Source organism: Suncus etruscus, chromosome 7 (assembly GCF_024139225.1).
Source record: "Suncus etruscus isolate mSunEtr1 chromosome 7, mSunEtr1.pri.cur, whole genome shotgun sequence".
NCBI lineage: Eukaryota > Metazoa > Chordata > Mammalia > Eulipotyphla > Soricidae > Suncus > Suncus etruscus.
Genome location: NC_064854.1, coordinates 88,663,878 through 88,724,825, shown reverse-complemented (window position 1 = coordinate 88,724,825; position 60,948 = coordinate 88,663,878). Strand labels below are relative to the sequence as shown.

At 37.5% G+C, this 60,948-nt stretch overlaps 1 protein-coding gene across 1 annotated transcript; it reads left to right on the top strand.

The window, feature by feature from the left end:
* The first annotated feature begins 461 nt into the window (after positions 1 to 461).
* On the top strand, positions 462 to 28,761 carry LOC126013807 (myosin-3). The gene is made up of 39 exons (XM_049777008.1): positions 462 to 665; positions 6,724 to 6,867; positions 7,322 to 7,478; positions 8,143 to 8,170; positions 8,723 to 8,831; positions 9,636 to 9,728; positions 10,454 to 10,517; positions 10,604 to 10,702; positions 11,567 to 11,670; positions 11,753 to 11,891; positions 12,311 to 12,429; positions 12,515 to 12,664; positions 13,709 to 13,879; positions 13,975 to 14,281; positions 14,497 to 14,567; positions 16,448 to 16,535; positions 16,751 to 16,868; positions 17,794 to 17,917; positions 18,007 to 18,143; positions 18,227 to 18,482; positions 18,646 to 18,888; positions 18,973 to 19,149; positions 19,259 to 19,404; positions 19,483 to 19,573; positions 20,432 to 20,821; positions 20,923 to 21,049; positions 22,476 to 22,594; positions 22,782 to 22,978; positions 23,599 to 23,782; positions 24,426 to 24,591; positions 24,855 to 24,979; positions 25,469 to 25,777; positions 25,877 to 26,080; positions 26,160 to 26,285; positions 27,101 to 27,271; positions 27,353 to 27,457; positions 27,606 to 27,701; positions 27,801 to 27,938; positions 28,722 to 28,761. Exons 1-39 carry the CDS (start codon positions 462 to 464, stop codon positions 28,746 to 28,748), a joined length of 5,823 nt encoding a protein of 1,940 aa, XP_049632965.1. The 3' UTR covers positions 28,749 to 28,761.
* The last annotated feature ends 32,187 nt before the right edge of the window (positions 28,762 to 60,948 follow it).

The following is a 60,948-nucleotide window of genomic DNA, read 5'->3' as shown; positions in this document are numbered from 1 at the left end:
AGTCCTGATGCCAATGTCAGATGTTGCTTTTATTTGCAACTAGCATAGGAACTAAAAAGCTGGTTATCTTAAGTGAGAGGGAAGGCACTTCAAATTGAAATGCTTTAAAAACTCCTTAGCAATTATTTGTCATTTAGCCCATTCTATTTGAAGAGAATTATCTGTTTTTAGATGCCCAAGGATTTTACACACGAGGAAATTGGGATCTCTGAAGCTGCCTTTTCCTTTTATGCTACTTTACCAAAATCTGACCCTCGAATAACCAAGGTTGGATTACATAAAAACTGTGCCTTTTGCATAGTACAGCCACTCAAATGTGAGCCCATTAGATTTTTTTCAGCACTAAGTCTTATGCAAGGGTGATGGAACAAAATATAAGCTAGTACTTAATGGGACCTGTCTTCAAAGGTAGTTGGGCTCACCAGAATATTTGAGAAATGATTTACTTTCCAGCTGATACAATGAGCAGTGACAGTGAAATGGAAGTTTACGGCATAGCAGCTCCCTTCCTCCGGAAGTCGGAAAAGGAAAGAATCGAGGCTCAGAATCAGCCATTTGATGCTAAAACCTACTGCTTTGTGGTTGATGCAAAAGAAGAATATGTCAAAGGGAAAATAAAGAATACCCAAGATGGGAAGGTGACTGTGGAAACTGAGGACAATCGGGTAAGCTTCTCCATTCCAAATTAATGAATTGCTCAGACTGTCTTAGTGTGACCTAAGACAATAACTTCACTGTCAGAATTCTCTTGGAGATAATATTGGCATCAGGCTGATGGGTCTCTGTAGGGTGCGTGGAGGGGAAGAGGAAAGAAGAACTCGGTTGTGGATGATGAAAGTACTTCAATTTCAGTTGTTTTTATCAATGTTTACATTTCTCTAAGTCAGAGGTTACCAGGTCTGAGCATCCCAAGGCTGTGAAATTAGGAGTCCAACAATTGGAGGACTTCATTATCTTTATCACTTCCTTTAGGTAGTGAACTAGATTGTTCCTAGTTCTTCTATTCACACCCATAAAAATGAAAAATTTTAAGATGTCTGTAAGGAATCCTCATGCAGCACAGATTTCATGAGAAATAGTAGGCTCCTCATTAAAGATGATGAGCAGGTCACACTACATTGTGACCCAGTTTATTTATTGTGAGACTGCAAAAATCAAAGAGGTAAAATAAGATGTAAGGAATTGGACAAAATTGAATAACAAAGGCATGAAAAGCAGAAAAGATTACTTTTCCCTACCAAGTGTTGAAATTTCTGGGGGTAGATCTCTGCACATTTCAGACTTAGGAGCTAAAAAAAGCAGCTAACTAAACAGCTAGGAAAGTGGAAAGTTAATTAGATAATAATCTAGGAGATCTTTCACAAGGAGGGATAAATGCATCCAGTGACTTCAGTGAATATGTCAGGATGATTTCATTTATCTGCAACTTACAGAATAACTGGTTGAGAAAATGTAATGTAACAAAGGGGAATGCCTAAATCACCCTTTATCTCGGAATATAGGGAGGTAAAAAGAGTTTAAAACATATTGAGATGGGGAAGAAGAAAATGAGAAAGAGAAGTAAAGAGGAAACAGAGATCAGGGGCTTTAGGTATATCAGTGATGTGGAGAGCAGTATGCTGTGTATCTAAAGCACAGACTCAGAAACACTGAAAAACATGAGATCTAAATGACAACAAAATTTTGAAATGTGCCTTTCAAAGTAGCAGCTGGGGTGGTTGTGGAAGGGAACATGAGAACATTGGAGGGAAGTTGATACTATCAATAAGAATTAACTATTGTAAATCACAGTCCTTTAATTAAACAAAAAAATTGTTCGTTTTAAAATGTTGGTTTAAATGTCAAAACAATACATTGAAATAAGTTTTTAATGCATTAAAGATCTACTTTTTTTTGTTTTTTGGGTCACACCCAGTGATGCTCAGGGGTTACTCCTGGCTAAGCGCTCAGAAATCACTAATGGTTTGGGGGGCCATATGGCACACCAGGGAATCGAACCACAGTCTGTCCCGGGTTAGCATGAGCAAGGCAAATGCCCTACCGCTGTGCCACCATTCCGGCCCCTGAAGATCTACTTTTAAATATACATTAAAAAAAATAGTAGGAAAGCCCCCCAAAAATGCAGGTTTTAGATCCGTTATTTTTCTTTCTATAATTGAGAATGTAAAATGGATCATCTTGAAAAGGCTCTCAGAGAGAAAGAAATTGAGAGTATAGGACAGGGGAAAGGAAGCTGATTTCATGAACACTTTGTCTGAGGCTCTTCAGCCCTCTCAGACGATGTTGTTACACACATCTAGTTCAGTGCTAGATTCTGCTGTTATGCTCCAATTTCATGGTCTTATACTCTGCCCCCAGGAAGGTAGGATGTGGTTGAGGTGGGGTGAAGAAGCAAGATCTGATGGAGGGCTAAACAGCTGCTTTTAGAGCACTCATGCCTGAGAAATACCAATAGATATATTCTTTGGATAGGAAGAAAAGGTTCCATCAGGTGCAGGAATTTGGTTTACTGAGTTAACATTATCTAACTGGCAGCTGTGTTTGCATCCCATCCCATCCATAGAAATTCCCTCTCATTCTAATGTCTTTCCCTTTTCTAGGAAGGGTGGGGAAGCGGGGAGAGAAAGAGAGAGACAAGGCCTGAACAATTATATTTGAATTGTCACCACCACCATCACTGCCACCATGTTTTGCCCTATACACCTACACACACACACACACACACACACACACACACACACACACACACACCTAGTACTTTTCTTTAGCATTTTTTCTTTTTTTCCCTTTATTTTATTGAAACCATTGTGATTTACAATGTCTTTCATAGCTGAGTTTCAGACATACAATGAATCAAGACCAATCTCACCACCAGTGTCGACCTTCCTCCACCATTTTCCAGAGTATATTTCAACCACCACCCTTTGTCCCACAACCTGCCAATATAATAGACCCATTAAATAGAGTTTAAATAGAGTTTGTGACTCTTGATTTGATAGGTGTTGACTTTGGCTTGGATAAATCTTCTGCTACCTATAAGAAACACATTTCTTCCTTTTCCCCTTTTTTCTCTCAAATTGATATTTATAGCCTCACCTCCGCTCATTTTTTGCTTGTTTGATTTTTGCCCCATTTTATTTTTTTCTTTCCTTCAAACAGAACCACATAACTTGAACCATCTTGTTCCGCCTCACAAATTGACGGGGGAAATAATGGAGGGTACCAAGACCAAACAGTTGTATGATCATTAAGTAGAAATAAAAAATGATCAGACTTAAACACCAAATCGAAAGCCAACAACAACAGAATCAATACCCAATCTACATCAAGCTAGACACAGAGAGGACCACTAATACTAGCAGCCCCTGGGATAGAAGAGGATATGGAATGCATACTGGGAACAGGGGTGGAGGGAGGACAACATTGGTGGTGGGAATGTGCCTGATTCAATGTCACTATGTACCTAAAATATTACTGTAATAAAAAGAAAGAAAAAGAAACACATTTCAAAAAAGTCTTCAATGATAGGATGTCAATGACAAGTGTTATGGCCTCAAATCTGAATGAATGGGACTACATCAAACTAAAAGTTTATATATGACAAAAGCAACACTGGCTAGCCCTGCCTGTATTCAAGACAGACATTCTATTTCTCTCACTCATTAACATTATCATAATAGTTATTTCCCCAACTGCACTCTCCATTCTTTGTGGTGAGCTTCATATTGTGAACCAGTCCTTCTAGCCCTCATTTCTATTGTCTTGGGGAAGGAGTAGGGGGCATTGATGGTGGGAATGATGCACTGGTGAAGGGGTGTTCTGTTTATGACTGAAACCCAACTACAATCATGCTTGTAATTATGGTGCATAAATAAAGATTTTATTTAAAAAAATAATTTTAAATTTCTTTAATTCTAAATTCTAATTTTCTAAATTCTATTCTAAGTATTTAATTCTAAATTTCTAAAATTCTAATTCTATTCTAAAATTCTAAATTCTAAAATTCTAAATTCTAAAATTCTAAATTCTCTTCTAAAATTATAAATTCTATTTTAAAATTATAAATTCTAAATTCTAAAATTATAAATTCTAAAATTATAAATTCTAAAATTCTAAACTCTAAATTTCTAAAATTATAAATTCTATTCTTAAATTTTAAATTCTAAAATTCTAAATTCTAAATTTCTAAAATTCTAAATTCTATTCTAAAATTCTAAATTCTAAACTTTTAAATTCTAAATTACTAAAATTCTACATTCTATTTTAAAATTCTAAATTACTAAAATTCTAAATTTCATTCTAAAATTCTAAATTCTATTCTAAAATTCTAAATTTTTAAATTTTAAATTACTAAAATTCTAAATTCTATCTTAAAATTCTAAATTATTAAAATTCTAAATTCTTTTCAAAAATTCTAAATTCTTTTCAAAAATTCTAAATTCTACTCTAAAATTCTAAATTCTATTCTAAAATTCTAAATTCTATTCTAAAATTCTAAATTCTAATTACTAAACTCTAATTTTTTTCTAAAATTCTAAATTCTATTCTAAAATTCTAAATTTTATTCTAAAATTATAAATTCTAAATTACTAAAATTCGAAATTTCTAAAATTCTAAATTCTACTCTAAAATTCTAAATTACTAACATTCTAAATTCTATTCTAAAATTCTAAATTCTAAATTTTAAAGTTCTAAAATTCTAAAGTCTAAAATTTTAAATTCTGAATTCTTTTCTAAAATTCTAAATTCTAAATTGCTAAAATTCTAAATTCTAAAATTCTACATTATAAATTACTAAAATTCTAAATTCTATTCTAAAATTCTAAATTACTATATTCTAAATTTTTAAATTCTATATTTCTAAAATTCTAAATTCTACTCTAAAATTCTAAATTCTAAATTACTAAAATTCTAAATTCTATTCTAAAATTCTAAATTCTAAAATTCTAAATTCTATTCTAAAATTCTAAATTCTAAAATTCTAAATTTTATTCTAAAATTTTATATTTTATTTTAAAATTCTAATATTTAAATTCTGAATTTCTAAAATTCTAAATTCTAAATTTCTAAAATTCTAAATTCTAGTGCAACCTTCCCAACACCAATTCCCCCTTCATCTCCCTCCAACTAAAAACATGTTTGTAGTCATGGTGCTTAAATATTGATGTTAAATAAAAGAATTCTAAAAAAAAAAAAAAGAGGAAGGAAGGAAGAAAAGAAAGAAAGAAAAAGAAAGAAAGGAAGAAAGAAAGAAAGAAAAAGAAAGAAAGGAAGGAAAGAAGAAAGAAAGAAAGAAAGAAAGAAAGAAAGAAAGAAAGAAAGAAAGAAAGAAAGAAAGAAAGAAAGAAAGAAAGAAAGAAAGAAAGAAAGAAAGAAAGAAAGAAGGAAGGAAGGAAGGAAGGAAGGAAGGAAGGAAGGAAGGAAAGAAAGAAAGAAAGAAAGAAAGAAAGAAAGAAAGAAAGAAAGAAAGAAAGAAAGAAAGAAAGAAAGAAAGAAAGAAAGAAAGAAAGAAAGAAAGAAAGAAAGAAAGAACTGAAATGGAGAAAAATTTTGCACTCAACACATCAGATTTGATATTTACGATATACAGAGTACTCACAAAGATTAACTTCTAAAAACTGCATCAAAAATGAGAAGAAATGGGTCCCGGAGAGATAGCACAGTGGCATTTGCCTTGCAAGCAGCCTATGCAGGACCAAAGGTGGTTGGTTCGAATCCCGGTGTCCCACATGGTCCCCCGTGCCTGCCAGGAGCTATTTCTGAGCAGACAGCCAGGAGTAACCCCTGAGCACTGCCGGGTGTGGCCCAAAAACCAAAAAAAAAAAAAAAAAAAAAAAGAGAAGAAATGAACAGATTATTCTCTGAGCAAGATCAATAGATGGCCAACATGCACATGAAAAATACTCATCATCACTTATCATTAGGGAAATGCAAATCAAGACAATGAGATATTCTCTTACAGTGAGGATGGCACATATCAAAAATAATGGAAACAATCTGTTGGTGAGGATGTGGTAAGAAAGGAACTCTCATCCACTGCTGGTGGGAATGTTGCCTGGTCTCTATGGAAAGCAGTATGGAGAGTTCTCAGTAAACTCAAAATTGAATGCAATATGATCCCACTTTTGGGTATCTATCCCCAGAACAGAAAAACATTAATCCAAAAGATGTATGTACACCACTATTCATTGCAGTAGTCAGTACTATACCTAAGAGTGGGAATCAATCTAAATGTCTAGCAACAAACGAGCAGATCATGATAATGATAATGTGGTACATATATACAATGGAGTACTACATAGCTGTAAAAAGTGATAAAATCATGCAATTTCAGCAACATGAATGGAACTGGAAGATATTATTATATTATTATTATTATTATTAAAAGAATCAAGCCATAAGAAGGAAAATACAGAGTGATATAACTTATATGTTGTATTTAGAATAACTGCATGAATAAATACAATGGTATAAATGGGATTTGTTTCCAACACCCTTGACCCCAGAGTATAGTAAGGAGATGAAAAGAAACTGAATGTAGAAGGAGAAACAAATATAAAATGATAAGGCCAGGGGCCAAGCAGTCTTAGGTGCATTGGTGGAGAAAAAAAGTGACAACTAAATTTTTTTAGTATTGTTCACAGAAAACTCTTCAGAATAAAATAAGGGAACTCTGTAGGTAGAATATAGACTTTAGATGAATATGACTATTCGTCCCTCCAGACTCTGGTGGTGAAGCCAGAGGATGTGTATGCAATGAACCCACCCAAGTTTGATCGGATTGAGGACATGGCCATGCTGACACACCTGAATGAACCAGCTGTGCTGTACAATCTCAAGGAACGGTACACCTCATGGATGATCTATGTGAGTGGTCAAATTTGCAAAACATTTTGGAACATTTGATGGGTATGGAGTGTAGATGATACTTTAGGGGTTAGGATCTTTAGAGATTTTCATTTGATGAAGCTTCTGAACATGAATGAAAACATAAAAGAAAAGAAAGGTGAGAAGAAATAGAAGATGAAAAAAGAGGAAGGAAAAAAGAGATGAATGTAGTGGGGATTAGAAAGTGGAATTAAGGTTTGGATTCAAGCATCAATACTAGCTGTGGAAGTCTAGTTACTTCTACTCTGTGACTCAGCAATTTCGTCTATCTGGACAAATCTGATTTTCCTTCCTTTATAGATTTATGTAAGGTGAAACAACAGCACAGGCAAAAATTTTGTTCTTGAAAGTACACATATACTTATGTGTGTGTGTGTGTGTGTTTGTGTGTGTACACACCTACTAAAATATACTTTTTCCCCCTCTATCACAGACCTACTCAGGTCTCTTCTGTGTCACTGTCAATCCCTACAAGTGGCTGCCAGTGTATAATCCTGAGGTGGTGGATGGCTACAGAGGCAAAAAGCGACAGGAGGCTCCACCCCACATCTTCTCTATCTCAGATAATGCCTATCAGTTCATGCTAACAGGTATGTTTCAAGGAAGAAGCCTGTAGCACTGAGAATATACTAGATAGGAATTTAGAGGACTCTGGGTAGCCCTGTCCCTTTGCCTGGCCTGTGATATCCAGCACTGAGGAGAAAAGGTTCAAAGTGCTCAAAAAGACAGTTAAATTTGAGGTCTTGCTGGACACTGCGTTTGATTTTTATAAAATAATTGAGGTTGTGGGGCTGGTAAGATATCATGGAGGTAAGGCAATTTTTCTTGCATGCAAAAGGATGGTGGTTCAAATCCCCACATCTCATATGGTCCCCTGAGCCTGCCAGGAGCGATTTCTGAGCATAGAGCCAGGAGTAACGTCTGAGCGCTGCCGGTGTCACCCAAAAAAAAAAAAAAAAAAAAAGAGATTATATGAAACTGAGTATTTTTGAGTAATGAAGATTAGCAATTTAGTTTGAAATAGTCTAATACAACAAAATAGTCTAATACCACTGGGTGATTTCATGTAGAGGTTTTGCTTCTCTGATATTTATTCTCAAGAAGACAGCTAGCTATTCTAGCGCTTATCTAGAACTAAAAAAACGTATAAGGGAACAGGAAATTTTCAGTTGAACTTTGAGAATATTGCTGAATTGAAAGTTCTTTATATGTTGCCATCAACTATTTATTTATCTATTTATTTACTTTTGCCAGATAGAGAAAACCAATCCATTCTAATCACGTAAGTATAGCCATGGCTGTTTGTTCCTTCTGCAGAAGGTAAAAGTGCTCTTGGTCTTCTCTGTTCCCTGTTTAGAGAAAAGTCTATGCTGCAAAAATAAATTTAGGAATGAGCAGGAAAGCCAAGTGTAAGGCTACAGAAAACAGAAAATAGATGTTTTCCATTAATTTTTAAGAATGTAGAAAAGTTCATTGGAAAGTAGAGGAGAAAGAGGAAGAAACTCCTCATGTGGGGTGGAACTTAGCATAGGATTAAGTTCAAATTTCCTATTCTTAAATTGACTTAGCTATTCTGAGTCTTCCTTTGGCCCTTACTTCTCCATTGACTTCTCACATTTATTTGATTAGGGTATATGTATATGCATGTGTCTATATGCATGCACATGTGCTTGTACATGTGGTTCATAATATGTCTAGGTCCTTTTATGGCTTAGAATATGTTCAGACATCTTGAGGAGAATCTATACTAAAAGAATCTCTCTATTTCTCTCTCACACATTCTCTCTCTCTCTCTCTCTCTCTCTCTCTCACTTACACTTTCTCCTTTTCATAGTGGAGAATCTGGTGCAGGAAAAACTGTGAACACTAAAAGGGTTATTCAGTACTTTGCAACAATTGCAGCTACTGGAGACCTCGCCAAGAAAAAGGACACCAAAATGAAGGTATTTTGGAGAAGACATTTCTAACCTTGTCCTAACTTTAGAACAAGGTGATCTTTTCAAGAGAAGGAGAATAGGATAGGGTTTTAAATTCTGAAGAATAACCAATTATTTTATAAAACCCAGTGTAATGGATGTTATGATATTAAATGTGTGATTTTCTAGAAAACAGGATTTTAAAGTTTGGGCCAGAGAGATAATATAGAGACTACAGGGCATGTTTTACATGTTGATCCAGGTTTGACTGATCTCTGACACCACATATGGATCCCTGAGCCCTGATAGAAATGATCCCTGAGTGGAATAAACCCTGAGTACCACCTAGTATAGCTCCCCAAACAAGCAGACCACACACACACACACACACACACACACACACACACACACACACACACACACACACACACTGTTTCTAAAAGCATAACTAGAAAGGTCATCTTAGAAGAAGCTCTGAAAGTTTGTTTAATCATTACAGAATCACATATACTTGAGAAAATGGAGGTATACAATTGTCTTTTAAATGGACATAATACAATAAGATAAAATGTTTACAGACAAATTAGTGAAAATAATTATATCTACAAAATGATTGAATATTAAATTTAAGGCAAGACTTCCATTTCTAACCAAAGTAGCAAAAGTGTCTAGAGAGATGCTCATGATTTGGTTGATCATCAAATTTAAAAGTCAGGGAAGGAGGAATCAGCTTTATCAGAGACATCTAGGCAACAGTAAACCAGTAAAAAAGCTGGGGAACATTTCTCATTGTCACTTTGCAGCTTGTTCTCCTCTTGATTCTTATACTAGGGAACTCTGGAAGACCAAATCATCAGTGCCAACCCATTACTGGAGGCCTTTGGGAATGCCAAGACTGTGAGAAATGACAATTCTTCACGCTTTGTAAGTCTGACTTCAGTCAAATTGACATATTCTTTGTGGTATGCAAGATAGACAAAGTTCTTTCCTTTATGAAAGTTATAGTCCAAGATACTTAGATAACAAAGGAAGAAAATACATCAACAAGACAGTTTTGGATGATGGTATCTTCTTGTGGAGTTCAATGGATGAGCTAATGTCAAAATAACTGGTGGCAGAGTGCTCCTTTAGATAGGCTTTGCAGGGAAGGCCTCTTGGGGACTGGTGTGTGAAACTAGGAGGAAGGGAAACAAGAAGAGAAAGAAAGCCATGCTTTATGAGGTGGGAAAAAACCTAGTAAAATCAATGAAACTAAGAATGAGCCAATGCTGCTATGAGGAAGACAAATAAATAGGTGAGGCTCACAGGCAAAAATAGAGACAAAAAGAGATCTTATCATGTTGACATCATGGTCTAATGTGAAAAGAAAATATTTGTATTTAATTTAGGAATATTTTTACTAAAAATTTTTTTAGGAAACTGTATTTGTAAAAATAATTTACTAGTTATTTTGCAAGCAAGAAAATAATATAGTTTGATTTAAATCTTGAATAATGTATTATATTACTTTGTCACCTGGATTGGTATATCTCATTTGAGATAGGGTAGCAAATAGGTAAAAAAGAAGATATATAAATAAAACTGATAAGGAGAAAAATAGAAGATATAGTTAGAGCTGTGGGAAGTGCTATTTCTCTTCCATCCCACAGGGAAAATTCATCCGAATTCATTTTGGGACCACCGGAAAGCTGGCCTCAGCAGATATTGAAACATGTAAGTAGAAAGTACTAGATTTGGGGGTTAAATATTTTCGAGTCACGGAGAACAACATGGAAGAGGACATTTTTTTGTAATCATAGATCTGCTGGAAAAATCAAGGGTTACTTTCCAGTTGAAGGCTGAGAGAAGCTACCACATCTTTTATCAGATTCTTTCAAACAAGAAACCTGAGCTTATAGGTAAGAAAAAATCTTAGAAGATCTTTTAGGGAATTGATGACAGTATAAAACAGTTATGCTATACACAGATTACTCAAAATTCAACACAGGAAACTTGATTAGGAGTGGGATGTGGCAATATGAAGAGACTAAATCCAGTAGGTAGCAACAAACTTAAAGCAAGATTAAATTCACAGCAGGTTTTACTGAACTTTTCCCATTGAGTACTTAATTGTCCATGTTACTCTAGCACAGAAGACAAGCTACCACAAAATGCTGAGTTCCCTGAAAAATCAGTTTTAAAAAAAAATGACTCCTCTGGATATTTTCCTGATCATTTTTTCTCTTTGCCTTTGTTTTCTAATATATTGGGTCCCAATCTTGGATATAGGCTGCATATTTTCTACAGATTTTGGACAAGACGCTGATCATATCAGGCAAAGCTTGTTACTCTCTAGATAGACTCATTTTCTGATCAACATCCAGATGCTTTTATATTAACTTTTCTCAGTTACATTAAAATGCAGCATTCCTATGTAAAGCACAGAATTTAAATCTCTCTGGTATTCTTAATCCACATTATATGAGAGAACTCTATAAGTGTTCCCTGGGTCTTATGGGCCTGAGTGTGTCCTGAGTTTGATAAAATATGTAAAAGATATTTCTAACTTTAAATTAAATTTGGATGCTTAGGAGGTAAGATAGTAATGAAATGTATGTCTTGCTTGTGTAAGGTCCTGGGTCTGATCCTCAAAACCACAGGAAATAAAAAGTAAATATTTATTGTATTGGGTCCCAGCAATACAAATCTGAACCTAACAGCCCAGGAACTCAAACCGTGTTTTCTGTTTGTGAAGGTCTGAACTTTTCCATTTGTTGTTTCAGAGCTGCTGCTCATTACAACTAATCCTTATGACTACCCATTCATTAGCCAGGGTGAAATCCTGGTGGCCAGTATTGATGATGCTGAGGAGCTTTTGGCTACAGATGTAAGTAAAAATGAGAGAAAGATGTATAGGCTGTTTCTTCTCAATCATTAGAGTCAGGAAGGCATTTTGTTGTTATATCCAGAGTGCCATTGATATCCTGGGATTTACCCTAGAAGAGAAATCTGGACTCTACAAGTTGACAGGGGCTGTGATGCACTATGGGAACATGAAGTTCAAGCAAAAGCAGAGAGAGGAACAGGCAGAGCCAGATGGCACTGAAGGTACAAAATCTCTGAAATAGTCCATATGTCATAGATAGATTTTCAATTGAGACCATTATATAGTATTTGATATTTGCTCCTTCCAAGCATCTTGGATACTCAGACTGAGTTACTGGAATGGTTTAGTTTTAGATATAATAAGAAACCCAACTACAGTCATGTTTTTAATCACGGTGTTTAAATATATATATAAAGGACAAAGCTTTCAGAAACCAATTTCTAGCCTTTCATAAGATTTATCTGATTGTCTTAGTAACAGCTTTCTTTAACCACATAAAAGCAGATTACTGACATGGTCTGTAAAAAAAAAAAAAACAAGCTTAGCAAAATTTAGAAGCATCTATTATTTTCAAAGCAGTTCTTTAACTTTTCCATTAGTTAGGGATTCACCTTTGTTATTATCTTTTTTTTCTTGCCAGTGGCTGACAAGACAGCCTATTTGATGGGCTTGAACTCTTCAGATCTTCTGAAAGCTTTGTGCTTCCCTAGAGTGAAAGTTGGGAATGAGTATGTGACCAAAGGTCAAACTGTTGATCAGGTAAACAAATGCTTCCAGGCCAGTTAAAAGCACAGGTATCCAACTATCTGGGTCTTAATTCATCAGTTGATCTTCCCCTTAACAGGTTCATCATGCTGTCAATGCACTGTCCAAGTCTGTTTATGAAAAGCTGTTCTTGTGGATGGTCACTCGCATCAATCAGCAACTGGATACAAAGCTACCAAGACAGCATTTTATTGGCGTTTTGGACATTGCAGGCTTTGAGATATTTGAGGTTTCATTACTTTTACTCATTTTATATAGCTACAGATAAGGAATTAGATAAGAAATTAGATTGTATGATCATATAGGGAAGGTGTCAAGGTGTTAGACATATATTTTAGGAAAATTAGGGTGGGTCAGGTAGGAGGGAAATACCACTTAGGAGGAATTTTATTATTTTAAAAAAGAGAAAACTGTTTTAAGTTTAAATTTAAAGTACACTCCTACATGAAAAATAATTTAACAGTCATTGCTGAACTGAGAAGATAGATCAAAGGAGTATGCAGAAGGCACAGGTTTGACCCCCAGCAGGGTATCATCCCTAAGCATAGTCAGGTAAACACTCCTAGAACCATGCCAGAAGGATGTCTAAGTACTGTAGTGTGAATCAAACAAAACAAATACAAAATTATAACTTAATATATAGATATAAACATATAAATATATACAAAAGTATATATAGGGGGACAAATGAGGAAGATATGGGATGCGTGCTGGGAACAGGGGTGGAGAGAGTGATGGTGGGAATGATCCTAATTCATTGTCACTATGTACCTTAAATATTACTGTGAAAGATTTATAATTCACTTTGGTCACAATAAAAATTATTTTTTAAAAATTGTATATATATTTTAAAAATAAATTGTATATATACAATTTTTAAAAAATAATTTTATTGTGACCAAAGTGAATTATAAATATATATATACCAGAACAATACATGCAGGTGAATGAAATAAGAGCTTGTGATTTACCGAGGAAAATGAGAACAATATAAGATACAGTGATAATATAAACAATGTTGAAGAGTAACAAAAAATAGGGTAGATTATAGTCAGCAGACAGTAGAGGACAAAGTATTGGAATTCAGGAAGAGAAACAATTTCTAGTTCCAAGTTTAAAAAAGATTTTAAGGAGAAGATATGATCTAAGCTACACTATGTATATTTGAAAGCGCATGTGTTAGCAAGAATCTAAGTCAGTGGAGCAAAAGGTTGATGGGTTCTGATTTTGAAAGAAGTCTAACTTTCCATGTAAACACTATGTTTTGTTTTAGTATAACAGCCTGGAGCAGCTGTGTATCAACTTCACCAATGAGAAACTGCAACAGTTTTTCAACCACCACATGTTTGTGCTGGAGCAGGAGGAATACAAGAAGGAAGGCATTGAATGGACATTCATTGACTTTGGGATGGACCTGGCTGCCTGCATAGAGCTCATTGAGAAGGTATTCTATTCTAACCATTCAGTGGCCTCTCTTCATATACTCATCTCTCAGCTTATAAATGTACATTATGCATGTTTTATCTTGCCTTTTTCTAGCCTATGGGCATATTCTCCATCCTGGAAGAGGAGTGCATGTTCCCCAAGGCATCAGACACCTCCTTCAAGAACAAGCTGTATGACCAGCACCTGGGAAAATCCAACAACTTCCAGAAGCCTAAGGTGGTCAAGGGGAAGGCTGAGGCCCACTTCTCACTGGTGCATTATGCTGGAACAGTGGACTACAGTGTGTCAGGCTGGTTGGAGAAAAATAAAGACCCACTGAATGAGACTGTCGTCGGACTATATCAGAAGTCCTCCAACAGGCTCCTAGCACATCTCTATGCCACCTTTGCAACAACAGATGGTAAAATACTTTCTTAGAACACCTGGAATTTGTGTTTTCTCCCTTTATTCAATACTTAAGACTAAAATATCTTTACCTGTCTATTAATAGCTAACATTTTTAACTAAGTGTTTTCACTTCCATTTAAAAAATATTTTCACATTTGTTTTCTGTGTTTTGTTGTTACTGTTGTTGCTGATGCAGTTATCAGGATTTATAAACTGTATTTCTTTCAGCTGACAGTGGAAAGAAGAAAGTTGCCAAGAAGAAGGGTTCTTCTTTCCAAACTGTTTCTGCCCTTTTCAGGGTAAGAAAAATTAGTGTGTCTTCTTATCATCTCAAAAAGAGCGATGTAGAGATTCTAAACTTAGTTTATTAAAATAGAAATGAAATCATAATCTTACTACTATTTCTTAATGAAGTTGTATGATAACTTCACAACAATGATAATGTAGTAATGAGGTCTAAAATTATAGGGTCAAAATTTTATCAGCATTTTCTTTTTTTGTTTGTTTGGTTTTTTTTGTTTTTGTGCCACATCTGGTGACACTCAGAGGTTACTCCTGGCTGGGTGCTCAGAAAACATTCCTGGCTTGGGGGACCACAAGGGGATGCCAGGGGATCGAACTACGGTCTGTCCTAGGTCAACTAGGTGCAAGACAAATGCCCTACCCCTGTGCCACTGCTCTGGCCCCTTTATCATCATTTTCTATTAAGACTAATGTTTTATTAGTTTTTTACTTTATTTAAAGAAAATGTATCACATAGTTGACCATGATACATCTGTTTCCAAATAACTGAGAACAAAGTTATTTAAAAAGTAATAGAAAAAATAAAAAGGAAGAGAAGTAAGAAATTTTTTAAAAAATAAAGAAAAAATGAGTATAGTAGCAAGCATATTTGTGAAAATTATTGTTCTTTAATGAAGTCACTGAAGAAGATTTTGTAAGCTCTTGTTAGCAGTACATTTTGTTAAACTGGTATTTTCATATAGTGATGAGAACACCAAACAAATGAAACTGTCCAGAAAATAAAAGCACTATTCCTGACACTGTGAATTTTAGGGGTGTGTACTCAGCTTCCAGGTCTCCTGGAAGAAGGAAAATATGGGGGAGGATGGCTGCATTTGCTCCAAAGAATCCTGGTGACGTCAGCTCAAATACTGACATACCTGAAGTTTGATCAAATTGGTGTTTATGAAGAAAATTGTAGAGGGGTGCTGATGTAGGACCATAGGAAAAGTGGTAGTTCTGAGTGATGGATGCAGCAGGTGTGACTTTGACAGGGCAGGGGCGTGGTCTGTCCTCTCTTCCCTAGATTTCCAGATTTTTGCTGCATGATCAATGTACCCATGACTTTTTATGGCTTTGTTTGCATCTCTTTAAAAAAAAAAAAGGGAGTCTGTGGTGCTGGCCCTGTGTGAACATGGTAACTGCATTTTGGGGGCATGCGTATAGCTGCCAGGCTTCCTGGAAGAAGGAAAATGTGGGGGGAGGATGCCCACACTCACTCCAAAATGCCCAGGTGACATCAGCCCAATACTGGCATACCTGAAGTTTGGTCAGATTGGTGTTACTGAAAAGAATTGTAAAGGAGTTGTAAGGTAGGGCTATAGGCAAAATGGTGCTTCTGGATGATGGATGCAGCAGGCATGGCTTTGGCTGATTTGTTAGTTTTTGGTAAAATTTTCCTGGTTTTCTTTATAGACACAATGAAAAACATTCCATGATCCTGCATGAGACGGATACATCACTTTAATTGACGTTGGAGAGAATTTTGTACTCAATTAGTATATTTCACACTGTAAAGTGAAACACTATTATATGCACCTCTGATTTCTGAGCTATCTCACAACCCCCGACACATAAGACTTTTTTGTTTTGTTTTGTTTTATGAGACACAACCAGTGGTGCTCAGGGATTACTTCTGGCTCTATACTCAGAAATGACTTCTGGTGGGCTTTGTGGACCATATGGAATACTGGGAATTGAACCCTGGTCAGCCACGTTCAAGGCAAATGCCCTACCTACTGTACTACCATTCTGGCCCCAACACTTTTTAAAAAGAATAATTCATTTTATTATTCTTAATATTCATGATAAGTTTAAAAATTATTATTTTTATTATACTATATCTATTTTGTCAAATACCTACAGTCTACAGTCAATTTTAATCTTTTTCACTTAGGAAAATCTAAATAAACTGATGTCAAATTTAAGAACTACTCACCCTCACTTTGTTCGTTGTATAATTCCCAATGAAAGCAAAACCCCAGGTAAGAAACATTTTTTTTGCCCTGTAGATAGTACTCTTTCATAATTTTGTAAAATTTTTAAAAGTAAAATAGTTTTATATAGAAAATAGATAGAAGGAATCTACAGAGTAAAGAACTACACAACCTAAGCTGGGACTTGGGAAATGCCAAAATTAAATGTGCCTCATTTTAAAGAAATTCTGTGTAAGTCTGATATTTCTTGCTTCTGTCTTCAGGGGCTATGGAACATAGCCTTGTCCTCCATCAGTTGCGGTGCAATGGTGTCCTGGAGGGCATCCGCATTTGTCGGAAGGGATTCCCAAATCGGATTCTCTATGGGGACTTTAAACAAAGGTGGGTAACAAAAAATTCTCTACACTGAGTAAGGTGTCTCTTGCCAAAACAGTTGAGGTCATGTATATTTATGGGCTTCTTAAAAATTAATTAATATTTTACCTCTTAGGACCAGAAAGTTAATATAGCATTTGAGAGCACTTGACTTTGATGCAGCTGATGAGGGATCAATACCTGACATTTCATACAGTCCTCCAAGTACCACCAGGAATGATATTTGAGTGCAAAGCCAGAAGTAAATCATGGACATTGCTGGATGTGATCCAAAAACAAAAAAATATATTAAAAATATATAAAAAAGAAAAGAAAATAGCCTGCTATTGAATAGTAGCCTCATTGATAGTCATTCACATGTATCTAGTGTTACACATATTAAATACTATATTCTTACAATAAAGTAAACTAGAAAAATAAAATGTTAACAGGAAAATTATAATAAAGAGAAAATAGTACTGTATTACTCTATAAATACAAGTGTATATCATTTGTTTACATGAAAATTCGCATGTCACTAAACCTACAATGTTCAAGCCATATTATCCATGGGCCAACTGTACATTTGTTGATGTTATGTACAAATTCTAGAATTGGAGAGGGAGAAATATGATATGAAGATTATTTCAACAGAAAAATCTATGGCTTTGTACAAAATAAATAACTTGGCAAGAACATAAATGTTTCTTCCTAGTTTGTTGACATATAATATAGAAAGAGGACTTGTCCTAAGAATCAAGGAGTCTAGATTTCAGATAGTCACACTATCTACCAGTGTTGCTCTAGGCTTAACATAGGACTCTCTAGCCGGAAAGATTCTTTTTCTCTCTGGATCTTAACCTTATAGAAATAAAGGGAGACATTAGCAAGATTATCTTCAAGGTTTGTCTCTGTATTGATCATCTGTTGTTGCCTGTGTCTGTGATGACAGATATCGAGTACTAAATGCCAGTGCCATCCCAGAAGGACAATTCATTGACAGTAAAAAAGCCTGTGAAAAGCTATTGTCATCTATTGACATTGATCATACACAGTATAAATTTGGACATACTAAGGTAATACATAATTTTTAGAGATTCTTGGTTTTTGTCCCTTTTAGGCTTCTCCCTAAAAACTAACTCATTTCATTTTTATTCCTCGGAAGGTATTTTTTAAGGCTGGATTGCTCGGAACCTTGGAAGAAATGCGAGATGACCGCCTAGCAAACCTGATCACTCGAACACAAGCTGTGTGCAGGGGATATCTTATGCGTATGGAATTCCAAAAGATGGTGCAGAGAAGGTCAAGCAGAGTCTTTTTTTCAAGTATGAGGTATTTAGAGAAGTGAGGTTCTGTCTTTAATATATTCAATACATTGTTTTTAGGGAGTCCATTTTCTGCATCCAGTACAACATACGTTCATTCATGAATGTGAAGCACTGGCCCTGGATGAAGCTATATTTCAAAATAAAGCCCCTTCTCAAGAGTGCAGAGATTGAGAAAGAAATGGCCACCATGAAGGAAGAGTTCCAGAAAATTAAAGATGAACTTGCCAAGTCAGAGGCAAAAAGAAAGGAGCTAGAAGAAAAATTGGTGACTCTAGTACAAGAGAAAAATGACCTGAAACTCCAAGTACAAGCTGTATGTGTTTAGAATTGCTATTTAACTTAATTTTATTATTAAATAAAATTGGATATTTTTAGAAATTTCTGCTTTTAGTTATGATGCTTCACACAGACATTTATATATAATAAGATATTAAATGCTAAAAATACCTCACCTCATAAAATAATTATTTTTAAAGGAAAGTGAAAACTTGTTGAATGCTGAGGAAAGATGTGATCAATTGATCAAAGCCAAATTCCAGCTAGAAGCCAAAATCAAAGAGGTGACTGAGAGAGCTGAGGATGAGGAAGAGACCAATGCTGAGCTTACTGCAAAGAAAAGGAAATTGGAAGATGAATGTTCAGAACTGAAGAAAGACATAGATGACCTTGAGCTAACTCTGGCCAAGGTGGAAAAGGAAAAGCATGCCACAGAGAACAAGGTACACTCTTTATCGATCTTTACAGTTTATTGTAGTCATTGCAAACTTTATTTCTTCTTATAGCTGTTTGTGGCTTCTTCATAGGTTAAAAATCTTACTGAAGAACTTGCTGGGTTGGATGAAACCATTGAAAAGTTAACTAGAGAAAAGAAGACCCTTCAAGAGGCTCACCAGCAGACCTTGGATGACCTCCAAGCAGAAGAAGACAAAGTCAATTCTTTAAGCAAAATCAAGAGCAAACTAGAACAGCTAGTTGATGATGTAAGTCTATGAAGATCATTAATAAAACCAGGATATCAGGGTCAGAAAAGTTCCATTTATCTTTTTGTGTGTATTAATTGTCCTCAAAAGGAATTGTAAACTTTTTCAGCTAGAAAGTTCCTTAGAACAAGAAAAGAAACTCCGTGTAGACCTAGAAAGGAATAAGAGGAAACTTGAAGGAGACTTGAAGCTTGCTCAAGAATCCATATTAGATCTGGAGAATGACAAGCAACAACTGGATGAAAGACTTAAGAAGTATGCTTTGAAATCTGCATTTAGTTTTCTAGGTTATTGGTTCTCTTTTCTTTATACAGTCTCCATTTCTCTTCATAGGAAAGACTTTGAATATTGTCAACTGCAAAGCAAATTGGAAGATGAACAAACTCTGGGTCTCCAATTTCAGAAGAAGATCAAAGAGCTCCAGGTAAGGGATATTTGGATTTTATTTAAAATATGGTTTGTGTATTGAGAGATGGCTGCCTATCTCCAAATGTTGCTATTTGGAGCATATAGACATATTTATTTGCCTTCCATTGTGTTTGGCTGACACAATGGAGATGAACCATTTTAAATACAATCAATAGTTGAAATATTGGAGGATAATATTTAGCTAAATAAACAATATATTTGCCTTTTTATGCAGATGTAATGACTATATTAAAGAAAAAAAATTTTTTAAAGGAAATTAGCAGCATTTTTGATTTTTGAAAAAAATGTAAGCACTGAGGTCCTCTGATAAGTATGCAAACTAGGGCCATAGTAGTGGTGCAAGCAGTAGGGCATTTGCCTAGGCTAACCTAGGATGGACCGAGGTTCGATCCCCCAGTGTCCCATATGGCCCCCCAAGGCCAAGAGCGATTTCTAGTGTATAGCCAGGAGTAAACCCTGAGTGTCACCAGGTGTGGGCCAAAAAGCAGAAAAAAACAAACAAAAAAAAAAAACGAAACAAAAAACAAACAAAAAACAAAAAACAAAAACAAAAAAACTAGGGGCCAGAGAAATAGTGCAATGGATAGGGTGTTTGCCTTGCACATGGGTCGCCCCAGCACCAAGAGTAACCCGTGTGCCACCAGGTGTGGGAAGAGAAAGAGAGAGAGAGAGAGAGACAGAGAGAGAAACAGAGAGAGACACACACACACAGAGAGAGAGAGAGAGAGAGAGAGAGAGAGAGAGAGAGAGAGAGAGAGAGAGAGAGAGAGAGAATATGAAAACTAGCCTTTTTCTTGAAACTGAGTCATTTTAGAGACCACTTATCCCAGGGTTAAATGTCTCTCCTCTTCAGGCTCGAATAGAAGAACTGGAAGAAGAGATTGAGGCAGAGAGGGCCACCCGTGCCAAGACTGAAAAACAGCGAAGTGACTATGCCAGGGAGTTAGAGGAGCTGAGTGAGAGGCTGGAGGAGGCAGGAGGTGTCACCTCCACCCAGATAGAACTCAACAAGAAGCGGGAGGCTGAGTTCTTGAAGCTGCGTAGGGATCTGGAGGAGGCCACTCTGCAGCATGAAGTCATGGTGGCTGCACTGCGGAAGAAGCACGCAGAGAGCATGACAGAGCTTGGGGAGCAGATAGACAATCTGCAGAGGGTCAAGCAGAAGCTGGAAAAGGAGAAGAGTGAGTTCAAGCTTGAGATTGATGACCTTGCCAGCAACGTGGAGAGCATGTCAAAATCCAAGGTGCCTAAGCACAATGAACCAATCACTTTTTATAATAGAGAAATCTATGCTCTTTTAAATATGAATATAAACTATTTTTTCTTCATTTTCAAACCTTTTAGGCAAATTTGGAGAAAATATGCAGGACTCTTGAGGATCAATTAAATGAAGCCAGGGGTAAGAATGAGGAACTCCAGAGGAGTATGAGTGAATTGACCACACAGAAGTCTCGTCTTCATACAGAAGCTGGTGAGCTGTGGGAACAAGCCAGACCACCTGAAACTGAGGAACTGGTCAAAATGAAAGGATATTATATGTTTAAATTTAATTTATAAGAAAGTGTAATTTGGGGGTCAAAGCAATTGGAATAAAATCTCAGTCTACCCAACTATCCAAAACATTGGGAGTTCAGTAAAGATAAGGGAGAGAACAGTAGAACAGAATTACCTTGGGGTCTAGATATTACTAGATATAAGCTTTCTCAAAATAAATATAAACTTGCACTAAAAATAAATGAAAATGTAAAAATAGGACAAGAAGCCAAATCACATGGCCTTTTTTTCCCTTTTTTCTTTTTTTGTTTATGTTTTTGGGCTACACCCCGTGAGGCTCAGAGGTTACTCCTATCTATGTGCTCAGAAATCACTCCTGGCTTGGGGGACCATATGGGATGCGGGGGGATCAAACCACGGTCTGTCCTAGGCTAGTGCAGGCAGGGCAGATGCCTTACCACTTACGCCACTACTCTGGCCAGGCCTTTTTTTTTTTCTTCATATGAATTCTGTTTTGTTTTGTTTAGTTTAGTTTAGTTTTTTTTTCTTGCACAAGAATTCCTATTATATGCCATTAAGTATTTTAGAAAAAGGGAGAAATATGACCAATTTGTATATCTTCTTGGTCACTTGTATATCCTCTTGGTGTATATAATAAAAATATAAGAAAATAATATTTTTCGTTTATTTTGGGGCTCTACCTGGCTATGTTCAAGTTATTCTCTTGGCTCTATGCTAGGAGGCCACTCCTGGTAGTGCTCAAGAAATGAAATGCAGTGCCAGGGATTGAACTAACAGCTGCTTGCAAGGCAAATGCTTTAAATTTTGCCTTATAAAATTTGTACTCTCTTCCTGGTCCTACTTGTGATGTTTTACCACCAAGTTCATCATCATGAGTGAATTCTTTGCTAGCTGCCCCAACATTGATAATGAAGAAAGATAATTTAGTAGTTATTTCTGCAATCATCTACAGACCTCCCTTCTAGAATCATAAGGTCTCTCCTACTAAGTATTTTTCCTTCTCTTATCTCAAAGGAAGCATCTAAACATAGATTTACCATATTGTCCCAAAAGTTTAATTTAACTTATTGAAGATATAAAAAAAAAGGAAAACAGGACTTTCATAATGGCCCAATAACAGTTAAAAACACCAGCTGAGAGTTTTGAATATTCCAAATAATGTTTGAATTCACAGTGGGTTTTACTGACAAGTCACTCAATTTTATAGATTAACAGCACCATGTCAGTTTGTTTTCAATCTTCTTTTTGAACTTTTGCATTTATGAAAGCACCACACCTTACTTTCTCCCAAACAGTAGCACAGCAACTTATATAAATACAATAGGAGCTTGGTAAGCCAGTAAATGAACAACTAAAGTAAATATATTTTATTCTGTACACAGGTGAGTTGAGTCATCAGCTAGAAGAAAAAGAAAGTATAGTATCCCAACTTTCCAGGAACAAACAGGCATTTACTCAACAAATAGAAGAACTCAAGAGGCAGTTAGAAGAAGAGAGTAAGGTATTTCATTAGGTGGAATGCTCCTTGATCTAACTTTCAAACAAAAATTTCAGTGGGAGGGGAGGCATAGTAGGAGTGGAGCTTTATTCTGTGGTTTATGAAGCAGCAGCATGCTTAGATTGTTTTATGCTGCTGGATGAGAAATTTAAACCTCACAGAAACTTTATTTTTTTCTTGACATTTGCAGGCTAAGAATGCCTTGGCCCATGCCCTTCAGTCTTCCCGCCATGACTGTGACCTGCTTCGGGAACAATATGAGGAGGAACAGGAAGGTAAAGCTGAGCTACAGAGGGCACTATCCAAAGCGAATAGTGAGGTTGCTCAGTGGAGGACTAAATATGAGACGGATGCCATCCAGCGCACAGAGGAGTTGGAGGAGGCCAAGTATGAAATTCTATCTGCTTTTAAGAGAACCTAGAAGTCTTGGGTCTGGGGAGATAGCTCTGTTGTTGTCTGGGATAAAAACCTTGACCCAAATGAACCCTGATCTCAGACTATTCCTTGAGTACTTCTGGATATTTGGTTGTCTCTGGTGGCCCTGAGCACCACCAGTCCAAGAAACCCTGTATCACTCAACTAAACTAAACTATCTCACCTGGTTGGCTGAGTATCTCTAAGTATAGCCCCAGTACTTTGGAAGTACTTTGGAAATCTCAGAAAATCTCAGAAAATGAGAACTCTTAAATTAACATATCATAGAGTACTTACTTTAGAACTACTTTGAAATAAATTTCTTGTTACCTGTTTTCCCATTTCTTTTTAAAATGCAATGCTGTGCTATTTAAGAAACTTGAACTAGCACTTTTCATTAAGACAAATAACATTCATCCTACAGAAAAGACTCATTATTGATCACTGATCTTTAAGCAGACAGAAAATTCTTCTGAGCTCAAGAAGGCAAGAGGGTATTTGAATCACATAAATTAGCAACTCTGAGTTTATACATAATTAATTTTAGGAAATTTCCATTTAAAGACCATTTTCTGTCTTTTAAATACTTTCAGGAAAAAACTTGCTCAGCGCCTTCAGGACTCAGAGGAACAGATTGAGGCAGTGAATGCTAAGTGTGCTTCTTTGGAGAAAACCAAGCAGAGGCTTCAAGGAGAAGCTGAGGACTTGATGGTTGATGTTGAAAGAGCCAATTCCATGGCTGCTTCTCTGGACAAAAAACAGAGGAACTTTGACAAGGTCAAAGTTTTGACAAGATCTTACATAACCTGATAGTAATGGAAGGAGACAGAACCAGCATTGACTCCCTCACTTATATTGTGATGCTTTGGAAGTCCTCGAGCTTCACTGTATTTTCTTCATCTCTAACTCAAAATACAAATGGGGGGAAAGGGTAGAGATCCTTTTGAAAGATTGCCAGAGGACATAGTGACATTTATACAATGTTGATCAAACCTAAGTATTTTTTCTCCTGTAACTTTGAAAAGACACCTGTCTGGGTGTTTGATACATGGAAATCTAAATTTCATTTTAATGCTTTCTGGAAGGCCCCTTTCAACAGAGCACAACATGGCAAATGTGTTTGATTTAAATCAAAAATCTAATGAATTGTTTAGAAATTTAGGGTGATTTTTCTATTAGGAAATGGGCAATTATGACAAACTTCTTTATTTTCAAAAAAGCATTTGTTTTTTGGAAATGGAAATTTTGAGTGAATGTATGGTATTTTTGATTAGTCCAGCAATCAAGAACAAATAACAAAGGCATGAGACACCAAAAGCCCAATTAGGCTACCCATGCTTAGGTAGCTTATACAGTGTTTACTTAGAACTTGGAGGAAAAGAGCTAATAATGGATCTACTTTTATCTATTTTTTTTTCAGGTGTTAGCTGAATGGAAAACCAAGTGTGATGAGAGTCAGGCAGAGCTGGAGGCATCTCTGAAGGAATCCCGTACCTTAAGCACTGAACTCTTCAAACTGAAAAATGCCTATGAAGAAGCTTTAGATCAACTTGAAACTGTGAAACGAGAAAATAAGAACTTAGAACGTAAGCAGTTAAAAAATTATAAAATCTTCTTGTGCTATTGTCAGACTATGAGCTGACTTCAGAATTTTACCAATCTTATGTACAGTGTATGTGTTCACCATCAATTGGTTATTTTCAAGTTGATTTTTGTATGATATCTTAACTCATGACAAAGCATCCTTAAGGTTATCATAAATGCATTAAAAAGCATATACCTAGAAACTTACTATTCCTAGAACCTTAGGCAGAGACATTTAAATGCAATTTAAATTATTTCTTTACAGATGAGATATCAGATCTCACAGAACAAATTGCTGAAAATGGTAAAACTATTCATGAACTCGAGAAATCACGGAAGCAGATGGAACTGGAAAAAGCTGATATCCAGCTGGCTCTCGAGGAAGCAGAGGTTAGCATAATTCCGAAGGCTGTTGAAGAAACATTTCAGAAATGGTAGTACCTTGGTAGTGGAGGCTAACTGGTTCACTCTGTGCCTTTATTTTTGTTTCAATGAAGCCATCTCCTAATGCTTTCTATCTCCTGTCAAAATAACATGAAAACATTTTAAGAATTATGCTTAATTTATTAGGGAATTCATTGCATGTGATTCTTTAAATTTCATTGATACTTGAAAATATAATAATTAAAATTAAAAATGAAACGTTTTATTTTTGCAATGAATGAGTTAGTTTGACAGTTTGAATAGACAAATTTGAATAGATAATATATAAATAAATATAAACAAATTTGAATAGCTAGTAATATATAAATAAATATAAATTTGAATAATAGTTTGAAATGTTAATGTCTTAATGTTATGAATATCCATCAAATTTTATTACCCTTCATTTTGTCTATATTGTCACCAGATTTACTTGTCTTCTTTTATTCTTTTTAGGCAACTGTTGAACATGAGGAAGCCAAGATACTCCGAATTCAGCTGGAACTGACCCAAGTGAAATCAGAAATTGATAGAAAGATAACTGAAAAAGATGAAGAGATTGAGCAGCTGAAGAAGAACTACCAGAGAACGGTGGAGATGATGCAGAGCACTCTGGATGCTGAGGTGCGGAGTAGGAATGAAGCCATCAGAATCAAGAAGAAAATGGAGGGTGATTTGAATGAGATTGAGATCCAGTTGAGTCATGCCAACCGCCAAGCTGCAGAGACACTCAAACACCTCAGGAGTGTTCAGGGACAGCTGAAGGTATGAAAGACTTTCTCATTCTCAGATTGACTTCAATATAGACAAGACTTATGACATAACACTATTAGCTGCCTATATTTTCCTTCATTCTCTGTCTAGGACACTCAGATCTACCTGGATGATGCTCTCAGGGGCCAAGAGGACCTAAAGGAGCAGCTAGCAATTGTGGAGCGCAGAACCACCTTGCTGCAGGCTGAGGTAGAGGAGCTTCGAGCCTCTCTGGAGCAGACAGAGAGAGCACGGAAACTGGCAGAACAAGAGCTCCTAGACTCCAATGAAAGAGTACAACTGCTTCATGCCCAGGTAAGCTCAAGAATGGCAGAGGGGAAAGAGCCTGCTCTTAGACATGCATGGATAACAATAACACCTGCTTCTGCTCTAGAACACCAGTCTCATCCACACCAAGAAGAAGCTGGAGGCAGATCTCACACAATTCCAGAACGAGGTGGAGGATGCCAATAAGGATGCAAGGAATGCTGAAGAGAAAGCAAAAAAGGCCATTATAGATGTAAGGCTTTCTCTTACTTTTTCTTGCTCATGCTTGGTTTTCAAAACTATTTCATTAGAGCCCTCATTCTTTCCCCATCCTGAGATATATTTGGTTGTACCTGGGCTCCTTAAGTTACTCTGACTTCCCCTAAAGCTCTTTGGTTTCCAATTTCATGTTTAAAAAGTGAACATGCGAAAGAAGGGATTATATTGTTTCTTAAGTGCATGAAGATGCATGATTTTCTTTCCTCCAACATATGAATTACTACAAACATAAAAATCACATCCTCGGATTATCATTGCCTGCATCCCTCTCACCAGCACCTAAATGTCTTGGTCTTTAGGGACACTCTTTCAGCCTTTCTTTCAGTTCTCATAGCGCCCTCTGTCTGCTGCTCAGAGAAGAATCTAACTCACAATTTGATTGCCTTTGTGTTGTGACACCCACTTAGACTTTGCTTTTATCTCATTATTCATAAGCCTGTAAACTAGTATAAACCGAATCTTCTATAATATCTAGGTTACTTCTAAAACAAACATTGTTGACTATATGATAATTTATTTTTATGGGATGGAGGAAGATCCCAAAGAAGACAGTTTAATAAAGGAAAAAATATTTTCCATCCAGTTCTTAAAGGTTTAATTTCTTAGATTATTTTATATGCTTGGTTTAGTTTTTCTCTAATTTTATCATGACAGCATGGGCTCAATTAGAATATCAATGCTTCATTTTTATTGCCTTGTTTCTTTAGTATAACTCAGATCCTTGGGTATCCCTGATTTGATAGCACTTGACTTTTGTTGGCATCTTAATTGGTATGATTTGATTTTCAGGCAGCCATGATGGCTGAAGAATTGAAGAAGGAGCAGGACACAAGCGCCCACCTGGAGCGGATGAAGAAGAATATGGAGCAGACAGTGAAGGACCTGCAGCTTCGACTAGATGAGGCTGAGCAGCTGGCCTTGAAGGGTGGGAAGAAGCAGATCCAGAAACTGGAGATGCGGGTACTTGTGGAAGGAAACGACCATCAGCATAGCTTTCTAGTCTTTTCAGTGCCAAACTGGTTTTCCATCTGTTTTCTATAGATCCGTGAGCTGGAATTTGAACTTGAAGGAGAACAAAAGAAGAACACTGAGTCTGTTAAGGGCCTAAGAAAGTATGAGCGGCGGATCAAGGAATTGTCATACCAGGTCTGATAGATACTTCCTCAGTCAAGTGCAAACATCATCCTGGATTCTCCAGAATTCATAAGGAAACACTTTAGCCTTAGAAAACTATCTAGACTTCATGCACTCTGCCCCTTTCTCTATGGTTATAGTCACATGTTCTCACTTTTAGAGTGAAGAGGATAAGAAGAATGTGCTCAGATTACAAGATCTGGTGGATAAACTTCAAGTGAAAGTCAAATCCTATAAAAGGCAGGCTGAAGAGGCTGTAAGTCAGACACATTTGTAATTTTAGAATAGTAGCCTGATCTGTTTTCTCACATTAAGGTCCAAGAGAGGTCTTACCTATCTGGGCTATTGATTGTAGGATGAACAAGCCAATGCAAATCTCAACAAATTCCGAAAAGCACAGCATGAACTCGAGGAGGCTGAGGAACGTGCTGATATAGCAGAATCTCAAGTCAATAAGCTTCGTGCTAAAACTCGAGATTTTCCTTCTAGCAGGGTGAGTGAATAACACTGTATTTGGATGGGAGAGTGGGGAAAAATATGTATGCTGTAGCTTCTGCTGCTGGGATGAGAGGGAAGAACACACAGTGATACAGTTTTGATCTACAACAGGGGTCTCAAACTCAATTTACCTGGGGGCCGGAGGAGGCAAAGTCAGGGTGAGGCAGGGCCGCATAAGGGATTTCGCTTACCGAATATTCGCAATAAAAAAAATCGCATTAGTAAGAAAAAATTGCATTAAACATTCGCATAATGTCTAATGCGATTTTTTCTTACTAATGCGATTTTTATTGTGATTATTCAGTAAGCAAATAATCGTGAATACTGCAATATTTGAAGGCCGGCCACGAGCCACAAAATGTTGTACCGAGGGCCGTGAGTTTGAGACCCTTGATCTACAGGACCATTAGAGAATCCTTATTCTTAGAAGTGACCAATCTTGGGCCTTGTTGGCTTAAAAGATTCCTATTGGAAACTAGGTATGTAAGTCTTGATAAAAACAACAACAATCATAAAACAAAATAACCAAAACAAACCTTCCTAAAGAGAAAATATGATGACATCTTTCCCTCTGCAATCTTTAAAGCACTCTCTGCTGGCATTAATCATCAGTCAATATATATGTAGATAGATGGTGTAGTTTTCTCCTGAAGTTTAAAAAGGTCCTATATTCTAATGAAGTATACAAATGAGATAATCACTTGTACTTGCTTGTGTGTGTACACACACACTTGATGTGTGAAACATACATCTGTAATTTGTACACCTTTCTCTCCAGAAGGTGATCCATGAGAGTGAAGAGTAAACAACCATTTCTGGAACAGGACAGAAATAAATAACATATACTTTTTTTCTTGGATCCTGATCATACTACTTCATATTCATGTGATTGTTCTTCACATGCAATAAACTTTGCTTGATTTTATATTTGGACTGTTTCATTATTTTTTTCTCTGAGTGAAAGCTATTCATATTAAATAAACTAAAGCTATTGCTGAAATCCAGGCAAGCCAATGGCTTGATGAATTCAATTAGTATGTGTATGCTAAGACAAATAGAGGTTGCTTCTGGTTGAAACTTATATCAGAGAAACAATTGCTTGAGTTTAACTGATTATTTGTGGGGGAAAAACGGTCAAATGAATTAGATAAAAGATTGCGGGCTGGAGCAGTGGTGAGAGCAGTAGGATGTTTGCCTTGCATGCGCTAACCTAGGACAGACCATGGTTCGATTACCTAGAGTCCCAAGCCAGGAGCGATTTCTGAGCACATAGCCAGGAATAACCCCTGAGCATCACCTGGTGTGGCCCAAAAACCAAAAAAGAAAAAAAAAAGATTGCCCTTTGATATGAAATGAGGAAAACACAAAGAATCAGGAAACTCTTGTCTTACATTGATTTGAGTTATAAAACAAAGGAAGTCCTACATGCATTCACTATGCTATTAGCATTTATACACAAAGAATATAGTGCCTGGGCCCTTTAAGAATTCATTCTAAATGTATAGCTAATAGAATTGACTGTCTATTTAAGACACACAACAGAAAATTCACCCTTCATTCCAAACCTAACTTAAGAGTTAGAGAGAGAACTTAAGAGAACAGAGAAGGAACTTAATAGAGAAGGAACAGAGAGAACTTAAGAGAATAGAGAAGGAAATAAATTAAAGGAGGAAGAAGATGAGAAAGGAAATTAATAGGGAGTCAAAACCCTCAGGTGTAAAGGTGATGCAGGAAGGTGGTATATCTATATATCCAAAGGATATACTCATCTACACTGAAAGTATGAGATAAGAACTACTGCAATCACAAAATTTGAAATGTACCTATCAAGGTGGCAGGTAGCGGAGTGGTACAAAAGAGAGTAGGTAGGAAAGAGCATTGGTAGAGGGAAGTTGACACTATTGGTGTATTGGTGGTGGAATATTTTATGCCTAAGTATAGATTATCAATAACTTTGTAATTAGAATTCTTTAGTTAAATAAAAATAGTTTAAAGGAGAGTAAATATGGCAGGAGTCCAAATAGCATCAGCTAGTCTGAAGTTAGTTGTCATAATTAAACTTAGAAGAAATAGTTACAACATTTCCTCTGTTATGCCATTTTAGAAAAGTAGATTAGTCACACTGACTAAAACTGATGTGCGAAGATAGTTTTCATCAATATGTAACATGAAATTAATAGCTTTTCTTAGGACTTGACATTGTATGGCTAGAAGAACACTATTCACATCACATTTGTTCTATAAATAATTTCAGATAAATTTGTTCCCAAAGACCACACTTATTTAATTTGTTTTCAAATTAGTTTCTCAAAGTTCTATGATTAAGAGGTGATTTGTTCTATGAATAACAGCAATAAGATCAATTCTGGGGCCCAGAGAAAAAGCACACTGGGAAGGGCACTGGTAGGTAGGAAATGATCGAGGTATATTTTCTAGCACCCCAAATAGTCCATTTGTTACCCAGGAATTATACTTAGCACAGAACCAGGCTGAGTACCATAAGTTGTGGACCCCAGAATAATAAGCCTAAACAAACATCAAAGACCAGACCAAATCAGATTCTGACTCAAGCCTCAAGTGTCAAAGAGAACATGCCACTCAGAATCTCTCAGAATTCACAAGGTTGTCTTTGATGGAGAGTATTAATGTAGAAAAGAACTGAAATTTCTGTTAGTAGAGATATCCAAACTGATAAATAGGGAAAAATAAAAAATTGTAATAAGTTAATCAAAGAAAACAATTTAGTTCAGTTTTAATAAACAAATTGCAATGAAAACTACATTTGTAAAAAATGGAAACAGGAACTATATATAGATTTAAAGAGTAAGGCCTATCCTCTGAATCTACTGCATGTACCTTAATAGGATATAAAAACACTTCAACTTTGACTAATGAAACATTAATATTGATTTTATATTTTATGTTGATGTGTGATTATTAATAATTGTCAATGTATAATATGATAATTCAAATATTTCTAAAGTAAAACATACCATTAAATATAACTAAACCTTTTTAAAATATGCTAGAATACTTAAAGATGTAGAAAGTAAAATAGAAAGAAGTGTCATTTTGGAAATAAGTTTATTTTAGAAAAAGTCAGACTTAATGGTAAAAAAAAATTCTAATGTTAAAAAAAAAAAAGATCATGAATGGGACCAGAGCGATAGCACAGTGGTAGGGTATATGGCTTGCAAGCAGCTGACCCAGGACAGACCTGGGTTGATCCCTGGTGTCCCATATGGTCAGCAAGCCAAGAGCAATTTCTGAGCTATGTGCCAGGAGTAATCCCTGAGTGTCACCGGGTGTGACCCAAAAACCTAATAATAATAATAATAATAATAATAATAATAATAATAATAATAATAATAATAATAATAATTTTTTATCTATATGCTTCACAGAGCCTAAGACTGTCAAAAATCTGCCAGACTCATTTTCTCACTTTCTTTGTGTTAAATATTGTGTTTAAATGGACTGAATAGATTTTAAAGTTTCAGAATCTGCACCTGATTCTGCAGATTAAAACATTAGAACATTATTATTGGCCTTTATAGTGAGCAGTTGCTGTTCCCATTGTTGCAGGCTTCTTTGTAGTACAAAGGAGTAAAAGCTTTCTTTTTCTTCCTCTTCCACTTGATTTGTTCCTTCTCCTATAGTGTTCAGAGTATTTACCCTTTAGACCATTGTGTTTCTTTGTGCAATTATTCTAAATACCACATATAAGTGATATTCTGTATTTATCCTTGTTCTGTCTTACTTCATGTAACATAATATTTTCTTTTTTTTTTTTTTTTTTTTTTTTGGTTTTTGGGCCACACCCAGTAACGCTCAGGGGTTACTCCTGGCTATGTGCTCAGAAGTTGCTCCTGGCTTGGGGAACCATATGGGACACCAGGGGATCGAACCGCGGTCCGTCCAAGGTTAGCGCAGGCAAGGCAGGCACCTTACCTTTAGCGCCACCGCCCGGCCCCGTAACATAATATTTTCTAGTTCCAACCATGTTGATGAAATTTCCATAATCGTATCATTTCTTACTGCTATGTAATATTACACATGTGTATATGTACCAAATCATCATGACCCACTCATTTGTTGTTGGACATCTAGGCTGATTCCAAGTCTTAGCTATTGTACTGAGTGCTGCAATGAATAGTGGTGTGCATACATACTTTTGGATGAATTTCTTTCTGTCCTGGGGATAGATACCCCAGAGAGGGATGACTAGTTCAGATGGCAGCTCAATTGTGAGTTTACTTAGAACACTCCATACTGTTTTCCAAAGGGTTTGGACTAGGCAGCATTCCCATCAACAGTGGATGAGAGTTCCTTTCTTAGGCATCCCCACCAACAGAGATTGTTCCTATTACTTTCGATATGTGTCATTATCACTGGTGTAAGATGGTATGTCATTGTTGTCTTGGTTTGGATTTCCCTAATGAAAAGTGATGATGAACATGTGTCTGTTGGTCATCTATTTGTCTTCCTCAGAGAAGTGTCTTTTCATTTCTTCTACCCTTTTTTTATTATTTTTTTACATTTTGTGGAGCTAACCTTTGTGAGTACTTTGTATGTCCTAGATATCAAAACTTTATCTGATGTGTTGAGTGCAAAATTTTTCCCCATTCCATTAGCAGTCTTCTAGGTTTACCATACAGAAACTATTTTTTAAAATAATTTTATTGTGACCAACGTGAATTACAAATCTTTCACAGTTGTCCTCCCTCCACCTCAATACCCAGCACCCCTTTTTTGCCCAACCCCTGGAATGCTAGGATAAATGGTCCCCTCTGTGTATAGCTTGTTGAAGATTGGCTATCAATTCTGTTGTTGTTGACTTTGGGTTTGGTGTTTAAGTCTTAACCTTTTTTATTTCTACTTAATGCTCATACAACTGTTTGGTTCTGGTACCATCCATTTTTACCCCTCAATTTATGAGGCAGAACAAGATGATTCAAGTTATGTGGTTTTGTTTGAAAAAAAAAAGAAAAGAAAAAGAAAAAACAACTAACAAACAAAAAACCAAGAGACGTCTATCTAGAGGTTAAAAATATCAATTTAAAAAAGAAGAAAGGGATGGGGCCGGGTGGTGGCGCTGAAGGTAAGGTGCCTGCCTTGCCTGCACTAGCCTTGGACGGACCGCGGTTCGATCCCCCGGTGTCCCATATGGTCCACCAAGCCAGGAGCAACTTCTGAGCACATAGCCAGGAGTAACTCCTGAGTTTGGGCCCAAAAACCCAAAAAAAAAAAAAAAAAAAAAGAAAGGGGCCGGAGAGGTGGCGTTAGAGGTAAGGTGTCTGCCTTGCAATCTCTAGCCAAGGAAGGACCGAGGTTTTATCCCCCGGCATCCCATATGGTCCCCCTAAGCCAGGGGCAATTTCTGAGCGCTTAGCCAGGAGTAACCCCTGAGTGTCAAATGGGTGTGGCCCAAAAAGAACTAAAAATTATAATAATAAAAAATAAAAAGAAGAAAGAAAAAAAGAAAAGCATAACAAAACACAAACAAAAATACAAAAAACAAAAACCTACAACAGAAACAAAATAAACAAAACAAATAAACAAAAGAAATAAAAAATATACAAAAGACCAAAACCAGCAACTACAAAAAAGCACCACAGCAACAAATACAATAATAACCATGAGAATGAAAGCAAAAAGAAGAAAGAGGGCTGATGTGGCAAGGTTTTTGTTTCTGTTTTTCAATATTGGGTAAATTAGAAAGGGAATTCCCTTGGCCTAAAAGATACAGGGTTTCTCCATCCTTGAAACATACTTTCATGGAAATAACTACAGTCTCCATACATGCTCCTTTTCACACTCCAAGGACTTTTTATGGTGCCAGGAAACTTTCTGCTCAATTGTGGATGATAGAATCAAGCCTCGATTAGAGATCTTGGTATTTGCACAAGTCATAGGATAGTGTCTATCTTTATGGTTCTAGCAGTTCTGTCCCATCACTGTTTTTCTAATCAGTCTTCTATAAGAGATGGTCTTGGTTTTTGCACAGATCCTAGGACGAAGCCTAGGGTAGTCTTTCATTATGTTTCCAGAAGATCTGCTCTGTCGCAGTTGTCAAAGTCAGACCTCTGGAATTAGAGATCGTGGTTATTGTACAAATCTTAGGCTGAAGCCTAGGCTAGGGGGGGTTTCTTTTTGGTCCCAGGATAAGTTCTACCCAGTCATGGTTGTTAATGTCAGTCTTCTATAGTTAGAGATCTTGGTTTTTACACAGATCAAAGGATACTGTGACTTCTGATTTTAGCTTAACATTGGGTGATTAGATAGGACAACCTGCTCTTAGATCAAGTTGCTGTCCTCGTTGTCAGGATGTCGTATTAAAACTGGTGCAAGTTGGTGCTAGTGTGGTATTAAGATTTTCCCAGGGGTAGTTTGGTTCCTGGTGCTGCTGCAGGGAACTGTGTTCATTCTATGTCTGGGCTCTAGGCCTCAGGATTGGGTAGTTGTTGTCTGAAAACATGAAGTCCAAGTTGGGTCCACATGACAAATATTCAGGTTGGGAGGTGCCCCTCTATTATAAAATGCCATACAGAAACATCTTAGTTTGATACAGTTTCATTTCTTTAGGTTTGATGCTATAGGTCATGCCATTGGCATCCTATCACCAAAGACTTTTTGAAGTATAGGTCTTGGAGTGTTCTGCCTATGATTTCCTCAATAAAGTTTAAAGCTTTCTGATTTCATGGTCTGATTTCATGGTCTTTATTTCATTTTGAGTTGACTTTTGTGTAAGATATGAGGTATGAATAAATCTTTAATTTCTTTTTCTTAATAATATCTTTATTTAAGCAACATGACTACAAACATGTTTGTTTAAAAAAAACACTCCCCTTCACCAGTGCAACCTTCCCACCACCTATTCCACCCATCTCCCTCCTCCCCTAAACCCTGCCTGTATTCAAGAAAGATATTCTATTTCTCTCACTACCATTGTCATGATAGTTGATTTATCATGAAATAAGCTGACATTTCATTCAGCATACTATTTTTCATGTACATCTATGTGTAGAAAAATTTTATGACTTTCTTTTTCCTGATGGCTGCATAGTATTTCATTGTGTATATGTATCACAGTTTCTTCATTCACTCATCTGTTATTGAGCGTCTGAGTGGTTCCAAGATTCTGACTATTGTAAATAATGCTGCAATGAATATAAATGTGCAGAAGTCATTTTTATTGTATTTTTGTGTTCCCAGGTATATCCCTAGGAGTGGTATAGCTGGATCATATGGGAGCTCAATTTCCAGGGTTGTTTTGAGGAATTTCCATATTGTTTTCCATAAAGGCTGGATTGTACAGCATTACCACCAGCAATAAATGAGAGTTTCTTTCTCTCCACATCCCCAACACTTTATTATTCTTGTACTTTGAGATGTGTGCCAGTCTCTGTGGCATGAGATGGTACCTCATTTAGTTTTGATTTGCACATTCCTGATTATTAGAGATGTGGAGCATTTTCATGTGCCTTTTGACCATTTGTATTGCTTCATTGAGGAGGTATCTATTCATTTCTTCTCCTCATTTTTGATGGGATTAGATGTTTTTAATTTCTATAGGTGATTATTCAGTTGTTCTAACACGATGTTGAAAATACCGTCTTAGTTCTGTTTCAAATTCTTGGCAACTTTGTCAAATATTACTTGACTGAATATTTGGAGATGTCACTGAATATTATATTCTGACCCATTGGTTTGAGGTTCTGTGTTTGTTTCAGTACCATGATTAGTAGAAAAGCTTCAGTTTAGGTAAAGAAATTCCACCCAGTTTCTTGTTTTTAAATATGGATTTGGTTTTTATAATGCCACACAAACTTTATAATTGATTTTTCTAAGTCCTTAAAAATGATATCTAAATTTGGACAGGAATTACATTGAATCTATATAGTAGTTTTGGTAAGATGGTCATTTTGATGATGTTGATTCTTCCTACCCATGAGCATGGGATGTTCTTCCTATTCTCTAGATGCTCAGGGGTTACTCCTAGCTATATGCACAGAAATCGCTCCTGGCAGACCTTATGCAATGCCAAGATTCGAACCACCGTCCTTCTGCATGCAAGGCAAACACCCTATCTCCATGCCATCTCTCTGACCCTTTTTTTTAAAATAATACTTTATTCTCCAAATTTACATATATAAATAAATCAACATAATACACCATATCAGCAAAAGAAAAAATAAAATCCACACGATTATATCAATAGATGCAGAGAAAGCATTCATCATGGTTCAATGCCCATTCATGATAAAAAAAAAAAACCTTCAGAAAGATGGGAATGGAAGGAACTTTTCTCAATATAGTCAAGGCCATCTACCACAAGCTAGTGACAATATTATTCTCTATGGAGATAAATTAAAAGCTTTTCCTCTAAAATCTGGTACAAGACAAGGCTACTCTCTCTCACCACTCCTATTCAATATAGTGCTGGAAGTAACTGCCATAGTAGCTAAGCAAGTAAAAGTTATCAGGGGCATCCAGATAGGAAAGGAAGAAGTTAAGCTCTTACTGTTTGATGGTGACATGCTACTATATTTATAAAACCCTAAAGACTCTACAAAAAAGCTTTTAGGAACAATAGATTCATATAGCAAAGTGGCAGGTTACAAAATAAACAAGCAAAAATCAATGGCCTTCTTGTATACAAAAAAGAATAGAGGAGAAATGGATACTAAAATAAACAATCCAAGTCACATTCGTGCTACAAAACACAAATGCCTTGGAGTCAACTTAACTAAAGAGGTAAAGGACCTATACAAAAAAAAAAACTACAAAACACTGTTGCAAGAAATAAAAGTGGAGATAAGGAAATAAAGACATATATTCTGTTCATGGATTGGGAGGATTAACAACATTAAAATGGCAATACTCCCCACATTACTGTAGAGTTTTAATGCAATTTCTCTAAACATACCCATGACATTCTTCAAAGAAGTGGTTCAAACCCTCCTGAAATTTATTTGAAACAATAAACACTCATGAATAGCTAGAGCAAATCTTAGAAAAAAAAATAGAGAGGCATCATCTTCCAAAACTTTGAATTGTACTACAAAGAAATATTCACTACAACAACATGGTATTTGGAATAAAGACAGACCCTCATATCCATGGAATACACTTCAGTAATCAGAGAATGTCTTCCAGCCATACGATCAATTAATCTTTGATAAAGAGGCAAGAAATGCTAACTGTGGCAAGGAAAGCTTTTTCAACAAGTGGTGTTGGGATAACTGGTTAGCCACATGCAAACTTGGACCTCCATCTAACACCATTCATAAAGGTCAAATCCAAATGGATTAAAGACCTTGATATTAGATCTGCAAACATAATGTATACAGAAGAACTTGTAGATAATACACTCCATGATATTGAGACTAAAGATAAAAATATCAGTGTTCAAACAATTGGAAGTAGAGATAAACTAATAAGACTATATTAAGCTTAGAAGCTTCTGCACTCAAAGGAAATAATGAGTAGGATAAAAAAGGCCACCCACAGAATAGGAGAAAGTATTCAACCATCAGATAAGGACCAATATCTAAGGTATATGAGGTACTGACAAAAATTAATAAGAAAAAAGCATCTAATCTCATAAAAATGGAGAGAAGAAATGAAAAGACACTTTATCAAAGATGAAATACAAATGGCCAAAAGGCACATGAGAAAATGCTTCACATCATGAATCAACAGGGAGATGCTAATCAAAACAACAATGAGGTACCATCTGATGCCTCAGAGACTGGCAAACATTACAAAGAACAATCAGTGCTGGTGAAGATGTGGGGATAAAGTTACACTCATTCACTCCTGGTGGGAATGCTCTCCAGTCCAGCCTTTATGGAAAACAATATAGATATTCCTAAAAAAAAATTGGAAAAAGAGAAAAAATGAGCTGAAAGTAGACAGGCATATGAAAATAATAACACAGCAAATAAAACAGAATATATAAAATAACAAAACAAATTAATAAGACAGAAATAATAAAACAGAAGAAAATAATATAACATAAATTAATAAACTGGACATCCACAAAACAATCCAAAATTCAATAAAAGCAAAACTTGGTTCTTTGAAAAAATAAACAAGATTGATAAACTATTAGCAAGATTCACAAAGATAGGGAGAGAGAAACTTAATAAAGTGAATTAGAAATGAAAAGGGGGAGTTAACTACTGATACTACCAATATAGTATTACTATCAATACTGAAGATACTACCAATACGACAGATCTGGAGACTACTTAGAAAATCTTTATGCCACAAAACAAGAAAACCAGAAAGAAATAGATAAATATGTGGATTCTTTCTTTGCTGCTGTTGTTTCAGCTCCTAAGGTGTCCCTTTAAACTGCTGATTTTGTCATTTTCCTCTTTCCAGACATTGGCCTGTATTGCTATGAATTTCCCCCGGTATGTTTTTTTGGTTCTGCTTTTTTTCTTTAAAGTAGACTCTTTAGTTCTTTTAAGGTTGGTTTTGATTTTGTAATGTGTCCAAGCTGTTGTTTATCCATGGAGCTGTTTATTCTTTCTTCAAAATTGAATGTATGTCTGGCTGTGTGAAGCATTCTTGGTCCAGTATTCATTTCATTGAGTTTTGTCATAATATCCCATCACTGTCGTTGGCATTGTGGTTTAGAGAAAATACATCCTCTGTAAATTTTAAGGATGCTTCTTTGTACATAATTTTCCTTTTTAATCTTTCTGCCACCAGTAGTCTATCTCTATCTGTAGTACTCATCATTATTTCTATGATGTGCCTTGTGGTCATTTTCTTTGGATTTCTAGTAATTTAGCTGTTACTTTTGGGGCATCTATTATGTGGATGCATGCACAAGGAACTTTTCTGTTATAATATCTTTGTTAATTTTCATGGATATATTTTCCTGAGCTTCTGGGATTCCAATGAATCTTATGTTGTTTTTATTGAGTTTATCCCAGACTTCTATTTTCATCTGTTCACATCCTTTGAGAATTTTTTCCATTGGATGATTGTTTATTTTAAGGCTCTTTTCAACCTCTTCTGTTGTGTTGTATGAAGATGTTGTGCAGCTCGACTTTCAGCTAACTGATTCTGTCAACAGCCATTGTTACTCTGCTGGTGAGGTCTTCCAATTTGTTTTTCATTTCACCTACCAACTTTTTGAGTCCTGTTATTTGAATTTGAACTTTTCTTATTTATATTTTCAGATCTTATGTTTTAATTGTGGTTTGTTTCAGTCTTTCCATGCTTTTCTTAAAGCCAATGAATATCCTCCATATTTCTTCTCTAAAGTGGGCTATATAGATGGATGGTATTTGTTGAGTCATCAGAGTTATCTTCATTCTCTAAGCATGATGGAGGTTTGTGTAGTTTCCCTATTGACATTCTTGCAATGTGGTGTTTTCTATGCTATGATGGAGTTTATTGACTAGAGCATTTCATGGCCATAAAGCAGAGCTGCTAAGGCATTTTTCCCTTTCTGTCCCTCTGGATGGGGACACACTCACCTCTGTGGTGAATTTTCATGTGGCAAAGGGCAACTGAGCAATTTCTCCATCTCTGTCCCTCTGATCAAAGAATGGTTATAGAAAATCATAAAACCTATTATTTCAGAGATAAAATTTATACCACGAATCCAAATAATGACCTTCTATTGCTACTAGCAGGTCAAGAGAAGCCAAGTCTCAGAATGGAAAGAAGAGTAACATCAGTTATGGTTTTTTTTTGAGCTCTTACATACAACGGGTGTCAGTCATCTTTGTAAGGACTAAATTATCATTTATATAAGACAGGTCTATAATCTCCTGTCCTTTAGAAAAAAAATTGAAACAGAATATCTTGCTTAAGGTTCAAAAGGCAAAGATAGATCCATGAATTCCTACAAAGTTCTGGGGAGATAGGATAAAACCCCTGATGAAATGAGGCATAGGACTGGGTGTGGTAAAATAGGCTGATAAAAAGACTATTTTTAGGAATAGCGAACCCCGGCGTCCACGGTGAGTGCACTGTTTTAGGGCGCTCACACGTGGACGACCCTCAGCCGCCAGCCACCCTGCGCGCGACCCCCCCCCTCATAGACTGCAGAGGCCAGCCGCGCCAACGGGGAGTAGGGAACCCCGGCGTCCATGGTGAGTGCACTGTTTTAGGGCGCTCACACGTGGACGACCCGCGGCTGCCAGCCACCCTGCGCGCGACCCCCCCCCTCATAGACTGCAGAGGCCAGCCGCGCCAACGGGGAATAGCGAACCCCGGCGTCCATGGTGAGTGCACTGTTTTAGGGCGCTCACACGTGGACGACCCTCAGCCGCCAGCCACCCTGCGCGCGACCCCCCCCTCATAGACTGCAGAGGCCAGCCGCCGCCAACGGGGAGTAGGGAACCCCGGTGTCCATGGTGAATGCACTGTTTTAGGGCGCTCACACGTGGACGACCCGCGGCCGCCAGCCACCCTGCGCGCGACCCCCCCCTCATAGACTGCAGAGGCCAGCCGCGCCAACGGGGAATAGGGAACCCCGGCGTCCCTGGTGAGTGCACTGTTTTAGGGCGCTCACACGTGGACGACCCGCAGCCGCCAGCCACCCTGCGCGCGACCCCCCCCCCCCATAGACTGCAGAGGCCAGCTTGTTGGCACAGAGACCACACCACCCGTTGCCTCAACTTCCAGGCCCCAGAGTTCATCCCACCTGACCCGAGCGTGGACAGGGGAGGACATTCCCTAGTACCTAGTGGGCCGGAGTCACCTGCCCAGCTGGGACAGGTGGGACGAATAGACTAGGTGAGCTTGGGCCTGCCCCCTGGACCTTTACGTAACCTAGAGCAACCTAGCCCCGAGCCCCAGAGTGGACCTGAGACCCCCCCTAGGGCTGAGAGCAGCTACCGGGAGGGCTTGACTGGGGGAATTTCTTCCGCGGTAACTCGGAGGAGCAGAGCTTCATTGACCCCCAGATAAGGGAGGGAACAGAGAGTCAGGCTCAACAGCGCCCGCAACCAGTGTGGCCAGAAGCGGAACTACACCTGCTGACAGGAATAAAGAGGAAGACTGACTTCCAACTAGTAGAGGAGAGGAGAAAAAGGAGAGGAGAAACAGTGCCCCCCACCACTGTGGTCAGGAAAGGGCCAGTACTAGCTGCCAACAAAAGAGGAAAACAACTAACCAGGCCACATAAAGAGTACAGGAGGATCAAAACCTCAGCGAGTTCACCCAAAAGTCCCTCTAGAACCACCCTCAGGGAGGGAACCAACTCCCACACCACAGGGGATCAAAACAGGTGAAAATTAGAAGCACAGCACCCTAAAACACACCATTAAATACAAAGAAATATGCGTAAATCAAGGAAATCACTAATATCTGGAGATATGGTGACAAACTCTTGCAAGCTTCCAAGTCCACCAAAATACACAGATACACGCGATGAAGACCTAAAAGCAGCCATGAGGAAGGAAATGCAAGAATTAATAAAAGGAATTAGAGAAACCCTAGCTATCGAGTATAAGAAATCTATGGATGAACAAATCAGCCAAATTAAAGAAGAAATGTTAAAGAACATGAGAGATTCCATACAAAAAGAAGTGAAGGAATTAACAGACAAAGTAACAAGCCTTACAAGCAGAAACACAGAATTGGAGAAACACATTGAAGAACTCGAAGGAAAACTGCAAACAAAAAATGATCAAGAAACCAACAAAGAAATAAAAGGCAAAGCACTGGAAGGAAAGGTCCAGTATCTAATGAAAAAGGACAAAAGAAACAACCTAAGAATTGTGGGTATACCAGAAGGGGAGGAAGTAGGGAAAGGGGAAGAACAAGTAGTCAGAGAGATAATAGCGGAGAACTTCCCCACCCTCTGGAAGGATACTGCAATGCCAATACAGGAAATAAAAAGAGTTCCCAATAAGATAGACCCCAATAAACAAACACCAAGACACATGGTAATCCAATTGGCAAAAAACAAAGAGAAAGAAGAACTCCTTAAAGCAATAAGGAAGAAAAGAAACCTCAAGTACCAAGGTAGGGACATAAGAATCAAACCAGATCTCCCATTTGAAATAATTCAAGCAAGAAGACAATGGAATGACATATTTAAACGACTGAATGAAAGAAATTTCCAACCTAGGGTCCAATACCCAGCAAAACTTACATTCATATGGGAGGATAGACTAAAAACATTCTCAAACAAGAACGAATTTGAACTATTTGTGCAAACAAAACCGATCCTAAACGACTTACTCAAAGACGAATTACACAATCCAAACCCCCGATTGTAACAAAAACCACCCTACACAACACAACTACACAACAATCCTCTCTCTCAATAATCTCCCTAAATGTTAACGGACTAAACTCTCCAATTAAAAGACACATAGTAGAGAACTGGATTAGGAAAAATAAACCGGACTTCTGCTGTCTGCAAGAAACACACCTACAGATGCAGGATAAGCACAGGCTTAGAATAAAAGGATGGAAAGTGATTATTCAGGCCAATGGAAAACAAAAAGAGCAGGGACAGCAATTCTTATATCAGACCAAATTGCATTCAACCTCAAGAAAGTGATCAGAGACAAAGAGGGTCACTACTTACTGATCAGGGGAACATTAGATCAAGAAACACTAACCCTGGTCAATATCTATGCACCTAATGTAGAGCCAGCAAAATATGTGAGGCAACTACTGGCAAACCTGGAGAAACACATGAAGGGAAATGTGATAATAGCAGGGGACCTCAATACTCCACTATCACCACTGGACAGATCCACCAAACAGAAAAATAGCAAAGAAATAAGAGCTCTGAATGAAAAATTAGAAGATTTAGGGCTAATAGACTTATATAGAGCCCTCCACCCCCAGAAAGCAGAATACACATTCTTCTCAAGCCCACATGGAACCTTCTCCAGAATAGACCATATATTAGGATACAAAGCCAACCTATATAAGACCACAAAGGTAAGGATCATTAGAAGTACCCTCTCAGATCACTATGCCACAGAGCTCAAAATTGAGGTCAAGAAGAAGCAATGGAGAAAAACTAATACCTGGAGATTAAACAACATGCTGCTCAACAACAGCTGGATCAAAGAACAACTCAAGGAAGAAATAAAAAGATTCCTTGAGACAAATGACAATGAAGAGACAACATGTCAAAATTTATGGGACACAGCAAAAGCAGTAATTAGGGGGAAACTCATAGCAATTCAGGCCTATGTCAAGAATCAGGAAAATAACAAAACCAACAGTTTAAAAGATCACCTCAAAGAATTGGAACATCAGCAACAGAGAAGTCCAACCACATCCAGAAGGCAAGAAATAATAAAAACCAGAGCAGAAATAAACAACATAGAAACCAAGAAAACAATACAAAAAATCAATGAGACCAGGAGTTGGTTTTTCGAAAAAATAAACAAGATAGACAAACCACTGGCAAAACTCACCAAAAAAAAGAGAGAAAACACCCAAATCAATAGGATCACAAATGAAAGGGGAGAGATTACAACAGAACCCCAAGAAATACAACATATCATGAGATCATATTATGAACAACTATACTCAACTAGGCTAGAGAACCCAGTAGAAATCGATAGATTCTTGGAAAAACACCCTCTTCCAAGACTGGAAAAGGAAGATCTAGAAATCCTAAACAGACCAATCACCTCAGAGGAAATTGAAGATGTAATTAAAAAACTCCCTAAGAACAAAAGCCCAGGCCCAGATGGATTTACAGGTGAATTCTATCAAACATTTCAAGAAGAGTTACTACCACTTTTCCATAGGCTCTTCCAAACCATAGAAAAAACAGGAATCCTCCCCAACTCCTTTTATGAGGCTAATATCACACTCATTCCCAAAGAAGGCAAAGACACTACCAAAAAAGAAAACTACAGACCAATCTCACTAATGAACATAGATGCAAAGATACTCAATAAAATATTAGCAAACCGAATCCAGCACTTCATCAAAAAGATCATACATCACGATCAAGTGGGATTCATCCCAGGAATGCAAGGTTGGTTCAACATACGCAAATCAATCAACATTATACACCACATCAACAACATGAAAGACAAAAACCACATGATCATATCAATCGATGCAGAGAAGGCATTTGACAAAATCCAACATCCTTTCATGTTAAAGACACTCAGCAAAATAGGGTTAGAAGGAACCTTCCTCAAGATAGTTACAGCTATCTATGAAAAGCCTACAGCCAACATTATACTCAATGGTGAGAAACTAGAAGCATTCCCACTAAGATCAGGAACTAGGCAAGGCTGTCCACTCTCTCCACTCTTATTCAATATAACCTTAGAAGTCCTAGCAATAGCAATCCGACAAGAGAAGGAAATCAAAGGAATTCAAATTGGGAAAGAGGAACACAAGCTATCTCTCTTTGCCGACGATATGATGATATACATCGAAAAACCTAAAGAGTCCACAGTAAAACTCCTAGAAACAATTAACCAATACAGCAAAGTGGCTGGTTACAAAGTCAATACACAAAAGACAGTAGCGTTTCTATATACAAACAATGAAGTTGAGGAGAGAGAGATTAAAAATACAATTCCATTTAAGATAGTATCAAAAAATATCAAGTATCTAGGAATCAACCTTACAAGAGAAGTGAAAGACCTATACCAGGGAAACTTCAAAACACTCCAGAAAGAAATTGAAGATGATCTAAAGAAATGGAAGAACATCCCATGCTCATGGATAGGTAGAATTAACATAATCAAAATGACTATCCTACCCAAACTCCTATATAGATTTAATGCAATCCCTATCCAAATCCAGACACAATTCTTTAAAGAATTAGAACAAGCATTCACAAAATTCATCTGGAACCACAAAAGACCCAGGATAGCCAAACAAATACTGAAAAACAAGAAGCTGGGAGGCATCTCCTTACCTAACTTGAAACTATACTATAAAGCCATAGTAATCAAAACAGCATGGTACTGGAACAGAGACAGGACATCAGACCAGTGGGTCAGAACAGAATTCCCAGACATAAACCCCCAGGTATATAGCCAACTAATATTTGATAAAAGAGGCAAGAATCTGAAATGGAACAAAGAAAGCCTATTCAACAAATGGTGTTGGTACAACTGGAAAACCACATGTACGAAAGTGAAAATCAACCCATACCTTACTCCTTATACAAAAATCAACTCAAAGTGGATCAAAGACCTTGAAATCAGACCCGAATCCATAAAGTTTATTGAGAATAAAATAGGCAGAACACTCAAAGACCTATATATCAAAAAGGTCTTTGAGAATGGAGCACCAATGGCAAGAACGTTAGCATCAAATATAAACAAATGGGACTACATCAAACTAAAAAGCTTCTGCATGGCAAAAGAAACCCTGCTTAACGCAAGAAGACAGCTAACAGAATGGGAAAAAATCTTTTCACTCGACATATCAGATAAAGGGCTGATATCTAGAACATACAAAGCACTCAGAAAGCTGAGCCCCCCAAAAGCAAACAAAGCTATAAAAAAATGGGGAGATGAAATGAATAGACACTTCTCTGAGGAAGACAGAAGGATGGCCAACAACACATGAAAACATGCTCACCTTCACTCATCATCAGGGAGATCCAAATCAAGACAACAATGAGATACCACCTTACACCAGTGAGGATGGCCCACATCAAAAATAATGGAAACAACCTTTGTTGGCGGGGATGCGGTATGAAAGGAACTCTCATCCACTGCTGGTGGGAATGTCCCCTAGTCCAACACCTATGGAGGAAAGTCTGGAGAGTGCTCAAAGAACTCAGAATTGAGCTGCCATTTGACCCAGCAATTGCCCTCCTAGGCATATACCCACAAGATGGAAGGACATTCATTCCAAAATACATATGCACCCCACTATTTATCGCAGCACTCAGTATAATAGCCAAATCTTGGAACCAACCTAGGTGTCCAACAACGGATGAATGGATCATTAAGATGTGGTACATATACACAATGGAATATTACATGGCAGTTAGAAATGATACAATCACAGACTTTGCAGCAACGTGGATGGACCTAGATCATGTTATGTTAAACGAAGTAAGCCAGAAGACAAAAGATAAACACAGAATGGTAGCACTATTCTGAAACACCTAGAACATATATTTTATACACAACTAATACCTAACAATCATATAACAGGGTTTAACAGGGTAGAAACTCCGATCACTGTAATAGTCAACATATACGTGGGAGCAGTGTCCAAAATACATGAAAAAGGAACAATGCAAACTCTTGACTGCACATTATACCACAAAGAAAACAGCAACAACAGAAACAGCAACATGGAGAGAACAGGTATGTAACCAGACTCCTACAACAAAGGCCCACAATAATCCCTTAGAGATCGTAAACAGGAACACAAGTATAGAACACCGCGGGAAATCACGTAATGCAATGGCAACATACCATAACACTACGTTTTAATCCCTTTACCTTACTATATTTTAAAAATAACCTCTCAGCTTTTCTTTCCACAGGCGCCCTTAGATGCAAAGGGCGGACAAACTAAGATGGCAACTCGGGATACCACACGAGATACCATACCTTGCTTGCACTATGAGACGGCCACGAGAAAACTCTTTAACATTCACTTTACCTCTAGGTTAAACCTTCTTTTAGGAATCGAAGCACGTGACCAGTCAGACCACCAAAGCAGTACCTGCGATGTACAGACCTAAACTACAGGCTCTAGTCATCGAACACATTCAACCAAACCAGCATTCCCTTGCTATTCTCTCCTTTCTTCTCTCTATTTTTTTTCTCTTTTCTTTTTCTCTTCTACTCTTCTCTTTACTTTTTTCCCTTTCTCTTCTCCCTTTCTACGGTATTTTCTCTTTTCTCTTCCTTCATACCCCTCCCATATATCTTCCCCTTTCTCCCCCCCGGAAATCCAACTATCCCTTCACCCCTCAATCCCATCCAGATCTCCCACCATATTAAAACTCTCCACCCTCAGTCCTTAATCTTTTAGGCATCAAGATCGACCTCCTACCCAATGAACCAGTACCCAGCACCCAGGCGAGGGGACACCCAACCGAACCCACACATCGTCTCCTGCAAGAAAAGACAGCCAACTCCCCTGTGGACACATGCTGCGAGACCCTCCCTACCAACTCCCCCTAACATGGACTGTTTCTTGAAACCGGACTTAGGTCCAATAGTATCCCCAATGCAAGAACTCTTCCAAGACCTCCCAGCTGCAAATTTTTACCAATCTGAAGGGGGGGCAGGGGGTGTGATTGGAAGATGCCTGGGAACCCACACACCACAAGAAAAATCCAAAAGACAATGGGAAAACTGTACTTCCAACATAGGCATAAGACCTGTAATACACCAACTCTTTACCTGTTCTCTCCCAAATGCAAAGTAGTCTTTTGCACCACATTGGTCCTTTAAAAACTTCGCTAACTCATTTTAATTTTTTTATATTTTTTAATTAACTTATTTATTTAAATGTCTGCCTTACATATACATTTGTGGGCACATACACTTTTATTTCCTTTTTTTTTTTTTTTTTTTTTTTTTAATCGTCTTTGGGTATGTGACCTATCTCTGTTACTCACTCTGTCCACCCCAAATACTCCGACATATAATGGAGCACCACTTCCCCCTGCAAAGGCACACTAAATAAAGGGGAAATCTTACATAGTAAAAAAAAAAAAAAAAAAAAAAAAAGAGCTCTTATCTACTAGAGATAGGAACTCATAGTTGTTTACAATACAGGGTTATCTCCTACCTTGAAAATATGTCATGTGGAATCAACTTAGACCTCAGGTGATTAGATACCATTCAACCAGCCTTGAACCCTGGATCCCAGACATAGAAACGGCACAGCTCCTCACAACAGCTGTAAGAAACAATCTCCATCTGGGACAGCCTTATTACTGCAGGGTCAACAACAAGGGCCAGCTCTAACATGATATCTCGACAATGAGGAAAATGTGAACAACTTGACCTTAGAGCAGTTTAGCCTACCTCACCAGCTAACGACAAGACAAAACCAGAAGACGTGGCACCCTTTGGTAGGTCCAAAAGCCAAGATCGTGATTTACAGATGACTGGATACTAGAACCACGACCAGACTGTATACATCTTGGGACCAATAAAAAAGCCCTAGTCTAGGGTTTGAACTAAGACCTGCACAATAAGCATGATCCCCAGTCCCAAAGGTCCGGCAGAGACAATTGTAACGGAAAGGGGCTTCTGGAAGAACAAAGAAAGACGCTATCCTAGATGCCTTCCTAGGTTCAGCGCAAAGACCAAGATCACCAACCACAGAAGATGGATTAAAATGGCACTGAGGTAACAGAACCTCCAGATTCACAAAGACTGACTTCACCATAAGTCCCACCTCAGGATATGTACAGATACTGGGACTGCTAAACACAGAGCTCTGACGGTATCACACTGGACAGAGCAGAAGCTTTCCACACACCAAAAAAAAAAAAAAAAAAACCACAACCTGGAGAGTAATGATCCTGAGCAAAGACTAGAGCTGATTCCATGACAGTATACTCCAAGGACGGAGAAACCCCATATCTTATAGGGCAAGTGAATTCCTTTTCGAATGACCCCAATATTTACTGTGCCAGGGCAGGAGGGAAAAAAAAATACAAAAAACACAAAACCTTGGTTATATATATATATCTTACCTTCATTTATTATTGTTATTATTATTTTTATTTACCTAGCTATTTTGGTCGATTCCTCAGTTTGGATGTGATTATTGAAATTGTTGGCCCCAATTATTCTTTTTTTTTTTTTCTTTTCTTTCTTTTCTTTCTCTTCCTTTCTTTTCTTTCGTTATGTGCTACGCCATGTTTCTTATTTCAAGACCACGGCGTGTTTTTTGTTTGTTTGTGTTTGTTTTTAGTTTGTTTTGGTTTATTTTTTATCTGTTTTTTTGTGGTGCTTATCGTTATAGCTGGAGTCCTCACTGGATATTTGACACTTCTTTTGGTACTGGTGGAGTGTTTCAACTTCTTTTTCTCCTTCATTTCCCAAATCGATGATGAGAACCTCTAGAAGGATTCTGCCCATTTTCGGGGTATTAAACTCTTACCCCGGTTTATTTATTTTCTCTTTTTCAGGCAAAACCACGCAACTTGAACTAGCTACCCCTGCCCCTACTTAGAGGGGGAAATAAGGGAGGCATCAAGACCAAACTGATGCAAGACTACTAAGTAGTTGGTTAGAGACAGAGGGGACCACATATTCTAGCCGCCCTGGGGGTGAGGGAAGAGGAAATGGGAGGTAAGACGGAAACGGGGGAGTAGGGAGGACAATTTGGGGATGGGAATCCCCCCTGATTTTATGTAAATATGTACCTAAAATATTATTGTCAACAATATGTAAGCCACTATGATCAAAATAAAAATTATATTAAAAAAAAAAAAAAAAAAAAAAGACTATTTTTAACTTAAAAACTTTAAAAAATTTTATAGACACACATTTTTAATTTTTACGATTTTTCTCATTAACTTAGCTTGTGTGATTTACAAAATATTGTGTCTCATGTACAAGTATACCCACCGCCCATCCCCAAGAACCACAATGCTTCCCCTTCTAACCACTCTCCCTTAACAAAACTCAAATTTATATTAGTTTTCCAATTGTGTACACTTTCCTTTTATTTTTATTTGTTATTTATTATTATTTTATTTTTTATTTTTTATTATTGGTTAATTCTGTAACATTCCACTGTTGCAGTCCACTCAGTCCATTTTGTCTTCAGAGAGTCTCCCTGCAGGTATGCTGTATTTACTGGTTCTTTTATCCATCAATACCTGAATAGATTGGCACAAATGATGATGGGTGAGTACTCTTTAGACTCAAATTTATGGGTAAAATTCTCCTATCTCTAAAATTAAGGGCCATAAGATATATTTCCCCCAGTAAATTTATACTATTCAAATATCTTTACCTTTCTGAATTCTTTATTAAAATTACATTTCTAGCACCCATTTTATTTTTAAAACATTCTGTAAAATTTTAGTTGCACAAGAATTACATGTTCAAATGAAGAATTTATTTATTTATTTACTTTTTAATTTATTTATTCTTTTTGTTTTGGGGACACACCAAGCAACATTCAGAGGTTATTCCTGGCTCTGATTTTAGAAATTACTCCTGGCAGATCAGGGAATCATATGGCATGCCATGGATTGAACCCATGCCAACCATGTGCAAGGCAAATGCCCTACCTGCTGTGCTATCACTCTCGCCCCTTAAGTAAAGAATTTAAAAACCTTGCCAATTATATAGTGGCAGCTGACTTGGACAGCAGACTTCTACTTTTCTTGAGCAAAGGAAGTATTGATTTATGATTAGCAGAGGGCACTCTGTCTTCAGGACATAAAAGGAGCACAGCATCTAATTAAGAATAGCGTGCCCTTATGTGGTTGTTGGGGATGGTCAACTGCAGACTGTGGTCTGACACCAGGTGATGAGGTAGTCTTTCTTTTCTTCATGCCTGGGTCATCATAACAGCTGAGAACTTAAATAAAGCAAAGTATGCCTGGGAATGACGAACACGAATGCCACTCAGCACATGAAGGGCTATTTCCACTGCTACCAATAATCCTCTTGATAAAAATTGCCAGGTCTGAGAAGTTCTGGCTGATTGTTGGATCTAAGCTAAGATCCAATTACTCTTAGCAATTCTCAGCTGTTCTGGTGGCTCCCACATTCCTGCAGCAGGCCACCAGAACAGGTGACCCAGGAGTAAACACTAATTTATTTTTTGTCTAAGATAGTTCATGCACTTAATAAAGGTAAAAAACAAAAGTCTAGATTCTTGGGTACTTTTCATGTTCTAAAAATGAGATATGACCTCCATTCAGGAACCCTGGTGATACTTAAGGGAGAGAATTGGCAAACTCTCATAAGCCTCTTTCACCTGGACACTTACTGTTGTTTGCTGAGAGAAGGATCTTTTTCATTAATAAAAATAAAGAGATTTTATCCATATGGGTTTACTGAGTGGCTAAGGGGTACAAAGATACTATAGAAACTTGACCACAAAAACAATAAACCAAACTCCAATCAAAACTACAACATAGAATGAGGAATTGAGGAAGAAGTTAAACTTTATAGTCTGAGACCAAAGAGTCCTTTCATTACTATGTACAGCTCTAGCATATACTGCATGTATGGGTTAAACTAAGTTTCCAGGAGGAAAATATCTGTGTGCCCTTGAGTCAATAAAAAAAAAAAACAAGTTTGTTTTATGGCCTCTGCATATCAATAACAGAAAATGTATGTGTTTGTGTTACAATTTGGAGGTTTGTTTTTCTTTGGTTTTTGGTTCACATTGGTTCTGCACTCAAAAATTACCTTTGACTGGCTCAGAGAGCATATGGGATTCTGGGATCAAACTCCAGTTGGCTTCATGCAAGGCAAAGGCCCCATTGCTCTGACCGCCCCCCCGAAACTTTTTTAATATGAACTTGATTTTTTTTTTTTTTTTCGGAAATCCCAGAGTATTAGTAATGTTGTTTCCATTTAGTTCACACTTGCTTTAAGTCTGAGGAAGAAATAAGGTATCAGTGAGAAGCTCTTGGAGGTGAGGTGCTGCCATCTGAAGTTGGAGCTTTCATGAAGCTTCTTAGTCTGTGTTCCATGGTCTCCATTTGCTCAAAGTTGACTGATAGAATTTTCATTCTGTTTCTTCTTCACATATTTTATTCACTTATCTGTCTTTTTTCAGTTGCTTACTAAATGGTCAGAATATAGGACTAGAGTAGCAAAAGTGTTCATAAAAGCTATGCCGGGAAAAAAGAGAAAAAAACTTATATTTTAATATTTGTTTTGTTTTGGGGCCACACCTAAAACTGTTCAGGGTTTACTCATGGCTCTATGCTCAGGGATTACTTCTGGCAGTCTTGGGGGATCATATGGAATACCATGTCTTAAACCCAGGTCAGCTAAGAGCAAGGCAGTGCTCTACCTGTTATATTATTACTATGGTCTCAGAACTCATGGCTTGAGGACCAGAGCTCCAAGACAGGTGCTGGGAGGAGAAATGCTTCTCTCCAAATATGACTCTGTCTCATTTGTGGAAGATTAAAATTCTCAGCAGCTGCATCTATTTTTGAGCCTGGATACTCTGTTTCATGGACAGCAGATGTTGAGATTTTTAGGGTATCCTGGCATCATTCTTAAGAGCAAAGCCAAGCTTTTAAATATTAATCTCAAGTCTGAAGTATAACATGTAAAATATCTTCCTTTGGTAATCTCTTGTTTCTAGTATGAGTTTTACCTCTCTCTGATCTACAGATAATGCAATACAAATATACTTACAATTCATATTCTACTCAAGGGTGATAGAGAAAGTGAACCTCTTTCCCCAAGATACAATGGATTTTCAAAATTTTTATTTGACCTACCTATTTTCAGAAAAAAATACTCAAGTAACTTCTGAAAATCTACTTCATTTAATCAATCAGAAAGCACCCCACAATTGTCTCTAATACTACATCCCCTATAGTTTCAGCATCTTGTTTGGGGTCCCACTAACCATTTTGGAAACACTGGTTTAAAATCTTGAGACATCACTGTCCTCCCATAAGATAGCAAAAACAAGATGTTAAAAAAAATAGGGGGGCTGGAGAAATAGCATAGAGGTAAGGCATTTGACTTTCATCCAGAAGGACAGTGGTTCGAATCCAGGCATCCCATATGGTCCCCTGAGCCTGCTGGGGCGATTTCTGAGCTTAGAGCCAGGAGTAGCCCCTGAGCACTGCCAGGTGTGACCCAGAAAAACAAAAACAAAACAAAACAAAAATAGGTAAAGGACATCATATTTCATTATTTATTTATTTATTGGTTTTTGGTGTTTTGGGATGCCATGGGTCAAACCACGATCTGTCTGTCGCAGGCAAGGTGCCCGCTTGCGCCACCGTTCCAGCTCCATATTTTTTAAATATAATTTTTATTTTGATCATAGTGGTTTACATATTGTTGACAATAATATTTTAGGTACATATTTACATAAAATCAGGGGGGATTCCCATCACCAATTTGTCCTCCCTACACCTCCGTTTTTGTCCTAACTCCCATATCCTCTTCCCTCACCCCCGGGGCAGCTAGAATATGTGGTCCCCTCTGTACCTAGCCTACTACTTAGTAGTCTTGCACCTGTTTGGTCTTGGTGCCTCCCTTATTTCCCCCTCTAACTGGGAGGCAGGACTAGCTAGTTCAAGTTACGTGGTTTTATTTGAAGAAGAGAAAAGTAATAAACTGGGGTAAAAGCCTAATACGCCGAAAATGGGCGGAATCTAGAGGCTCTCATCATTGGTTTGAGAGACGAAGGAGAAAAAGAAGGTGAAACACTCCACCAGTACAAAAAGAAGTGTCAAATATCCAGTGAGGACTCCAACAATACCGATAAGCACCACAAAAAAAAAGCCATGGTCTTGAGATAAGAAACATGGCAGAGCACAAAAAGAAAGAAAAGAAGAGAAAAAAATAAGTATAAATGGGGGCAACAACTTCAATAACCACACCAAAACAAAGAAATCAACCAAAAATAAATAGGTAAATAAAAATAATAATAATAAATGAAGATAAAAAATAATATATTAAAAAAAAAAACCAATGTTTTGTGCTTTTTGCTTTTTTTTCCCCTCCTGCCCTGGTACAGTAAATATTGGGGTCATTCGAAAAGGAATTCAATTGGCCTAAGAGATATGGGGTTTCTCCACCCTTGGAGTATATTGTCATGGGATTAACTATAGACTCTGTTCAGGATCATTTACTCTCCTGGTGGTGCTTTCGTGGTGTTTGGAAGACTTCTGCTCCGTCCTGGGTGATAAAATCAGACCTCTGTATCTAGAGATCTCAGTATCTGCACAGGTCCAGGAGTGGGACTTATGATGAAGTCTTTCTTTGTGGTTCTAGAAGTTCTGTTCCCTCAGTGTCATTTTAATCCATCTTCTGTGGTTGGTGGTCTTCGTCTTTTCACTGAACCTAGAATGGCACCTAGGATAGCGTCTTTCTTTGTGTTTCCAGAAGCCCCATTCTGTTGCAATTGTCTCTGCCAGACCTCTGGAACTGGGGATCATGGTTATTGTGCAGGTCGTAGTTCAAACCCTAGACTAGGGCTTTTTTATTGGTCCCAAGATATATACAGTCCGGTCATAGTTCTAGCAGCCAGACATCTGTAAATCACGATCTTGACTTTTGGACCTACCAAAGGGTGACAAGTCTTCTGCTTTTGTCTTATTGTTAGCTGGTAAGGTAGGATAACCTGCTCTTAGGTTAAGTTGTTCCCATTTTCCTCGTTGTCAGGATATCATATTAGAGCTCGCACTTGTTGGTGACCCAGCAGTATTAAGGCTGTCCCGAATGGGATTTGTTTCCCATAGCTGTTGTGAAGAACTTTGTCGTTTCTATGTCTGGGATCCAGGGTTCAAGGCTGGATGGATGGTGTCTAATCACCTGAGGTCTAAGTTGAGTCCGAGTGACATATTTTCAAGGTAGGAGATATCCCTGTATTGTAAACAACTATGAGTTCCTATCCCTAGTAGATAAGTCCAGCTCCATATTTTATCTTTTAAGTGAATCTCCTAGGACAAAGAAACTGTAGCCTCTTGTATTCATTCTCATGAGAAGTTAAATGAGAAGTTTAATAAAAACCAAATCCCTTGAAAAAAAATTAGCACTTTAGGTGTGACCGGGTTCTCTTGCAATCAGAAGGAGTCCTAAATAGCATGTCCCTTCACCATTCCACTTTATCTCCTTCCTCTGTTTTCTACTTAGAGAGAAGTCAGTGTAACAGTACCCATTGATCTGCTCCCAAATTGGAATTAGGGGTTTTATTGTGAATCAAGAAAGTTTTCATTGAAATTAACTTAGAACTATGAGAAGGAAGAGAAAGGGAGAAGGATGTGTGTTCAAGAGAACTCAGGTTCCCTAGAGTGAAATAGAAAAAACAAACATATAGACAGGCAAAAGAGAACATGGGCTTGAACAGCGAGCCCAAGTTCTGTCAGAAACAAGGGATCCACAAATTGCTGTACCAGCATTCTACTAGTTGGGACTCTAGTTCGTGTCTCTAACCCTTTATCCATTACTATAAATCTGGAGTAGGTCAGGAAAGAGCATAAAGCAAGCACTCATCTGATCTGGGCTCCTGTTCCTGCTTCCTTTCAATTATATATTTCCTTGGAATGTGATGTTTTTATTTTACTGCCTGAAATATGCAAATGAGGATATGCACAGGTGTGTGTTTGTGTGTGTGTGTGTGTGTGTGTGCGTGCATGTGATTCTAACCATTTCTGTAAGGACATATTTATAACATTTAAAGGGTTTAAATATTGAACTCTTACCAAAATGACAGTTTGAATATTAATTATTACAGAAAAAGACATTCTGTCTTTATAATTTCATTGTACTCTTTATTTTAAAGGCTTCTTATCAACATGAAGATTTGGGATAAATGTACAGATGGTTCACAAACCCTTTGGCCAAATGATTGTCAAGGGTTCAAGGTCACAGCCAATTCCATTGAAATAAACTGATGCAGCTTAGTTTTCTTTTCAGGCCTAGTTTAAATACAATTCGAAACTACCCAAACACAATTGATGACCTTCTGCTGACTAGCTAAGACAATGCTTCAGAATGGTCTTCACCAGACAATCCCTACATGCTCAGACATGGTGGACTTTTGTTACCTCACCCATACAGCTCCATTCAGGATCATTTCAAATACTGTAATCTTGACAAATCTCAAGTGCTCTTGGACATCCAATCTTGTTATGTCCTTACACTTTGTACACATTTATGGAGTCCTCAGAGGTGTTAGACAATTACAGACCTGATTATCTCATTCAAGTCTCTGAACTAGAGATGTATGCAAAGAATGACAAATACAGGAGTCAAATAAACTGTCTATACTGTCTATAAAAATCCTCTATTTTCAAAATTGGGGACCTAAGTAATTGCTTTGAGGTTACTCCTCCTGCATGCTGCACCAGTGTAAAAATGTGTAATGGTAATGTTCTGCTCTGGTATACCCAGTGAGTCAAAGCTATAATATATCATACTTTCTGCATCATTTGTGCACATGCCTTCACTGCCCCACCTCATATCTCCAGCATGAATGACAATGTTTAACTTTGGACAGCTTTTGAGTTTACCTGTCCTGCACTTTCAATTTTATGGAACCAGCTTCCACTAGGTGGCAGCATGACTCTCCTAGCACCTACTATCCTTGGTATTATCTAGCTGTCAAAGCTGATTGCTAGCTCTGAAGTCAAATGGATAGAGAATCCCCTCTCTACACTTCACTTGCACTTGGATAGAATGGCCTGGAGCCTAATGACATTAGGGTCACATCTGAGGCAAAAGGAAAACCCACAGATATTATCCTTAGAATTTTACTATTTGCTCACCACAGATTCTTTGATATTAATTTTGATATGTAATATCACATTTATATATAGAATTTTTGAGTTTTAGGACATATGGTGGTGCATTGAGCTTATTATCTATGGCGCTCTGCTTAGGGATAATTTTTGTTTTGTTTTGGATCCACACCCAGTGACACACAGGGGTCAGGGGTTACTCCTGGCTATGTGCTCAGAAATTGCTCCTGGTTTGGGGATCATATGGGATGCTGGGGTTCGAACCGAGGCCTGACCTGGATCAGCCACGTGCAAGGCAAATGTGATACTACTGCACTATCAGTCTGGCTCCAGCTTAGGGATAATTCTTACTGAGACTTGGAGGATCATATGAGGTGCTGGTGATCAAATTTAGGTAAGAAGCTTGCATGACAAGCACCCCACTTGCTGGACTATCTCTTCAGCCCACATTTAGATATTATGAATCCCATTAGTTTGAATTTGTGTTCCTCCTTACATTTTGTACATTATATTGTTTTAAATTATTTGTCTCACTGCAGTCCTACCTTAAGGTAGAGTAATAGGATGTGTGAGTCATTATCCTATGGAAGAGTTGCTTCTGTTATTCCTTATTCCTATTCTGTGCCACATAAAAGCTGAGATTGGGCCAGTCTGCAGGGAACTTTCATTCAGGTTCAGAAAACATGGGCTGGGTCACTGACATAATCCTTATACTACTTATGCTAAATTCTTCCTCATTATAGCTGTGACATTTCTGCCTCCCATGTTTCCACTTTCCAAAGAGTATTGAATCCTCAGAACTCCAGTCTGGTCAGAGATGAGTCTTAAAATGTAACAACCTTGTGAATCATCTTGTTTTGTAGGGTATAACCCTGCCATTGCTGGATTATTAATATTTTCCCTCAGAGAATCAAATGCCTATTACTCCATTAAGTCACTACTTAGGTTCTTGCTTCTTCTCTCACTCCTAGAGAGGAGTGAGAGAATTTTTTCATTTGATCTTTTCATTTGATCTCTTTTGATTCTCTTAGATTTGTATGCCCAGTTTCTCCTTTAGAATGTACTAAAATTAAGAAAAACCTGTTTAAATGCTACCTTTGGAACCAATACAAACAGTAGGGTCAAGCCATTTAGTCATTTTTGAAATCATCTGGGTTATCTAAAAAATCCTGGGTCACATCCAAAAACCAATCAAACCAGAAACTGCAGAGCTTTAGTCTTTTTCCCTTTACTCTAGCATGCTTTTCTGTAGGAATATGTAAACATCACTAAGACAAAATAAGTACCTGGCTAAGACAAAAGGAGAAAACCCAAACACCAAGTAGGCTCCTGTCCCTGAGTTAAAGCTATCAGTTACAAATCAGAGTAAATTCTGTGAACCAGTTTTAGAATCACAGACTAGGGAAAGGAGCAGGACATCAGAAGCTTTAAGACTCTGGAAGTAACTATTATACTTTGGTGCAGATTTGCCAGGGGATTTCCTATAAAAGTAATTTCAAAGATTTCAACAGAGCTCTAATATCTTTAGAGGGCAGCCTTTACTGGTGTCAAAATGCTTTGTCATGGAGTTGATATCTGTCTTCAGGGCCTGGCTCTGGGACTCTGCATATTTATACAAGATGCTCCTGCTCTTTTAGTTTTTGAGGATCACAGAATCCAAACCAAACTATTCGAAAATGTTCTCTCAAGATTAAAGAGTAAAAATTCATATTCCTTGCTTCCCCCTTTATGATTGTTCTCACTTAGGGCCTATTGCAGAATGGGAAATTTCACATTATCAAGATAGAATTAAGTCTAATAAAAATATAGATGAGTAAATATATTCATTATTAGAACATATTTAAAAATCATAAGACACAAAAGTATCACTGTGTCTCCTTTTTCTCATTTCCACTGTCTAAAACGCTGGTGGGTTCAGATTGTTTACAGATAATAGTTACTACTGTCATATTCTTATAACAAGTTTAAGGCTGCCTTTCTGAGTTTAAGTTTCCTTGTCTATAACATAAAATATGACCTATACTTTTATCACACTTTTTAGAAGACTGACAGTATGATCCATGTAAAAGTATAGTAAGTCGTTTCCTAGTCACATACTATACTAGTGAAAATTTTTCAAGCAGAACTAAATTGTCTCAGACTCTTGTTGGAATAAAATGTGTTGTTTTAATATAAAATATCAAGTCTATAATCCTAGTGTTGAGTTAGGCCTTCCTTAGCACAGCGCCTCTAGGTTCTTCAGCTGGCAGGTGGGTTTGTAGATACAGGATAACTACGGAAATCAGTTAACAAAGCAATCAGTTAAAGTTTCATCTGAGACAGCCCTATCCGCCCTGTGCATTTCCTCACATAGCTTCTATGCTCAGTTTATTCCAAGCAGCTTCTTCTAAGCTGCTTCTCCTCAGGCTCTCGGGCTCTTTCTCCCTTTCCACCGTTCTCCATGCTTCCTTGCTTTTTCTTTCCCTCCAGGCCACACCTTTTATATTTTTATTCCAAATCATAAATTCCTTTCAGATGTAGGCAGGTCTGACCATCCATTGGGATAAACAGGAAGTTGAGGGAGGGGATACCCAACAAATGTACCCATAAAGTACAATATTTTTCCTAATTGTTATATTCACTACACAGCAAGACTGGATTCATATGAATAAAACTAGTCCTAAATGGAGATAACATGTTATACATGGTACCCCTCCATCAAAAATAGTGTAAACCACAGTGTATAAAAGGAAAAAAAAAAGCAAGTAGAGTGGAAAAGAGAGACGGAGAAATAGAGAGAGATGGAGATGGGAGGAGCTAAATGCCTGCTCTGAAACTGGTTCTTGCTTCTTAATGTTGGATGTTCCTGAGTGAAGGATGGTGTGTGCTGCGAGAGGCTTCTGTCTGGCAGCGCCAGTGGGATTTCGATGAATTCACTTCTCACTTCAGGGAGAGTGGGTTGCCCGGGATGGCGTATGGAAAATATGAAATATGTAGGGTCAACACGTCTTCTGGCAGGAGTCGACGTTTATTTTCCAAACAGGGGTTTTATAGGAGCAAGCCAGTCCCAGGTGCAGAGAAGGATGTTTACCAAAAAAAGACAAAAGAAAAGTTACACTCAGGTTTTTAACAAACAACCTCAAATGCAAAACGAAGGCCAGGAGGAAGTAGGAAATATCCAGAAACTTGATCTTCACTGGGCTGGGCTCCATTGTTTTTGGGGTCAAGCACAGGAAGAAACCAAATCTCCTAAAATGTGTTTTCCCATTTTCTGAGCAGAGTCAATAGCCTAGGCAGTGGTCGGCAACCTTCTTTTTCAACTGAGCCAAATCTCACCAAAACCGCGATTGAAATTTATTTTGAGAGCCACACAGGGGCGCACTGACAGAGGCTAGGAGCAGAGTCCTGATTCCTGGAGCGGCCGCCCAGCACACAGAAGAACCAAATTAAAAGTGTAAAGTGACGCATGTGGCTCGCGAGCCACAGGTTGCCAACCACTGGTAGGGTCTGCCCTTGTTTACCAGAAAGTTCAGCTGCAAGGACATATTTGAAAAAGAGAAAAACATTGTCTTTGCTTTTGGGGTTCTCTAGTAATCTTTGGTGCTGGAATTTCTGAGCCAAATTATTTGATAGAGGCCACAATTTTGCATGAGATAATGCCAAGCATCTCTTCGAAATTCCTCAACCACCCACGCAGGGGAAAAAGGCGTCCACAGGGGGCCTTTTTAGGAACCCCGTGGGGGATATTGCAGTTCTCCCCACCAGGAAAATCTAAGGATACCTCTGGTGGGCTGAATTCCCCTAAAGGTTTATGATGCTGTGGCAGGTGTACATTGTAAAATTTAAACTTAATTATGAACAACTTTGTATATTTTTTATTAAATAATATCTTTAAGCACTATGATTACAAACATCTTTGTAGTTGGTTTCAGTTATAAAAAAAGAACACTCCTCTTTACCAGTGCAACATTCCCATCACCAATGTCCTACATACATCTCTCCTCCCCCAACCCCTTCCTGTATTCGAGACAGGCATTCTATTTCTCTTACTACCATTGAATCAAGAACAACTTTGTAATCAGTGTTTAAATTAAAAAAACAAAAACAAAACAGTGTAAAACTAGTCCTAAAGCCCAAGCAAATACTGAAAGCATCCAATAACCCTTTTAAATCAATGTGCACTTGGTAAGATTTACCAGGAGAAGGCAATGCACAGTTACTTGTGGAGGATCTCTTCCTGCTATTTACAAAAATGGACATGACACAGGCTTGAAGCTGGGTGTGTTCTGTCTGCCTTATTTGAGCATAGGTCTGAGATGAGTCACATCCCTTATATCAGACCATCCAAAGCTGAAGGCACCCAAACTTTTCTCTGATGCTCATCTTAAAATTAGAGGCTCTAGAGTGATTTTATGCCCTGAATCTGTTTTCTTCTCACACCATACATTTGTTTCTCTCTACTAACTCATCTGAAATCAGAGCAGAGCCATCATTTCTCTAATCATTTCTCACTTAATCTGATGTAAAAAAAATTTTTAGTGTCTCATGTCAAACATTACTGCTCATATTCTATACCAGAAATTTAGTCATTTACGAGCTATTTGTTTAATGTATCTACCATGAAACTTCATTATTCTCCTGATATCTCCAC

Excerpts from the sequence above, each read along its gene's own strand:
- LOC126013807 (XM_049777008.1), top strand. The coding sequence starts at position 462 with ATGAGCAGTGACAGTGAAATGGAAGTTTACGGCATAGCAGCTCCCTTC. Across the intron at positions 14,568-16,447 it reads CTGTTTCTGCCCTTTTCAGG|GAAAATCTAAATAAACTGAT; the intron begins GTAAGAAAAATT and ends TTTTTCACTTAG. Across the intron at positions 18,483-18,645 it reads TGAAACTCCAAGTACAAGCT|GAAAGTGAAAACTTGTTGAA; the intron begins GTATGTGTTTAG and ends TTATTTTTAAAG.